Below are 71,806 nucleotides of genomic sequence, written 5' to 3' on the forward strand. Positions count from 1 at the left end.
TTGTGCTTAAAATTAAACACCCTGAAGTTAAAGAGAAGACATATAAGAAATGCTGGTGGTTTTCATTTTTCCACTTACTTTAAACCAAAAAAACAAAGTGTTACACTTGCAAGTTCTCTTGGTGAGCATGAAAGCAATATATTTGTAAGGAAAACAGAGATGCTTAGTTTTGTAATGGTATGAGCTGGAGGGAAATCACAAGTTATCTCACGATGCATGCTGGTATCGCAAGAACTGACCGCACCATCTCTGTTTTGGTTCAAAATGAATTAACTAACTGTGGACGGCACTGAGCAAGGATGCAAACAGGGAACCAGTTTGGCAGAAATTTGGCAAGAGGATTTGTAAGGTTTACACTGTTCTCCTGCTTCTGTTCCCATCGTCTGGAGCAAAAATGCCATTGTTGTCAGCGACGCTCACTTAATAAATGGCACATGGCAGAAAAATAACAAACAGGATGAGCAGCCACCCATGTTCTGGTCTGGAGATTTATCTGCCTGGGGACTTTTAGGACAGCGGAACTAGCTGTGTGAAGTGGGTAGGTTAAGTTATACTTATTACTTTGCTTCTAGGGAGAATTAAGCTAAGTCTAATTGAAGTCACTTCAATGCAGAATGTGAGGGCTCAGATTCATGAGGAGACACCAAAGGATGTGAAGATCCTTTGCGTCAGAGGCTTTGCCCACAGGCATGCCTTTACCCTACTGCAGTTAATGTAGCTCTCCTAATGCTGAATCACCTTGCATTACACCGAGGGCCAAACTAGCTTGAATTAGGGGTAATTACCATGGATCCACTGGCAGGCAGCCATTTGCCAGCCTGGAGTAACTGAGGCTGAGCCCAGAGGCTACGCCTGTGCTTTCACACCTACGCTTTCCTTAGCAGGTAACCTGTGGTTTAGCTAAGAGCTGGTCTCCCACCTCTCTTTTCCTACGTGGGGGTCCAGGAGGCAAGAGAGGCCACACACTGTACAGAGGTATCATCGCATACAAACCTATGTCTGTTTCAGGAAGAGTTTCAGGATGACAACTAATTATTAAAGATATGCAGACACCTTAGTGGGGATTTTGCAGTTGAGTGTGGAGCACTTGGCAGGGGATGCCACACTGCTGATGCTGGAGCGTGGTGCCAGGTGACAGCTAAGCCCAACCCAAAACCTAGCCTGAATCATTGTTTTCTCCATAATTGGAACTGAGCCTGAACTGCGATTTGGAAATTTTCTTGAAGCGTGAGTCGAACGAGCATTGGTCACAGCTGAACACCATCCAGCATTTAAGCAAAACCCCATGGTGCTTGGACTTCCTGCAGAGAGGGGAATTTAAGTCACCGTAATTTGCATCCCAGCTTGCCAGGAAGAAGACATAAGATGTGCAAGTTCATATATTTATTAACCACTTCTCACTGCCTTCCTCTTCAAAATCTTTCCTGCACACTCTTCTGGATGGTTGTCACATAAGATGTGCCAAAAGCAGGGACCTGATGTGACTGCCTGCAGTCCTGCCCTGGGTCTCCCCAGTTTCTGTGGCAGGAATAGCCTGGCCTTTCCTCTTGAAGGTGGAGTCCTTTCATTTTGCTCCATTTTGCTGTTGCTTGCAAAGCACCTGATGTTGTGGGGCATCACGCAGATCCTGCGATCCCAGCCCCTGCTTGCTTGCAGCCTTGGTGGGCAGCTGTGGGGAGTTGTGCCTGTGGGCCAGCTTGGAGCGGGCAGGACTAGACCTGGCTCCTCACTCCTGTCCCAGCCTCCCCAGGGAACACTGGTGGCTCCCCAGAGGGACCCAGTTCTTGTTCGGGGATTTTTTTTTCCCCAGTGAAAGTGTTTTCCAGCAGCACACAGCCACACTGGGAGCAGTCTCTGATTTACTCTGTGCTAGATGATGCACATGAGCAGAAAAATGATGGTATGAGAGGTCTTTCCTTTGCTATCGAAAGAGCTTACCAGGAAAAAAAAAAAGAAAAAACAAAAAAAGAGAAGATTGCCATCTGTGTTTGAGCCACCTAAACCATGCAAACCACAGAGAAAACAGCCTGTGACAGGTCTAATTAGGCTGGGGTCTTGGGAGCACACACCCACCTCCGCCTACAAAAAGCCCAAGCCTTAATCGTGGGTGCAAAGAGCAAACACTGCATGCGGCAGTGTGGCCGCTGGGTGTGACGTCCGGGCTGACCCCTCTGCAGCGACTGTCCGGGTGAGTCCCCTCCTCCACTATTCATGTCTGTCTGTCCCACGTGCAGCCTCCGTGGAAAGGAAACCGAATTACAAATTGCCTTTTTTTTTTTCTAAAGAAAAAAAAAAGCTCATTTGCCATTGAACTCACCCAGTTACAATGATCTTTTCGATTGCAATTTAAGGTAGGTCTGACGGCTAACAGAAAATAACATAACACACCCCCCCCCCCGGGGGATGCACAGCTCTGCACCCTTCAGCAGATGCTGCAATGATCTTTTGGAAATGGGTACCGGGGAGAAATCAGTAGCTCGCTGACTGCCTGCCACTGGTCACAGTCACCTCTGGGTTGTACGTGGCAGGTCTCAGCCTCGATAGCCGAATTTTGTGCTGTTGTGATGGGGACAAGGCTCTGCTGGTTTGAGATTTCAACTTGCTGAGGAGTTTCTGAAGCGAGGAGTCGCAGCAGGTGGAGCGCAGCAGGTCTGACATTGCTGTGTAGCTGAGAAGGATGAGTCATGCGCTTAGCACAGCGATTCCTGAAACTGCGTTTCCCCCCCCCCCAAAATAAGCAAAAAGGGATCAAATTAATTTTGATTAATAAGCAGCCCCTCCTCATCTCAAGGGACAATCTGTTGCTTGTCAACTTTTAGTGTGCTGTGAAGTTCACCATTGAAAAAAATCAGGTGCTGGCTAGAACATCTGAAAGCTCATTGCATCTAACCCCACATTATTGTTATTATTAATATAACCCGTAACAAGCGCAGCGGTAACAACAAAGCAAAACCCCAGCACGAGGAGGCCGCTGTGGTTAGCACGCTGCCTCCCTCCTCTGCGCCGTGGGTGAGGTCGTGACGTTTTGCTCCTCAGATGGTAGGAATCCAGCTCGGCTTTCAGCTATCCCTGTATTTGCCGTGATGTGCACAAGCCTGCCTGTGACGAGGGGTCTGGGGTGGGTGCACCCTCACTGCCCGCAGCTGGCGGGATCAGTCACCACTCTGGCCCCCTGTTGCGCCCGCACTGCTGCCTAGGCTGGAGCCAGACGGGGATGGGGATGGGGACAGAGATGGGGACAAGGAAAACCCCTTGTGGGGCTGTTGCCGCCAGAGGCTTCGCTGTATTGAACCACGGCTGGGAGAGGAGCATTTTCCACTTGTTTCAGCAGACCTGTCCAACATCATTTGTATGTGCATGGCTATGACTGGTCTTAGTTTCTACATCTTAGTTCTTACATGTGGTATATCTGATTTATAGGTATTATACAGGTGGTTTCTTTCCGTCTGCTTGCATATTTTTACTGGCGTAAATTCTGTGCCATGCTGTAGCATTAGTATGCTTTGGCCATTTACTTTCCTTGGTTGTCTGCTTTGAAAAGAAGTCAAATAAAAATATATTTTGAGTTTTGTGCGTCAGAAATTCAACTACTATGCACAGGATACAGGTGGCATCATTAAAAGCCAGGTACTAAATTTATATCTGTACTTGAAACTCCAGGGACCAGCATAATTCTGCGTGTAGTTCTGTATCTTGATAGAAAATTTAAAAACTAAGAGCACATATTTATGACTGTTTTTATTTCTTCAATCTATTTTTAAGCAAACACTCTGTGCCTAGACTCATGTTCTTTTATTGCAAAGATCTCATGCTGCCACCTTTGCTTCTAAATAATTCATATTCATTAAAGTTGCTTCATGAAGATAAAACCTGGAAGGATTAGCCCCTAATCTGTGCCTTCTGAACACAATCATTTCTAAATAGATGAAAACAACTGCATTAAATTTTTTTGACCAGATGCCGAAGCCCTGCAAATATTTGCTGCAAGCGTTCACTTCGGCACCGAGAGCGGGCGAAGGGATCAAAGGCAGTTCGGGCCAGAGGGTGCCCCAAACACAGAGGCGCGGCTGCAAACACACTCGCCATCCCTAAAAGTAGCCGCTTACAGTAAACTGGCTTTGCTGACGAACTTGCTAAAAGTCAGCTAACCCTAACGCAGGCTGGGGAGACGAGATGCATGCTGCATCAGTTCGTGCCCTGAATAATACCAGGGAAGGTGCTTTTAGTCAGCGCGCAACAAGCAACTGGAGGGAAGCCAGAGTGTGAACGTGGGCCGTTTCCCCGTGGAGAAGGTTCGGCTCCATCCCGCTGCTGCTGCTGTGGTGAGAGGTTTGGCTCTGCGAGGCGACCTCTTGGTTGCGTGACCTGCTTTTGAAGGCACCAATGTCTGGTGGAAAGGTCTGTGCTAGCTGAAGGTCCCCAGTAGCGCCAACAGGGCCCACCTCGTGTTGTCCCCGGGCTTCATCCCCAGGCACTAGCACAGGCAGGCTGGTGCAGAACATGTTGAATACTTAGGAGCATGTGACTCGTGTCAAGCCCACCAGGCTCAGCTACGTTTTGTGATGGTAAACTGACTTGAAAAGCAATCTGCAGCAGGAAAAAACAATATTTTCTTGTTTACCGGGGCATAATGATCTGCTTTGCAGGCCAACAGCAATGAGCATCGCGCTTAAACTCACAGATAAGAAAGAGACGTTGCAGGCAGAGATTATCAGTCTCTGCAGAGGATGCAAATATTTTAACACTGCAAACTACTACTAAAGGCAGGTACTTTTCCTTGTTAGTTGCTAGACAATTTCAGAGACACATTTCATTTATTCTCACAAATCTTTCGGAAGATATGGTGCTTTCAGATGACTTTCTTTTTTAATGTGCGCACTGGGGAGTCTACATCTTATTAAAAATGAGATCGCAGTGACTCTAGTATGCCAAAGGACTTAATCAGCACAGTGCCGAAGCCGAAGACCTAATGTAGGCTAAATGTAAATTTGTAAAATGGAAACAGCTAAATAATTCAAACTAGCAACATCAATTTCTGTATGGTTTGTTTGTCTCCTGGCCAGACTCATTTCAAAGGGTGGAGGTTTTTATTAAAAGAAGAAGTAGAAAGAAAAGAGTCACAGTTCTACTTCAAAGCTGTTTCAAATCAGTTGTTTTCCCCCCATCTTTCCTCTCCAGGTTACGGAGCCTCCTTCAAGACTGAGTAAAGATCTAGCTGAAGATGGCAGTTGCAAGCGTAGTGAGTATACAGCTACGCTGCTGTGTAATCTCCATTTTTCTTTCCCTCCTCTTTGCCTCCATCAGTTTTCTGCCTCTCTCGAGCCAACGGTGCCGTCCTACCATAGCAGTAACACAAAGCCTTCTTCCCCACCTCTTTCCTCTTCTATTTGAAGCTGCCAAGCCAACAGTGTTTTGAATGATCCAACAGAGATAATGCTCTCACCACCCGCCATTTTAATAACTGAAGTTGGCTGGAGGTGGTGAACCGCTCTTTTGTAAAGAGTTTGTTATGCAACAGGTCATTTTTATAAGTCTCTGCCGTGCCACACACTTCAAGTAGTCTGAAACATGCTGTGTTTCACTGGCAGCCTTTGCACTTTCCCATCTAAAATGGAATATATTGGGGATCTTCAACTGCATCTGGTGGAAAGGGGCAAATCTATGCTTTACTGAGCCACCTCTCAACACAAATTTACCTGATGTCCCATTGCAGGTCACCCACCCTGGCAAGACCAGCCTGGATTACTACAGGAATGACAGCGCGGTGCTGTCCCTGTATGGAAACCTGGTGAACAACACAGACTTCATGTGTGACAAGAGGCAGGTCAGGCAGTTTGCTCAAGCCTTCCTGCCCGTGTTTTTCTGGCTCATCTTCTCTGTGGGGACGGTGGGAAACGCCTTGGTCGTGCTCGTCTATTGCAAATACCGCTTCAGGAGGAGCACGATGGATCGGTACCTGCTGCACCTGGCCATTGCAGACCTGCTCCTCCTCTTCACCCTCCCCTTCTGGGCCAAAGCTGCCTCCGATGGCTGGATCTTCAAGAACTTCATGTGCAAAGTTGTCAACAGTATGTATAAGATCAACTTCTATGGCTGCAGCTTGTTTCTAACCTGCATCAGCTTTGACAGGTACATCACTGTTGTCCAGGCGACAAAAGCTAAAACTTCTAAGCGAAGGCGGCTCCTGCGCAGCAAATTTATGTGCTTGGCTGTCTGGCTGACGTCCGTGAGCCTGTGCATCCCAGAAATCATGTACAGCCAAAGCATGCAGGCGGGTGACATAACAGTTTGCAAAATTATGTACCCGCCAAACGTCAGCATGATCTTCAGAGTTACTGTCCTGGCCTTGAAAGTCACAGTTGGATTCTTCTTCCCGCTCCTTGTCATGGTTATTTGTTATGCCCTTATTATCAACACCCTTCTGCAAGCCAAAAGATCCCAAAAGCAGAAGTCACTGAAGATCATCACCATGATCATCACTGCTTTCCTCCTCTCTCAGTTCCCGTACAATATTGTTTTGCTGGTCAAAGCCATCAACACCTACACCGGGGTGGTGTACAGCTGTCAGGCTGCGGACCAGCTAGACATTGGGCTGCAGGTCACCCAGAGCATCGCCTTCCTCCACAGCTGCCTCAACCCCTTCCTCTATGTCTTTGCTGGTGAGCGGTTCAGGACAGCGCTGGGCAGGATGATGCAAAGCAGTGGCTGCTGCCGGAGCAGGGGCCAAGAGCAGTGCTCCTCTGCCTGCGACAGCCAGGAGCACAGCTCAAACTGGTCCTTCGCCATGCTGGGGAGGCGGCGGGTGAGGAGCTCCCTGACCCTCAGCACCCACTTGACCTCCTCTGTTATGCCCCCTTCTTGCCAAGTCCTCTTGTAAGTTAGTCCCCTCCCTCTCCTCGTGGTGCTCCTCTGGAAACTCTTTGGAAACCATCTGTATACCCCAAAGACTGTCCCAGAGGAGCGGGGAGGGCTGGGGGCTCCTCGTGCACCCCATCCTCACCGTGCAGGACCCAACTGGGGCTTGCTGGCTGAAAGGAAGGGAAACCTTTGGCACAGGGCAGCAAAATGGAGCCATACTTGTTGTAAGCAGAACTGATAGAGGACAAAAGCTATCTTTGTGGCAGCCGTAAATACCCAGCCCATCTGCAGCTCAGACCACAGCCTGAAATAACAAGCCTCGCAGGGAGGCGATAAACCCAGCTACGGCAGCAACAGAGGCAGATGAAGCAGGATGGACCACCATCCATAGGAAGCAGCAGGAGGGGGTTCAGCCTTCGTCTGCTGTCCAGCCGGGGTCTCCTACGGAGGTGGCTGGACACGGGAGCCCTGCCCGCATCTACACCAGATCCCCTCCCCTGTAAAGGAGAACAGCCTTTAACTCCTACACTGATTTATTGCAGTAGGCAGATGCTGCTTTCTGTGCCTGTGCAGACGCAACTCTGTTTTGCTGCACAGGTGGTTTTTCCTGCAAAGGAAAGCCAGTCGTTTGTGTTCATAAAGTGGTTGCTGCAGAATTAGATGTATCTTTCTCCTATATTTTAGCTGTGTGATGTAAGGTGGAATTGGGTACAATTTATTTGCTATGGCTCCTATTTTGATATTGGAAACAAATCACACCTTGCAATAAAAATTCAAGGGCATCAGAGATGCTGAGTTGTCTGTCCTGGGGATATTTGCCATATGGTGCAAAGCCATAGTAAACCAGAATGCAAAATCCAAACCCATGGTTCAACAGACTGCTGGTTATGCGCTGATATCTTTGCTAACGGTGAGAAAATATATTTAGCCTGTGGCCAGTAAGACAGAGAGTAATTAAGTGTCAAACCTAACGTTAATGAAATTTGGATTGAGCCTTCAGATTGGTGGAGGCAGCGGTTCCCAAAAGCAGTGTGCTGTAACGCACCCCACAACTTCTATAAGGCTTTTGGCGTGCCGGTGTTGGTGCCATAACAGTGCCCGAGGCCACAGGGCACCGCGTGGCCATTCCCCCTTGCTTGTCCCCTCCCAGGGACACGGCATCGCCTGTCCTGCCCAACCGCAGCCTGCATCTCCCAGTCTTCACTTGCAAGTTGTAGTGCTCAGGGGGCTTTCTTTTAAATAATCACATTTAACCTGGTTTGCCTCCCGGTAATTATTTCTTGCAGGAAGAAAGTGTTTTCATTGTGCATTAATCATTAAAGCGTGTCGATAAACATGAGCTTTCTGCAAGGCTTGGTGCTGCTTTTCTAGCTAATAGGGTACATCTGAGCAGATGTGGTTCTAGTTTCATATGCGTTTGTTGGGATTTTTTAAAATTTTTTTACCTTTTCCTTAGGGGAAAAAAACGGCGAAAGATGTATGTATTTTTTACTGTATGTGTAAGAAGGGTTTGGGGGGTTTTTGCGATTTGTGTCGAGCTCAATGCAAATGGAAGCTGAAATTCTGTTAAATAAAGGCACTGCCACATACAGCAAGGGGATGAACTGGTTGTTTCTTGCCCACACGTCCTTCCCAGGTTTGGATCTGTACGCATAACCTGTTTCCAATGACAGGATTTACCCCTCCCGAAAAAGGCCAAAGGAAAACTTTGCTAACAGGGTTGACTTCACATGTCTAACCCTTAGGGTGTGGAAGCCACAGCCGAGGACCCTGCAGGCACCGGAGCGGGTTTCGGCTCCCGAGGCAAGGGGTGGGGTGCAGTTTTGGGAGGGAGGGCAGGTTTCTGAGGGCGTGGGAGGAGGGAGCACGCCAGGGCAGATGCTTTTGTGTGGCAGCTGAGCCCCGTCGTCCCTTCCCAGGGCTGAGGGTGAGGGTGGTCCCACCCAGAGGGTCCTCCCGGCCCCAAAGAGCCCTCAAGTCATGCAAACAAACAAACAAGCGTGCAAACCTCAGCTGCCGACAACCTGCGGTCCTGCCCAGTAGCCTCGAGCTCCTCTTCCCTGCACAGCGTCCCGCCGGCCCCGGAGAACTTGAATTTTGGGGCCTTCTCAGAGAAGGTAAAAGGTTCTTCGCTCCACGAAACCCAGTGGGAAATTTTCATGCTTGGTCGGCGAGTGAAACTGTTGAGGGTGGTGAAACGGTGATGAACTTTCAGCAGTTTGGGGCCGCAGGGTCATCCCTGGGTCACACACGTCCCACTCTGAGTCAGGCTGCTCCCTGCCGCTTTGCTGGAGGGAGCCGGGGGACCAGCCCCCTCGGGGCGGGTTTTCCCTTGTGGGGTTGGTCCTGCCAGGGCTGCCTGCGGTCCAGCAGCCGCTGGTGGCTTCCCAGGCTGCCGGCACCCCCCTGAACTCGTGGGGAAGCTGCCTCCTTGCAGCCCCTCCGGCTGCAGCCTCGTCCCCAGTGGGGTCCCTTGTTGCTGGCCACCACACAGCAGGGACTCGGTCTGGAGATGTTTGCTGCCATTACTCTCTCTTCCATCTGCCAGGGGCCTCTGTCTGCCAGCAGCGCAGCTCCTTGTGGCCAAGCCCTCCCAGGGCTCCTCTGTCCCTCTGCCCTGAGGTTTTAGCTGGATTTATCCCACTGAAGTCCCTCCCGTGCCTCCCTAGGGTGTCCCCAGTCTTCAGCTGATGCTCTGTCCTGGGAAGGGAGGTTTCCCCAAAGGCAAGGGGTATTGCCTCCCCTGCCCCGCGACCCCTCGCACCTCCTGTGGGACGCTGCCTGCGCCTTACCCACAGCTCCAGCAGGACGGTCACCAAGCAGTTGTTGGAAGTCCCGGGAGAGGCCTGAGATCTTCCACAGCTCCCCTCCCCTCTCTTTAAGGCCATTTTTTCCCAGATGTTCCCAGTTTTGGGTTGCAGTCTCCTCTGCTGTCCCTTTTCTTTGAAGGAGCAGCTCGGCTTGTCTCTGCCCTAAGCGTTGCATCGTCACCCTGAGACCCTTCATTTCGATTCCTAGTCCCCATCTCAGACTTCTGAGAGCCAGAAGTGTGCCAGGACCCCAGATTTCACCCAGGCGGGAACCAGGCCAGACCTGCCCGCTGGCCTAACACACCCAAACTATGCAAAGCCTGGGAGCCGCGCTGTAGCGGGGACAGCCACAGCAGTAGCTTCAGGTTGTCATCGATTCGCTATGGTGAAGGGCTCAGAGGTAGCCGCGACCGCGGTGCAGGCAGTCAGGTAGCACAGCGCCAGCCTGCTTGCGGTACAAGGAGAGGAAGTTGGGAGAGCCGATGAGAAACTTTCACTCTCTGCAGGCAAAACTGCCTAACTGATGCCTGCTCCTGCCTGAAACAGAGACGTGCTTTATAGAAACGCCTCTTCCAGAGAGCAGAAAAACAATGGAAAGGTGTGAGAGTATGGCGATGGGTACTGCAAGAATCACTGAAGTCACAGCAGATGAAGTAGCCCAAAACCAGAACCATTGAACCAAGTTCGGTATGTGCAAACCCACCATTTCCAAGAATGATCTGGATCAATTATCTATCATTTAACTGATCAGACACTGTAGTCCCAGAACCAAGTGCTGCCTCTTTTTTCCAAGCCTCCTGGGCCATATGTGTTTTGAAACCTTATATTTGGACTTCAGAGCGTCCCTGTGACATTTCAAGGGCTAAGGGAGAGGATACCGCTGTCTCGTGGTAGCTTCACATGGTCCCCACAGCAGAATGTCGTACTGGGTGTGCCAAGGCCGATTCTTGGGGCACAGGCCAAGAAACAGGTGGGTTAAGACCCTATGTAAGGCAGCACTAGGGCTGGGAGAGCCTTGTCCCTAGCACCAAAGAAGGGAGGAGATATTGTCCAGTATGGCTAAACACGGATTATTGGGGATGTACACAAAGGCTTTCAACAGCTAAAGCCTCCCCTGCAGAGCTGTTGTACAGCAGGGTACGGTCACTCACACGTGTATTGCAGGTCGCTCGTACTGCGGGCTACGCTTCGCTGGAGCCTCTGTCCCAGCAAGAAGCCTCTGAGCGTGGAGCAGGGGCTGGTGCTGCTGCTGGAGCGTGGGGACGGGAAGCGTTGCAGCCTCCACCCCAGCAGGAAACTCCTGTGACGAAACAGAAATAACCGATAAAAAAAGCGATGACTGGTCGTGACGGGGCCCCTTGACCTCCTGACCCCATTCGGATGGCCCCAGCAGCTCAGACGAGCCTGTGCGTTTACCACGTGCCCCGGGGCTGGGACTACAGATGCAAGCACAGAGGCAACACGTGAAGAGTGCCTGCGACTCGCACAGGGCTTCTTTCCCTCCCACAGCCATGCAACGTAACCCCGGCGTACAGACCCGGCCAAAACCTGGGGAGGCCTAAGCTGAAGGACAGAGCTACTCGGTGTCGTGGATGACAGTGAGTGTAATTGCTGTCCTTGAGGCCGCTTTGTTTTTACCTCCGAGGGGAAGCAAAGGCGGATGAAGGTGTTTCTCAGCCACGGGGCTCTGCCCTTGCTGGGGGAGGCCTGGCTGCTCCGAGCCACCAGAACACAGTGACATTTCCTCTAGCTTGGGGACCGGCTCACTTAGTGCTTATTTAAGGATCTCTGCTGTTGCTCTGTTGTACTGTACAGACATGGCCTTTCTCCACCAGCATGACAAACTGTTTTCTCTTTTCCTTCTTTTGTAAAATTTTTTCCTGCTTAGAAGTAGATCATACAATCACCTGATTTGTCTTCCAAAGCTATCTCTACAAGGCAGAAAAGGGACACACATTCTCAATGATATAGAATTTTATTTTTTTAATTCCTGAGGTTAAAAAAGGGAAAAAAAGCATCAAAAAACATTTCCAGTACACAACCGTCTACATCTCTGTAACTGTACAGACACTGGTATACATAAATCTCTTTTTCCCCTATCTGGAGCGTGAAGTTTGATGTGAACGGGGTTTGCAATTCTTTGGCAGTTAAGACCTAAAGGTGCTTCTGAACAAGTTACAATCTCAGTGATTGAGCATAATTAAAACTATAGTGCAATTTCAATTTTAAAAAAGGATCAAAGTCAGGCTTTTGTAGCTTTGCTATTTTGTAACGTGGTACACTCTTGTGCAATACATCTCAGTGATTTTTCATAAAGCAACATTGAGTAACGTTGAGTAAAGGAACACTGTCATTTTCTTAAAGCAACTACATTGTTTCCTTCGTATAAACCCCTGCATAACAAAAAATATTACCCTCCATTATTCCAGCACCCAGAAAAAACATCCAATTGCTTATACAGACCACAATGTATACTCTCTTTGTCCCATGAGTGTGTGTCCTGGTTTCGGCTGGGACAGAGTTAATTTTCTTTTTAGTAGCTGGTACAGTGCTGTGTTTTGGATTTAGTGTGAGAATGATGTTGATAACACACTGATGTTTTAGTTGTTGCTAAGTAGCGCTTCTCTTCAGCCAAGGACTTTTCAGTTTCCCATGCTCTGCCAGCAAGCAGGTGTGCAAGAAGCTGGGAGGGAGCATAGCCAGGGCAGCTGACCCCAACTAGCCAAAGGGCTATTCCATACCATGGAACGTCATGCCCAGTATATAAACAGGGGGGAGCTGGCCGGGCGGCGCGGATCGCGGCTCGGGAACTAACTGGGCATCGGTCAGCGGGTGGTGAGCAATTGCATTGTGCATCACTGTTTTTTTTTTCCTTCCCCCCCCTCTTTTTTTTGTTGCACTCCTTTTCATTACTATTATTATTATATTTCATTATTACTACTGTTAGTATTATATTTTACTTTAGTTATTAAACTGTTCTTATCTCAACCCACGAGTTTTACTTTTTTTCCTTTGCTTTCCTCCTCCTCACCCCACTGGGAGGGGGAGGGGGAAACGGCTGCGTGGTGCTGAGTTGCTGACTGGGGTTAAACCACGACAGTGTGACATCCCCTTGAATTAATTTCATGATCGGTTTTAAATATTTGTTTTCTCTTAATTGCATTCCTGCGGATAATAAAAGGCCCAATTCAACAAATCAGCTGAGCACCTGTAAATAAACAGATTTATCAGTGTCCCTGGCACAGCTCACATGAACAAGTGCTTTATGAATGGAGGTATAAGGTCCTTGAACGAAATAATCTCTTGCACAAACCTACACTTGTGCCAAGTCCTTTACTGGGTTTCTGTGGCTCCAGTAATAAACCCTCTGGGACATTCAAACAAAAGGTTGGTACTAAGTTGGAACTAAGACAAGTTCTTTACTGTTTTCTCTGCACAGCCTCTGAGGTGTAAAAGACTCCCTCTTCTAGGTGACACGGTGGGATTCCTGTTCTTGAACAGCTGATTTGAACAGTTGCACTCCTGTCCACTTGTTGTACCTTACCAGTTTGAGTATTTCCTCTTCTGAAACTTTTTCTCCTCCTTAAATACTCTCCTTGGTTAGAAGCAAACCTTTTCTTTTCTACAGGTTCTGGTTCCCACTGTTAGTCCTCTTTGAGAGAGCAAAACAGCCATAAAACTACTCTCATGGGGCAGGAAAACTTGAACAAAAGGTACCATAAAGACTCAAATGCTAAATAAAAACAATCCAGTGTTTTTATTCCCCTCGTCCCAAACATACGCTTCAGCCAGCCTCAGGTCTGTCTACATGAAAGACTGGCAGGGAAACATCTGGCTTACTAGATGGAGCCAATTACTTTAAGAGTTACGTAAACAGGGGCTTAAAAATACTTGCCACAGGATGAAAAAATGTTAAGAACTGGGATGCAGAGAGGAAATCCAGAGGCAAGCCTGTCAAATAATTTTGAATAGAGATATTCCAAGTACTTCTGAGCAGAGTTGTCATATTTTGGCCCAAGATACTTGACAGTGTCCCTTTACCTTACATTTGGCATTTTAAGAAAGATATCCTAGTAAGATTAGTATTCTAACTAAAACAACAGCAAAATGCTTTTAAAAACCACAACTAAAAGCTTAAAGGAAAACTGCAGCAGACTTCAGTAACAGCTCTGTGAAATTGCATAGCATGTGGTACACAGTACTCCATTTTTAAGCAATAAATAATCTCTTCTTGCCTAATTAAATATAAAACATAGCTTCAACACTGAAATATGCCATAATTCATGAACTGATGCGTGCGCTGTTTACTGCCTGTTTATTGCCCACTTCAGTCTCTCGTCCATCTCATTTTCATGCACACAGCCAGGAAACGGTTTAACTGCATTGCAGCGTGTTCCCTCAGGAGGAGGAGTAAACCAGCTTGCACCTTCCACTGACCCCTCTGCCTGACAGAGGCTGGGGCGCACACCACCAATACTGGGAAGAAGCGTCTGAAGGGAAGGGAACGCTACCGGTGAGCCAGACATCCTAGGTGAAAAGGCCACCTGATTTCAGCTTGACGCCACCCAGAGAGCCATTTGCTCTGTTAGAAAGCCCTGTACACACAAGGCAAAATCTAGGTGCTCCATGAAGGGTGGTCATTCTTTCACAATCTTTTTCAAGATCACTGTATTTATACAGTGTTAACAACTGTGAATGAATGATTAGCAACCTTTAGCTTTATCTGCAGCATTCTCTTCTTTCCTATAACCAGAAATTTCCCTCTACCTCAGCTGCTACTAAGTAAACGTCCAACACTTGTCTAGTGATCTCCACCTTTCACACAACCAGCCTCTTGCTGTAGAAGGAGATCCTCTGTGGGTAACGGATTGGACCAGCAACACATAAACACCAGCTGGACTCTCCCGACTTCCTTCCCTAGTCGAGCTGATCCCTCCAATCCCCTGCCCTTGTTTTTACATTTACAAGTTTGCCCCTGCACTTTCTTTCCCCTCCCCTAAATCATTTGTTTCAGCTTGTGCTTGCCCTTTTTTCTTCCTTCCCCTCGTGTTTTATTTTCTGCCTCCCACCATGACCCCTGTATACCAGCTACAGCTGCCAACCAAGAGTCTACAGGGTTCCTGGCAGGCTGAGCTGGTCTGCTACCAACTGCTGCACTAAAACCTTCCAGGTCTGAGGTTTCCTTCGGAGAACAATAACATTAGAAATCAGACACACCTAAAATGATGAGGAGGGCTGGTTGGGAGAAAGAGCTTTTCTCCATTCTCCTGCCAAAATGTTTTGCCTTTCCATCAGAAGATAGGAATTTTTAAGAGAAAAATCTGCTTTCAAATATTTTGACAGAAAGTTGAAATTCTATATAGAAAGCAGACGGTTTGCATGGAAATTTTGTATAAATGAGAACCCAGTCTTCCTTAAAAGGCAGTGTTTACAGCCAGCTCTGTCCCCAAATCGAGATGGGAAGTTAGCAGTTGGCTAGAGCAACTGCAAGGGTTAGGAAAGGGACAGAATACACTAACACCAGGTGGAGAGCTCATCAGGGCTGGATATGCATTTGGTTTTGGATGAACTTTTTGAGACCAATTCAAACATTATTGCTACCTTCCACATGCTCTAGAGAGAGAGAGATTGCTGACCTCCTCAGAAACTGCTTTCCTGTGAATGCTGATGACTAAGGTGCTAAAGCAGGAAAAAGGAATTCTCCTCTTCCTAATATCACACAGTGAGCAGTACTTTATTCTACAAATGACACTCCTGATTCTGCCACTGGTACTCACCATAAGAGCTGGTTTCAGTGGACCAACTTACAGAGTACGGTGAGCAAAAGTGAAAGGAGTTGCTGCTTCGTGTTGTATTGTTTTGTAACTTGTATTCAGTACCAAAGCATTTGTAAAAGCCAGTTAAGACTTACCAAATCTTAGCCCAAAATGTAAGAAAACCCTATGTTTGCTGTTTATAAAACTTGGAAAAGATAAACAATTCTAGATGGATTACAATATATATATGCCTGTGAAGACTGAAGTATTGCATAGTAGTTGTTCTGACTGTAAGAGCACTAGAGCAGAACAGAAATGTTTATGTTTACTCCTCAGTGAAGCGGTCAACAAAAATACGCCTTTTTCTTTAAATTTCATTTTGAAGGATATTTTTGGAAGAAAAGTAAATCAATTTTCAGTAGAGAATTTCAGTTTGCATTTAGACACCCCCACACTTATATTTCTCCCCACTGAAAAAAATTTGGTTGGAACATTGACCTGTTAAATCAAACAACATGGCTTTTGAGCAATCTGTACACAGTACAGAACCATTAGTGTTCCTAAAAAGGCTTCTGGTTTTTAGTGTATACATGTTCTCTAAGTGCATTATAGCTATTGCATAGTTCCAAAGTCTTCAAACACAGTGGTAATCATAATGCTTACATGTACATAAATAATAGCATTTCTTAAAAATTTAATTAAAAATAACACAATATATTCAAGGCTATGGAAAATCGCTTCCATCATAGATGACAGGTCGCTCAACAGCCAAGTGATAAAACACTCTTTTTGAGATAAACCTGTCAAGAAACAAAAGAAAGCAAGATGATCATGTTAGCTAAGTGAACCAGACAGGAAGCCTTAAAAGTGTATTGAATCTTTCAGTTTATACTCAGGCAAAAAAAAAGACTGGTGTTAAAAAGAAGTATGCCCGTGCAAGGGCTGTCAAGTCTGCTGTTAATAAGATGACAAACCTGACTAAACTGTCTTGGAAAGAGTCACAAATGACTTGCTTGCTTCTGTTTACCTTCTCAGAGGTTGAGACAGAAGAGTGGAATTCTGCTACAGGGGGAACAAAAAACCCCAACAAGAACCAAAAGTCAGGCAGAAGATCTTTGGGCAAGCCAGGACCAATTTCTCATACTTACTTCTGAATGGCAGAATAATGGTACATCTGATCAGTTCCACCATCTGTAAAACCAAACTTATTTCACCTTTTACACTCACCTGGAGAATGTATTGTCAAATATCAGCGTGTAGATTCCAGAGTTTCTGACTTTCACTTGTCCTCTGATAGTTTCCTTATGAGAGTTGCAGCGGGTCATAGGAATAAGAACCTGAAATTCAATAAAAATCAAAATGAAACTTGCTATTTGCCCTATAAATTGACATTTGCCTTCAGAAAAATATTTAGACTTGAGCCATCTTGAAACTCCCAAAGTGCATATGTGCCTGCAAAACTATTTATTTTCACTGACTAGCATTAAAAATTCACCCAAACTAAAGTCTCACAGTGAGACATCTGTTTTCCTTTGACAACCTCTTTACAGCGTTAAGCTATGGCTATAAATCTCTGCCTTAGAGATAGAATCAAATCCTGATCTTTTTAATGTTAATCTAAGCAAGTTTACTAACATCAGCAGTGCTGTATTAAATCTATGCAAATATATCCAAGAGCAGGATTTAGCTAAATATGTCTCTTAATATATGCTTTTATACTCTCTGTATTAAAAAATAAGCTTTCTCAGAAAATCTTAATTGTTTATCTAAGTTTACAGCAAAACTGCGTGTAACCATCTATCTTGCTGTAAAACCCTAGCAGAGACAGCTGTCAGAACAGCAGCTGACGTAGATCAAGGACAACCCTATAAAACCCAAAGTTATATCAAGTAGATATATCAAGACGGAAGTAACATTCACTCTTCATTCGGCCTTCAGTTCAAGAAAAAAGGAGATTTTACATGGAGTTAGTTACCCTGGAGTGAATTAACACATGCTAAATAAATCTCTTATTCCCCCTGTGAAATCGCAGCCTTAGGGCTCTCCCTGCCATGGTGGGTTAAACCAGCAGCTGCCTCGTCTTCATTAAAACTTTGCAATGAGCTGAGTAACATAGATTCACTTAATCCATAATCCTCATGAAATACAGACAGCACATATAAAAACTGGTGCCTTGGGCACTGGCAATGTGATTTTGCACACCATCAAGGCACTTAAATATATGCTTCACTGTAAGACATGCAGGTAACCCAATCAACCTATCTGTCTCCTTGTGGCCCTTGCTTAAGAGCCTGGCAAGATCAGCCCAAAGCAGCTTACAAATTAAGTAATACTGGGGAGGGAAAAAAGAAGAATTTTGCAGGCTTGGACTTTTATTTTTGCTTAATAATAGTGGGTGAATTTCAGATGTGACCAATAGAAGCTACAGTGCTTTTCAGGTCAACTTTTGCAGGCAACATTAAATAATTAAAGATGTAGTTCTGCCTTCAGGAGAACTGTAGCTTAATTGGAGAAACAAGTCCTTAATGCAATAGCAACTGGCACTCTTGTGGGGACCTTCTAGCTATACTTGCTGATTCCTCTAGGCAGCTGACTGTAACGTACTACAATCTCTAAGGCAGTAAGAAAACAAAGGCCTTACTTTGCACTGATCCAGTGGTGTGTCTTCTGATTCTTGGTAGACGACGCTGAAGGATATGCTTTTAGGGTCTGATGAAAAGATCCAGCTAATTGTTAGCCCCATCTCTGTAACGGTGATGGGAATGATACTGTAGGTGCTGGATTTAATGAACAGCTCTCTGTTACTTTCCCCAAAATTTAAGATCTCTTCCACTGTAAGGGGTAATTTGATCCTGTGAGGGAGAAAAATACAATTACTTGAAGAGATCCAATGTAATTACTCAGACAGAAACAATAATCATTGCTTTTTATTTTCCATCTATTTGAGGCAGACTCCACAGCAACTTTGGGACAGGTCCACAAGATGCAGGAAAATTCAGCCTTGGATGAAAGCAAGAACTACAGAAAAGATGACTGATCTCAAGCACTTTCACTGCTCTGGCAAATGTGGATGTTATTCACTTATTTATTGCATTTTGACTAGAAAAATCTAGTGCTTGAATAAAGCTTTTTTAGAGTTACTACGATTAAAAAAGAGTCTGCTGCCCTCTACTGTTCCTTTTAAACAAAAATGTAAACAGAAATTAGTCACCTAATTTACTCACCTTTCTAGATATCATTTGTACAGGAAATAGTGATCAGGAGTACAGAGGGGACAGATGGGTAGAATGTGAACAGCAGCTCTGTCTAGATCCTGTGAAGCACCTAATGCTACAGCTTGGTCTGTTTTACCCAAGCAAGCTGCATAAAAGCTGACTCAAAGTACTTCCAATTAAAAAGGAAGTTCTTAGCACCCAGATGATCCTGAGTCATGAAGCATTACATTAGCCTGACTCATTCTGATACCTATTTCAGACTGCAGTGAGGGCCTTAAACAGGAGAATGCTGCTTGCTTTCTTCAGGGGAAACCTGTAATTTCTAAGAGCTATGGATCTCACCTACATTACCCTAACTAAAACTAATCTAACATATCACTCTTTAGGCCAAATAAATTGTTTCCAAATCAGTGAGCTCACAGTCAGTCACAGTACTGTGATTTGTTTGTCAGCAGCTATCAAAAATCAACACATTTACCAGATGAGATCACGCAGTCACCATGATGATTTGCTGTTCTAGAGTAAGGAGGAGTTCAGTTTCCAACCATGACTACACAGTGGTTAGGGATCACAGCTGATTTATTATGATAACTATTGTACTCTGGCCAGAGAGGAAGCTTTATATTAAGTTTTGCTTACCTTGTTACTTTTTTCTCTTAGCTGAAGTAAATGCTGGGGTGTCTCAGGTGATCTTTGATTTTAATAAACTAACAATCACTCTTGGTTTTTTCCTACAGCCCAGCTATGATTTTAGCTACTGCTTCATTTACCTGGTTCTCTGAACAGCAGCAACAAGGTCGAAACATGGACCAATTTATCTCCCTGCAGTCAAAAGTTTAAAACCTTCCCCATAATGAAGCCAAAATTTCAAAGCTAGGCGTAAGGGGAGAGTGAGCAAAGGGGAATTCCTCCAAGTCATAGGAGGAATGCCTCCAAGGGCATTTTCATAGGTTAGATTCCCTTCTTGGCTGTGCAAGTGACATGCTGTATCACTACTGCACATGACTATTTATTTCAGAGCAGGATACATGCAGAGAATTGTGCACACACAGTTCACAGAGGCTGAGCAGAGGCTCAGCTGAACATTTTATGCTATGGCATACATCAACCAGAGCAGGCAAGACAGTTTCTGTGAGGCCACCAATAAGTAATAGACACGTGCTCTAAAAGGCCATGAATTCCCTCCCCTTGACAAAGGTCCAACTAGCACTGCACTCCCTGACTTGCCCTTGCAGTTTCTTCCAGAGACTACTAGAACTACACAGCCTTCTCTCTATGCCCCCTTCCTGTTCACAGCACCTCCTGCAGTAAGAATAGGAAGGAGGGTTTTCTGATGTGATGTGGACCCAAATCTTTCCTTCTTATTCCCCACTCGGACTAAAGTTTTGCAGGACTGAAGACAGGACCTGGCTCATTGCTGCTGCTCTGCATAGTTGAGCTATACTTTCTGCTCCTCCTCAGATCAAATTCTACTGTGGGACACAAGTGATCAGCTCTTTCAGGAGCCTGCAAGACTTGTGCTCACATAGCTGATACCTAAGCTCAGCCCTTATTCTTTCAGCCTGGTAGTAATGAAACTGTTCTGCTTACATGATTTCTCCTGACTTCAACAAGCATATCTCAGCATCTTGAGCAACTTGCCACTCTTCCGATTCATCAAAGGTTGAAGAATTACACATGCTGTTTCTAGGACAAGGGAAAAAAGGAAAGTCACGATTCTCTGAGTAGATGTGGTCAAATACCATCTGCATGCTGACGCCTTCCTAAAATAGAAACATTTTGATAGTCATGATGCCAAATTCTAGAATTCTTATTTTGCGCATTCTAGTTAGAAAAATGTCTGGGCAAAACAGCAGCTCCATTCTGCTAACCACTGTGCACAAATGTAAAACTGTTCCTATCCTGGTTTTATGAGCTAAGAGGAATACATACATCCAGAACATCTCTTCTACAGTCTTAAGATAAATTCCCTATAGAGACACTGCCGGGTTTTAAAGATTCCCTGGCAGGTGGAAATCTTGATGGAGGGCAGACACAAGCAAAACAGTCTGGACTTGTCCCTTAAACAAAGCTTGCAAAGGGATATGACATTTGCCCTGGATTTAATCTGTGAGGTGTTTTACAAAAATATTATCCAGTTCCTTACTCTGACAATGGTACACAAAACATATTTCATCGCTGTAGAATCACTACCATGTATCTTCTTCTCATACAAGAAATACTGGATGATTCAAACACAAATACACCAAAGAAGCTGTTACAGGATGACAAAGCAGGATGCCTCCTCCCCACCACGATGTGTCCAGGAGAGCAGAGGAAGCAGATGGAAGAACCTGCCATCCACTCCTTATCTCAAAAAGGGTGCATGCTCTGGGTGAACACTGGAGTAGCACCAGCTATGAATTACAGGGCTGGGACACAGAGAGAAGAACAAGTTTGAGAGTCAGTAAGCAAACGCTGATAGTTTCCAAGTAAGTTAGAGCTTCTCTAACTGATACTTACTTTGCTTTTCTGCATCTCAGCAGGTTGATAACTGAGACAATTAGGCTGTTGTTCCCAGAAAAATGCCAAGGATTCTTACATACAGGCAACCAACTGGTTGGTTCCTTCCAAAAACCAGTGGAATCTAATAAAATGTAGTATCACTCATATGTGCTTCCGAACCATCAAGTGTAATCATGTAGCAAGGGCATAATTGCCACACGTTCTGTAGACCAAGTCTCAAAACCAATGCACAGTTTAGCATTTTCTTTTAAATCCCACAGGACCTTGCTCTACAAGCAGCACTGCTAAGTAGAAGAGCAGGACAAAACATCTCCAGGTAACAGCACCTTCAGCTGGTCATTTGCCGCATCTGAATATACTGTGTCAGCACATGCAACCATGTGTGGGTTCAGTGGGGTGACACTATTGGTTGGAAACAGGAAGAATTTACTGTTATGACTGCAAATTAAACTGCACCCACTGTCTACAAGTTTCCTGAACTCATAAAGCACTGTTATCTGCGGAATTAACGTTCTCTTATTCCTGTAGCCTCTTGGGTAACTTTTGACTTCTTCAGAGTCATACCACTACTGTTAATACCCTAAGGAGAGAGCTGTGACCTGCAGCGAAGACTCAAACCTGTGACTAAGTGCCAAAACCTGAGCTACCACCAAATGCTACCTGCCAACTGAAATGTATAAATGACATAGTACATGTTGGTCCATAAAGGTTAGTACAACATCTACGCAAATACTTAGCAAGTGATACAAATAATTTAATTGTTAACTATCTTTATACAACTAGATAAGAAAACTCATTCTGAAAAAAACCCTAGAAAATTAAACTGTAGCTTGTAAACCTATACATATATTTTGCTTGCACAGTGGGAGCAGCAACAGACTTCATGCTGTGATCCACAGAACTTTCCCTTCCCACAATCATAGGTACACAGCCTTAATTTCACAGCCTTGAATTCATACAGACCAAGAGAACTACAGGACTACAGACTTCCCAGAAGTGTCAAACTCCATGATTTATTATGCAATGCCATTAGAGTTCCTTATTTAATCCATTAATTTCACCTTTCTTTTGGGACCCTGAAATGTAGATTAAATCCCAGGAGCAATACATTTTCCATATTCTCCTCTAACACATGATTTTCCTTATTCCTGCTGCTGCAACCTAGCACATGGTTAGGTGATTAGCTTGCCACTTGGCTGCTCTAACCAATAAATTCACTGCACCTACTCACTATAGGCTAAGGGAACGCTAAGTCTCCTACTTTGTCTCTTAAACTCAAGTACATTACAATCACAAAGCAAATCCTCCTCCTCTTTATGACATCCCATTGAGTCCAACGGTCTAAACTGAGGTCTGGTAGCCTATATGGAAAACATAAGGAACACAGTCTCACGATTTAACTGGAGCTCTTGTCCCCCTGACAGGAGAATTTATTCTTGCATGACCTGTTCACACTAGGTGGCAGCATTAAGGATGTTCCTGCAGCTTGCCAGGTCCCCAGCTTATGAATATGCACCCTCTGGTGCACCTATTAAAACAGTCTGGACTGTTTCTCTTCTTTTTCTTTTAAAAGTGAAATGAAGTGGGGCTGAAAGGCAGGAAGAACTGAAGCATGGAAAAAACACTACAGCAAGAAGAGAACAGCTCTGGTTCAGCAAATCCTTGAGACACAGATTGTCGGAGGCTGGTGGAGCGTTTTGAAGAAGTATTATTTGTCCTGTTCTTATGCTCTTCCTCAGGCATCTGCTGTTGGTCACTGTTCCTCAGCTGGATGGTCTGGTCCAGTGTGCCTGTTCTTATATATGGAAAGCATTTCTTACAAATTATGCTAAAAATACTGTGACCAACATCATGAATGGCTTTGGGAGTTAGAAATAAGAAGTCCCTTTCACAATTAAAACCTGAAGAAAGCTGGTTCAACTCTGCCCTCGACAATTTTCTGTTTTCATAAATGCCTGAGCTCTAGCAGCTGTAGCTACACGTCTGAGGTGTCGGCTTGATGTGGCTGAGCAGTGAAATCCTGTAAGCCATCTGCCTGTCAGCAGTGCAATGATGTCTGGAGAGAACTTCAGTCATCCAGGGCCAGAACCTCACCAAATTGTGTGAAAGCCAGAAACCTGAAACGGAGAGTGGAGGCTGTACAGAGCCCCTAACAGCTGCTTAGCCCAGCAAGCAGCTCTGCAAGTGTCTCTAATGCCAAGAAACAATATCGAAGGCGTTATGCTGAAGTGCACCAATGATTCCCTGGGCCTGCTGTTACCTAGCAGGTCAGACCCATCCCAGGCACCCTAACTTAGTTGTCAGCCTTCTTCTCCAGCCCAACACAGAGAAAGAAAAAAAGAAAGAGGATGGTGAAGGATCAGAAGAAAGGATGCACAGATAGCCCTTGGCATGGGCAAGAAGAGAGGCATGATTTGGGATGGAGCATGGGGGATACAGAGCTCACTGAGTTTTTAACAGGGTGGAAGACAGTATCTTGCATGAAGAAGTGTGTATGGGTGGGAAGGGGATGGAAGGGTCACGGGCAAACCCTGACATATATAGGAATGGGAAAGCATCACGCAGACAGCTGATGGAAAAAAAAATGGATGGACATGAAGATCCACCACTATGTGCTGTGGGTGACCTGCCTATTGGTACATAGGAAATCCCAGCCATTTCTCAAAAAAAAAAGTCTGATTTAACTATGCTACATCCCGTATGGAAAAAACCCAACAAAACCCAAAAGGACTCCCCTGCCTTAAAATTGGTTACTGTCTATCTGTAAGACCAGAGGCAACTGGTGCATACACAGATAGCAAGCTAGGAAAACAATCATGACACAGGGATATTTCTGTGCTCCAAGGGACAACATGCAAAATCTTTTGAGATTTTTTTTAGTATTGTGATACAGAAGAGGTTTGGCAAAGGCTCTGAGATTAAGACAGCTGTCAGTTGTCAGTCAAATGCTGCATTTTGAGGTTCAGGTAACAGGTTTCAAAATGAGCAATTTGGGATTACCAGGGTGCTCTCAAGTCCCCTCCCCAGCAGGAGGCAGCAAACAGATGACTATCGGAATCAACACTAGAAATACTGGCAAGCTGCTGCACCAAAGATCCTCAATACTGCACAGTCTGTAGGTCACCAAGGTTACAGTCAGCTCTATGGGTAACCCTAGCTTTTTTCAGTTGTGAGGTATTTGCTCCCAAAAACGAGCTGTTTTGTTCTTAGATACTTTTGAATTTTCTCCTTGCACAGTTCTTTGGAGGCTATTACAGGGAAACTGAAGCAGAAATATAGGAGAGGTATAGCAGAGGCAGTTTCCGGCTTGGGTTTACACCACTATCCACCAGCAGCCCCAGGCCCTTTCAGTAGAGCTGCTGCCCAGCCCACAGCGCCCAGCCTGTACCTCTGCAGAGGCTGCTCCATCCCAGAGCCTGCAGGTTCCCTGCAGCCGACACGGTTTCTGCACACAGGGGGCTTCACAACTATACAATTAAACGTTCTTCAGGCTGACCTGTCCAGGGGTAACAGCTAGTCTCTCAGCTCTCTCCCTGAGACAAACTCACACAGCCCACTTCTATTTTTACCATAATTCCTAGGTTACAGTGATAATTCAGTCATGCCAGAATAGGTATACCACAGGCAAACCAAGGAAGGCCATCCAGTCTTACAGAGCTACATGTATGCAGACACACACAGCAGCAGCCCTCACCACTCCTATGCCGGAGAGGGCTTCTTCAAGCAGGCCATCAAAAAATATTTTATCGAAACACAATTTATGAAACAAAGGAGGAAACAGGTCAAATTACAGTTAGGCTAGCAAGCTGAAATAAAGCATCTCTGAGTTTCTTTTGATCCCGACTGCATGATAAAGGGTTGAATACTGCTGATAGTGCAGTCTTCTTTGGTATAGAGTTTATTGGAAGTTACACAGAAGTGATCCCAGGGTTCCTCATGTATGGATAAGGGCAAATGGATGTCAGGAGAGTACTGGTCTCCCTGCCCATACAGTCTGAGAAAGGAGCATCTCTGGTGATTGAGGAAGCAGCAGTTGCAACGAGGTCACTGTGAACTAGGATGACAGAGTAGCTCAGACGAGCTCTCCATAAATGCATGATTAATACATTTCAAAAGTGACTCTGAATACTTTCTAGATTTAATGAATTTAAATGGGCCTTGCTGGCACAAAGGGCCGATTGCTGGCCCTCTGCAACACAGTGGGAACTTTATCTTTTCTCAAGGCAGACATTCACACTGGTTTAGGGCACATACGCTACCGCATAGCTTAGCCACCGCTTCATCATCCGCACACCCTATTCTGCATCTGAAAATAACTGCTAAAAGCAGGCAGCTGTTGCAACCTATTGTTCCCCTGTTTGACAGGAACAGTTTGTGAACATTTAGCACCTTGCTGCAGGTTTGTTTCTCAGACAGAGGAATTGCTACCACATGCAATGAAGCACAAGGGAGAACTCAATTTTAAAGAGCATTACAGGGCCTTGCTTTTCTTGTGCAAGTAGTCTTTTTTCAGTAAATGATGCTGTAGGGTTAAGTAAAATTTGGTGTTGTTTTTTTTAATATGATTGGCAGGTACCAAATTCAAGTACTTAGAGGTACAAGCATACTGCTCTACAGGAGAGAGTCCCAGAAGCACTCCAGCTACTGTACCACAGGCTGCTGCAAAGATGTAACTGCCTGGGCTAGTTTCTCTGAATACTGCCTCCCTCTCTTGCAGAATTTGTCCATGCTGCCCTGGTTTAGGCTGGGATAGAGTTAATTTTCTTCTTAGTAGCTGGTACAGTGCTGCGTTTTGAATTTAGTGTGAGAATAATGTTGATAACATGCTCATGGTTTAGTTGTTGCTAAGTAGCGCTTATCCTAAGTTAAGGACTTTTCAGTTTCTCATGCTCTGCCAGCAAGCAGGTGTGCAAGAAGCTGGGAGGGAGCATAGCCAGGGCAGCTGATCCCAACTGGCCAAAGGGCTATTCCATACCATGGACCGTCACGTCCAGTATATAAAGAGGGGGGAGTTGGCCGGGAGGCGCGGATTGCTGCTGGGGCATCGGTCAGCGGGTGGTGAGCAATTGCATTGTGCATCACTTGTCTTTTCTTGGGTTTTTTTGTTATTTTTTTATATTCCTTTTCAATACTGTTATTATATTTTTATTATTATTATTGTTATTGTTATATTTTATTTTACTTTAGTTATTAAACCATTCTTATCTCAACCCACGAGTTTTACTTTTTGTCAATTCTCCTCCCCATCCCACTGGGAGGGGGGGAGGAGTGAGGGAGCAGCTGCGTGGCTTAGTTGCCGGCTGGGGTTAAACCACAACACGTGAGTAAGACTACTACTCTTCTACACTAATCACCGCTCCTGAAGATGAGTCTCCAAAGGCTATCAAGGGCAGCAAGGCTCACTAGGGAAGTGAGCACAGCTGATAAACACAGCTAGGAAACACATCTAGGAAACCACCTGAAATGTTATGTACACTGCATGCAGCACATTGCTTTATGGGATGTGCAGGTACTGGGCTCCTCCTATGAAGGAATACCACAGGAAAGGTTAAATGAAAGCTACAGCTCATGCTGAGTTGTGGTGATAGCCAAGCACGTAGTTTAGTTACAAGGAGTGCACAAAAGATGTCCCTAATTACAGCAGTAACAAACAACAGCAGAGTATCACTTCATCGAGCTGCGTCGCTCAGGCACCTCCATTCCCTGCACCCTCTCAAGAGCCTCCTCACAACTATTTCTCTCCCAGATCTTGCACCCATAGGCTGTAAATCAATTCCCATCCCTGCCTTTGCTGCAAGTGAAAACAGTCACCCCGCCACAGGGTAAGCCCCTCTGGCTCCCTTGTAAATGCACAGAGGCCCTCCCAGCTTGTTTCATTGACTCTGAAAGAAAATTTAGCACATGCACTAACTCTAACTAGGGCTGAGATTGCCTCAAAGGTAAAAAAACTCACTTGGGGATGGTCACCAACACAGTATCTTTCTAGCCATCTCTAGCTCATCTCAGAAGGGCACAAAAGCTGAGAGAAAATTGTCACTAGACTATTTTTGCCCCAGAAAAAAATAGAAAAACTAGAAGGAATTGGAAAATCCAGTATTGTCACAAAATATGCATGAGTGGTTAAAAAAGGTAAGGGGTAAATACAGATTAAGTTTTAATTCTGCAAATAATTTTTGAAAAATCAATTTGATTCTGGACATCTCAGATGAATGGCCACATGTAAGTGAATCTGAACTGGATCTTGAGAGCACAGCTTGCTCATACTATCGTAGCTGTAGTAGTATCACTCAAGAATCAAAACAAAGGCGTTACTTCATATTGTGTTGCTTTGGTCAACAACAACTACGAAAGCTGTGAGGCAGTGGCACAGGCTTCAGCACTGATAAATAAAGCAAACTGCTGCTTTCACATTTCCTTTGAAAGATAAGATGACTGTGTTCCCCGAAGACGTGACATCGTCTAGTAAGTGGATATTTTCTTGACTTCAGGTGAATAGGTAGACAGTTTAAAAAAAACAACAAAAAAGAAGCTTTAACATTTAGAAATATTCAAAGATTTTGTTAGTATCATAGATATCCTCCATCTTGATATGCAAAATTTAAGAGAAAGGGTGGGTTTTTATTCAGACTATTGAAGATACTGAATTTGCATTCTAGTTTTGTTATTAAATCTTTTCCGATGCCTTGTTATTGCGGTAGCTCTTCGGTTTACACTTTCTAGCTTTTGAAAAAGGTCTTTAGACAAATTGTTTGGATATCTGGATCTCAGAGGGTATATATTAATTATCTCCTTTCCATTTATGCTCCAGAATCTGCTTTTCCAACTGGTATGTGCTTGAAAACCTCTCATCTCTTCCAACAAATATATATCTGAGATAATTTCACCTTTTCTGATTACAATCTCAAACCCCTTTTGTAATGAAGTTGGTTTATTTCTAAGCAAGGCAAGTCACATGATGTTGATGAGCATTATTTACCATTTTTCTGTTTATAGTCTGTATTTATTGTGATGGCAAATTATGCTGTTTATTATTATATATTAAATTTGCTTTTTATTTATATTTATTTTAAAAAGATTGATTTATATTGGATTTTCTGTTTGGAACCCTGAGACAACAGACATGAACAAGTGGCAAGATCATTATTACTGCTTTTTACGCCCTGCTTTTTAGGTGCAGCTACTAAAGCAGGATAGCTGATCAGCACAACAGAAATTAGACCATGGAGCCCAAATGGGGAAAAAACCCTGTAACACTGAGACTACCAGCTCCTGGGATACCCAGTTCCCAGAGTGGTGGAAATGATAAGCAGCCACCTTCTGGTGACAGAAGGAGAACTATCTATCTATGCTGGGGCAAACCAGAATAGCATGTTCTGACTCTGCATTACTTGCTTGCATTTCCATTTCATCAAATTCGAGAGTTAATTGTAACAGAACAAGACCTCAAAGCAAATCCTGTATTAACACACTGGACACTGCATGGCGCTCTCTAGCTCACTTTTCTACCCGTGATGTTGTTCCTATCCAATTTAAGCTTCTATTAAACTTCTAAATCTTTTTAGAACCTAGACTCAGTCCATAAAAACTGTAACAATACTTCCTTGCAAATAAACTCATCCTGCTCGCTGCTCTCCTGAACAGGGAATCTTCTTCCTCCTCCTTCCTTCTCTACCTAACAAAATGCTTTCCCACTATCTCACTTCAGGTAGAAAGATTACTACTGTTCTTTCCTTTGAGGAAAGCTAGAATAACTCCATGAACAGTCTGACAAGGCGTAAAAACTCTGAAGTTTGAGACAACACACAATGTGAATTCTAACTTAGGTGTGTGAGTAACAAGCAGGATACTTGAAGAGCTTCTGGCTAGAAAAATATCAGGTAACATAATAACAATGCATCATGAATAAATGAAAACCTTTTTAAAGGAAACTGCTGGACTTTCTTTCTCTTAAAATTTACCATCCACTGGCGGGGGGGGGGTGGAGGAAAAAGCTTACTGGTCTGTATTTTAGTGGACTGGAGAGGCTGGTCTGCAGAAGATAAGGATCTCCCTCTATGTTTTTAACTTCCATACCAGGTTATACACCTTTGCAGCACATTTTCAGTAGCAAAGATTGAAAATATTTGGCAGAGGCGGTCAGCTGATCCAGAAACTGTTCAGCCTTATAATACAGGATCAGCCTTTAAGACAGCCTTCTTGAACAACTCTGAGCTGTAACTTCAGCTTGTCTGGAACACAACAATTGAGATTAAAAAGTTTTCAGCTTTAGCAGCTCTTTCTCAGCTCCTTATTGCTCTCCAGCATAAAAAAGAAAAAAAAAAAGAAAAAAAAAGAAAAAAAAAATTTTGGCTAGAAATTTCCACACCTGACTTTACCTCAAAAATGAGTGTACAGTTCTGCAAAGTTAACCTATTTTTATGCATGTAGGGCTTTTTTCTTTTTTTTTTTTCTTTTTTTGCAGAGTGGTTGGTAATTAGTCAGGCATTTAAGACTCATTTCTCCTGCTGTCAAACCAAGAAGGAACTTAAATGGCTATATTCAGACAAGAGAAAGAAAGAAAAGAAAGAAAACTTAAGGCCTTTAAGATCACAAGAACGTAACATGAAAACAAATTTCTAGAGCATCAGTTGAAAAGTCACTTTCAAGGATTCCCATTAATCCTTTGCTATCTGTTTGATGGTGTCAGTCACCTCATCTCTTTCCTAAAACATGATCCATAAATTCAGAGTTTAGGAGCCCAGCTAACTGAGAAATGTAAAGCGTGTGACATGTTAAAAAACATTTTTAACTTAGAAAGATCTCTTCTGCAGCATCCTGTTCTCCATTGATATGCAGATCTGCTCATGTCAGCATGTGAGGGAGACAAGAATATCAGAAGCCAGTGCCTGTTATTTGTATATAAGAAAATTCTTCACAGTTGGCGTTCAACAATTATCCTAGCCTGGCTTCCATATGAAATCCATAGTAAAACTCCCATCTGCTTTCACCAAAACCAAATTAGGGTATTACTGCCTGAATTTGAAAATTCCTGTGAAGAACATTAATGTAATAGGAAAAAAGTTAGTTAAAATTTTAAATATTTTGGTCTCTCCAGAGAGTGAATGCTGTATCTTATTATGGCAAAAAACCACTACGGATTAAAAGCGAGTATTAAAAATTCTTCTTTAAAAGAGTCAATAAGACTCTCCTAAAGGCTAATTTCCAGTAAGCTTGGACACCAGAAAGAACCATACTATTTTAGTAAGGCTACTAATGTTATGTTGTCAAATTATGTAACTGAGTATCTGGTAATTACTTTGTTTCAGCTTAGAGGAAAACACCTTTCCTTTACAAGAAAGAGGCAAGAAACATCAGCTGACTGCTGTTGCAAAGAGTACGTAAAATAAAACACAGTGCTTCTATTTGTTTCAGTATACTTTGCCTTGATGTTGTTGAGCCTAACTTACCTTTGCTGGTTATCTTCATTCTGTGCTTGGCCTCCATCTGAACTGAAAAGTAAACTACTTAATAAAGAGCCAGTACCTTTTCAAAGGGGCACACAGTTTTATAGTACTTCGCTGGTGACTAACAGACTGCACTGGCTCTGCTTCTTGGCCCCATGGAAACTACTTTTTCATGTAACGTGCAATCTGCCGTACATTATAACTCACACAGGCCAGGCCTTTCAGCCAATCTAAATGATTCAGAGGTGAATTCTGCTAATCTTATGCTGCGTAATATCTTGTAGTAGGATTAGTCTCACAGAAACATGTTCTTTGCAGCTCAACAGAGAGGACATTTAACTTTAGGCTAAATCTTTGAAAACTCCATTAACCTGTCTCACAAAAGGTTTTATTTACAAAGTAAACAGCTTGCAAATCTGGTTGTTACTGTTACAGCTGTTACTCTTAAGTGCTGGTGACAGCCCTGACAGAAAACAGACCCTTGCCTTGGAGAGCTGACACCGCGATACCGATGATGCATCAGCTCTCGAGAGGGGGTGTGATGGAGGGGAGTTGACAGAGAAGTGGTCACTCCTCTCTCTGACAGTAACACAAATGCTTGAAACAGATTAACCAAAATCAAATGGGTAAGAGACACTAATGAAAATCCCCCATGTTTCCAGTAAGTCACTTGAGAAGGGGAAAGGAAGAAGTGCCACCATCTGATGATGTGACTAACATCTAAACAACAAGCTAAGGCTGAACTGAACCACAAGCTCTAAAATGCTCGCTCACTGAGACTCAAACCCTACTTTTCAAGACAGGTCCAACCCAAGCCAAACAACTCTGATGCTTAGAGCCTGCAACCTGAGTCTAAAGGCTGAATTTGGCAAAATGAATTCTGTTTCACTCATGGGTTTCCTCAGAAACCCTTGATCCAAACACTAAACCACTGATGTATTTGAAAGCTTAATCCATATTCTGTTTTCAGAAGCCTCTTTGCAATTGTCTTGTTTATGCTTTTGAGTCCCCATCAGTATAAATCTGGTAACAGATGATGTGTTTAAATCCACTAGCTGTTGTTGTTTGGGTCTTGACTGTCAAGACAATCCTCTTCAGCAAATAAATATATTTGCTTTTGTCTGTCATGGATGCTTTACTCCAACTCTTATCTGTTAGCACTTAGGATTTTGTCTGTCTCCTGGGTGCATTAGGATTTAATTATTTGCTGAGTAAAAAAAAATCTCAATGTGTCTCCTTACAGGCTGCCTTTAAAAAGAAGGCAACATGGCAACTACAGATGCTGCTAACTTTTATTATAACTTCTCCATCATTGATCCCAACGAAAACGGAAGTGAGAATTTTCACACATTTACAAGAGTCTTCCTGCCCTGTATGTATTCGGCTGTTTTCATCCTTGGGCTAGCAGGAAATGCGCTGGTCTTTGTCATACTAGTTTTCTATGAGAAACTGAAGATGCTGACAGATATATTTTTGCTGAACTTGGCTATAGCTGACTGGGTCTTCCTTTGGACACTGCCATTCTGGGCATATTCTGCTGCTCAGGAGTGGACTTTTGGCACCGTGGCATGTCGTATTATACGGGGCTTGTATACTCTGAACTTGTACACTTCAATGTTAACTCTGACGTCTATCACCTTTGACAGGCTCATTGCTATTACTTTTGCCACCAAAGCACATATGTGTCAAACCAAACGAATGACACGGGGCAAATTAATCTGTGTCTTGATCTGGGTGATCTCACTAGCATTTGCCATACCTCAGTTTATTTTTAGTGAGGTGTTTAGTATTGATAAGGCAATATGTCAGGAAGAATACTCAAACCATCGCACAGAACTGGTTCTTGAAGTGATCCAAGTGACCCTGGGCTATTTTATTCCCGTGCTAGCCATGATCATCTGCTACTCACTAATTATTAGAACCTTACTGCACGCCAGGAGTTTTCAAAAGAACAAATCTCTAAAAAAAATATTTTCTGTAGTTGCCGTATTTATTCTTACTCAGTCACCCTATACTTTCTTGAGACTGATAAAGATCATAGACTGGAGCTTTAACTTGAACAGCAGCTTTGAATATGCAATCATCGTAACAGAAGCTCTTGCTTATTTCCATGGCTGTCTTAACCCTGTTCTGTATTTCTTCATGGGGGTGAAATTCAGGAGGAACTTACAGAAAATTATTAAAAACTCAAGATGCATCAAACGGCAAGTTACGGCTAAACAGTGGCAAACCACTGAAGAGGAAGGCTCTAAAACTTTTACTGCCTCAAATAATGCAGATGCAACAAGCATGTACCCGCTATAAAACTGCCTAGAAAATCTGGTAACTATTTACAGCTTTTTTTTTTTTTTTTTTTTTTTTTTTTTTTTTTTTTTTTTTTTTTTTTTTTTGTAAATACTGAGAGAGGTAGCCTGCATGAAAGAGGAAATACAATCCCATTACTAAAGACATTGTGATCGGCTTTAGGCCAACCTATCTTAATCACGATACTTCAGCATGTCCTGCTTTTCCTGGTCAGAGCTGATCCTAAGACAAAGCTGGTAACTGAGCTAACTGTGCAGAAGATCTTCAAAGGCTATAAGAAACAATGAGATAAAACTCCATTCTTCACGACATAAAACTAACTTGGACTTCATGATTCCAGAAGGGCTGGAGACATTCACCAAACCTCTGGCCTGCTGGTTTTCCATGAAAGGTGTTTGTTAACAAAAGCATTTATGAGTTTTGTTTCAAAGATATTACAGATTTTAGTTCAGCTCATTCATTTCATGGGAATTCCTGGATTAAAAACATACACATTTCAATCTTCATGCTGGGTTTCATGTGTGGTTGCATTTTTTTGTGGGTTTTTTGCATTTTTCCATTTGGCAGAAGGTCTCCACACACACTCCTTTAGCATTCACCTAAAATTTCTGTAACAAAGCAGCATTTTCATCTGCCTTCCATCTAATATCAGGTTTATGGTCTGAATATCCCATACACATCTTTGTATCTTACTTCTGATAACAGAGCTCATGTTGCCAGATGACTAGACCCCCTGTCAACACAAGGGGGCTCAAGACCCCCTATCGTACCACACGTGGGCTCTAACATTCAGCAGTGTTTCCTTAGATGCAAACTCTCACACCCTAATTCCCACACATTTTTTGCACCATGACATCTTTCCAGTCTGTTTTTGCTGGCATCCCCTTGGCACCATGTTTCCCTTGCCATGAAACTCTGGATTCCTTAGCTGTTCTCCTTCCTTGTTCCTGCACTCCCTCCTTTCCACCTCTGGCCTTTTCACTTTCAAGTGGGAGGCAAAAAGGTGCACAGGGAGCAGTGCATACTGGGGCAGAAAGTATGCAACAGCTCTTGCAGAGAGTAGCAGAACAGGGGTGGAGACTGAAATAAGGAAAAGAAGGGATGTTGGAGAGGAGCAGAGGGAGGGCTTTATGCAGCTGTGGGCTGCCTATGATGAAGGCAGGGTTGGGTCCAGCCCAAAGGCTGAAAGTCCTTTGCATTACAGCTTTGAAATATCAATTTTAATCTGTTTCAAACCATTCTTGCAATAACCACGCTCACTCTGGATGTTCCTTTTCTGCCCATTAACACTCAGTCCTTCCTACCAAATCACTGCAGCTCAGTGGTACTGACCCTTATTGGCACCATTGCGTCCGCGTCACCTTTTTCCCCTTAGAAAACAGCTGTGTAGGCAATCCTTTCGTTACTACACAGTCTCTCTTGTTTCTCCCATAGTGAAATGGTGCAACATCCTTAAAAACAAAACTAGGAAGGAACGTGCTGTGCTTTCACGTCTGTGTGGCAAGTAAAGCTGCTATCCCAAGACACAGCTGCAAGGCAGGCTTTGCTAGCAGAGGGTGGCGAGAGGTGCTCCCATCCCCACTCCTCTCCCCGGCTGGTTCTGCGAAGGGCAGTAAATGCTTCAGACCACATGCAGTTCCCCCTTTTGGCTACACTGGCACCCTGCCCAGCCATGTGAGTTGTAATTAGGTCAGGAAAGAGTGTTATGAGTCATTAAGAAAAAAAGAATCCAAACCAAAGCAACCACAATGCAGACAGGCTGAGATGTCCTTTCTACCAAAAGCAGTACCAAGGTGTGAATAAACTCTTTGTTTCCGTACCAGGGTAGTGGCAATTTCTTTTTTTTTTTTTTTCTCACTTCTGCTGTCTATGATCTTGATTCTGCTGCTGCAACATTTATTGCAGGCATGTAATTTCTACAATATGTTAAAATGGACACACAGTGCACTGGTTTACCCTGGGGACTTTGACCCAGTGCTATACAATATCCTGACCTTTGTTTTAGAACACAATCTGGAAATGTGAATACTTTAGAAATAAAAGAGTTTAAAAACACAACACTTCAAAAGAGAGCCCATGAGCCTTGAAATAGCAGGATGTACCACAACTGCACAACTTATCTCAGCTTCTTACATTAAGATTTCAATCAGGTTGCTCCAAACTCACATAACAGACCTGAAAGCATGAAGCGACTGCTGCTTAATCCTAACCTTTAAGAAAGAGCTGCTTCAAGGTCAGCCACAGTTATGCTAGTACAGCATCTGTCTTACCTTGCCACACACCTGTGCAGCTCATGACCAAGAAGAGTTCTAGTTGTTTCTCAACTGACTTGTACCAATAAAGGCAGTCTCTCAAAATTTGCTGTTACGAAGTAATGCCATTGTAATCATTTCATGTCACTTCAAGGAAAGAAATACAGGGGCAGGGTTAAGTGAAGAGAACAAGTGAAAAATAGAGTAAGAGTACAGTAGACACCAGAAGGGGGACAAATAGAATAGAAAATGTCCTTTAAGATAATACACTGCTTTGAGCACCAACTTGCATTTCCAGTCCAGCAAGGACTCACACCCAGAATAAGGTAAGGTCAGCGTGAAAATCCCAGCCAGACACTCAGCCACAGTAAGGCTGTAAGAAACTATGTCAACAGAGCATGTCTATCGCAGATCTTCTCTCTATTTGGACCAGCCAGCCTCCCTTCTCTTCCCTCTCTCGGCTGCTCATCTCTCTCCCTTTTAGAGCTGCACCAATTAGTTCAAATCTCTGGCAAAAAACGAATAGCGTGGACTATTTTCAGCAGAATCTCAATAAAGAAGTCTGGCCTGAAAACTTACTTATTTGTATGCATTCCTCAGACATGCATCTAGCAAGCCCGATCTTGGATCCTTTGTGTCTTCCCCAGGCACAATATCAAAGCAAATTCTACCCCATATATTCAATTTCATGCAAAGAGAACACTATTGCGATGCCAGTGGATTATTATTTGTACTTCAAGACTACCTGAAGTCTCCACATAGGAATCAGGCCATGTTTAGCTGGACACTTACAAAAAAAAGATCAAAGGTCTATATGAAGTCAAGGTGGTCCACCAGTCCAGTATGGCCAAGAAATCTGTAGCTCAGAAAGTCCCTGAACTGCAGATCCTTGGAAGGTGGGAGAAAACACACTGGGAAATTATCAGTACATCTGCTATGGGCTGCTGTCAAAGACAGGACAGAGGGTTAGCGGAACCTTTGCTCACATTCAGTATAGTGGCTCTGGCATGTTTACCCTCAAACACCCATGGTATCAAATGCTACATTATCTGCTCATGTGCTAAGCTACACTCAGGCTTTAGGTACACATATACTCCCCACCACAGAAACAAGTGAGAAAACTTCTGTGCTGTCATAACCAACACTGCGCTGCTTTTTTTCTTCAACACGTACCACAGGTGCCACACCATCATCTGACTCGTATCAGTTTCTAGATCTCTCCCGTAACACAAAACCACACAATCAACATGAGATGCTCAAGTCATCCACAGTGTAAGAAGGCCATTCTCCTCTCCAGTGTTCAGGCTAGTAAGACCTTTCAAACATTACAAGTGTCATGGGGAAGGGCAGGTGTGGTCTGCGTTCTCTGCAAAGTATGTCTCAAGCTCCAAGTATGACCATAGTAGGACTCTCCCCGCTGCTCATAAAACTGATGAACCAAGAGCAACAGAGGATAAAACACTATTTCCTGGCTTTCCTGCCTATAATCTGTGAACAAGGGTAGATGGACAGCCTTTAAAAGTTTACATGGTGCAAGTAGGATGTTGCATGGGCACCCTTCAAGAATAGTATTCCATCGTTAGTGGCAATCCTTCCTTCCAGCTTGAAAACTTTGTGGGACAAGATGAATCTAGCCCAATCGCAAACTGAAAAAAATGGTGACACACACTTACTTCTTTTCTCCTGGTTGTATTCGCCAGAGCTAAGTCACCTGTGATATCCCCTCTGCAGACAGCATGAATTCAAAGTAGTAGTACATTACACTTTTTCTTCTTCTTAAAACAAAGAAACAAACAAAAATCCCCCACTGCAAATTGTCCCTTTGCAAAACAAAGGCAATACTAACTTCACAAGAGCATTGTGAAGCTCAGTTTGTTCATGTCTGCCTAATGCATGATAAACATGAATATACTGTCAGTGTCAACAGTATACAAAATAGGCAGAATACACAGAACATATTTACCAAGAAACAAAAATGTAGAATTTTGAAAAGTTTTTTTTCCAAATAAACAAGTCTATACAGTCTGCCTCCTACCCAAATTGCAAGTCACTGTGGTTTATGCCGGAAACAGGTCTGCTGAGGGCAAAAGAGTCTAGGTCTCCTTTCTCAGCAGCAGGCTGGTTACTCTGTGGCTATTTTGAGTTTAGCATTTAGATTTACCATGCTTATTTTTCTGCTCAGAAGCAAAACAACTACAGAATTTAGGTGAAATTGCTCTTTTTTTTTTCCTTCTCAAATATATAAAAGTTTTTGAAATATATGTTACAGAACAGAATTTTTGGAAAATATTTGAACAACAGTAAAACAATATTTTGTATAAACATGGATATACAGTAAACTATAATACTACCACATAGTTTGCAAACCAAGTACTCGGATATTCAGATGGCCTTCGATTGTCTTCATTGCTAATTTATGTAGAAATAGATGTAAAAAAATGACTGAAATCTGCATTCACTCTCATTTTCTTAAGAAAAAAAGAACAAACTTGTGCCAGATTTAGCTACACAATTCCTGTTCTTTTTCTTTTCTGTAAGCTGTTATCTTTAAAGTAGTGAGGAATCCTACAGACACAGACCAGTTATTTCACATTCAGTTCAATGAAGCCTGTCATAAAAAGGTCATATCTTTCCTTATCTTTTCCCCATCTCCTTGTTCTCTTGATATTAAGTAATGGTGAGTCTGACAGAGAGTATTGCTTAGCTCCTATTATAAGTTAAGTGTGAATAACCAGTGATGCAGTGTGGCCTGCAAGCTGATTTTAATGGTGACAGCTGGCCTGATGACAGCACAGAACTGGGACTACTCCTCTGTGCTGTGGTGAAGCAGGTGGAGGGAGAGGATGGAGCTGTTTGGATTTACTAGATTTGATGCTGACTATGCAAATAGGCCAAAATTATTTTGGGTTGGTCTACTGAACATGTGGCTGGGAACAGAAGTGTCTTCTCTTTACACAGAGATTGGCTATCCCCACTGAATGGAAAAAACACCCCCAACACTCCAAACAAAACTCAAAAGAGTCCCCTCTCCATGAAGCAGTGTTTACTCACAGATCTGTCATGCTTTGATCCAGACACTCTCCCTCCATCTGACTTTCATTGTGGAGAGAGTCTGATTCCTGTACTTGGCACAGCTCCTCATCAGTGATTATATCAAATGCTGCATCATCTGGTGGTTTAGAGGCTTCACTTGCAACTGTGCCATAAAAGGACATGAAAAGAAACATAAACAATATTAGCTGGTTGTCTTCAAAACAAACAAGCAAAACCCTTAAGGGGGAAGACTGGGCCATTCCTCTACCTTTACAGAAGCACTAGGTAACTCCTAGAACCAACTGAAAACCTCAGGCTGACTGACACTCATTTAATATACATGCAAGTTTCTGTCAATACCAATCAAATTCAAAGATGGGACCAGTCCCACCCTGAAAACACTCCATGAACATGCAGGTCCTTGGAGCAGGAGGTGACCATGTGGTTTCTTGGAGAATGTCTAAGAACCCTACTTATTTCTCCACAGCATGCAAACAATACACTAACCAAAAGCCCTCTCGGATGGTGACGCAGGTGATTCCAATGAAGCTGGTGATCCTTCCTGGTTGGCACTGGATCCAGAGTCATCTGTACTGTCCACAATGACTCTAGGCTTATTGAAGCAAGCTCTGCAGCAACGCTCCTTTTTTCCACCAGGCTTTGTCACCATGTAGTTGTTGCAGCAGTAGTAGCAGAAAATGCGACCACACATTCTAGAAATGATTCGAAACCATAGATGTTAGAATGGTACCACATACAGGTGGAACATATCTACATGACAGAGTTTGGGGCTTTGTCACAACGGTCTTGTTCTCTGCAAAAGCCCAAATGCTACGTCCATGGCAGAACTCATAATACTGACTGTGCTGCTTTCTGAGGTGAAGCAATTTTTCTTGAGAAACACAGGACAGAAATTCACATTCATACTTTGCTGCCTTAATAAATAGAAAAAACAGAAAAAAACATAAAAACACTAACAAAATTTAAATATACATTTAAATATAAAGACATAAAACTATTAAATACCCACAAATAGGCAATACAAATAAATAATATATATATTAAGTACATACGAAGGAAATGTACTTAATAATATTACACAGGCCAAATCTCATACTCAGTCAGAGCAAAACTCTATTTGATTGTAAGGACTATAAGAACACATCTATATATCTCTACTTAGTAATCGTCCCTCTCCCCTTCAGACAGGGAAGAAAAAACAATACTGGACACATACATGTACATTCATTCCTCCTGCCCTCTCCGCTCTGCAGTCTCTCAGTATTAAACATGTCAACTACTTTTTAATGAACATGTTAAGATTTTCATGAAGAAAAGCACCCAGTAGGGATGACTGTTATTCATGAAGTCTTAGTGTTTTTGTTTCTCATAATCATTTAAATCACTAGTAGGTGAAAACATGAGCAGGTTTCACAGATTTTAGTAGAAATGAGTAATTTGGAAGTTGTTACCAGAAATGACTTCCCTATTCATTAATCCCCATCGAATGTTCCCTACATTCATATGCAATTGAAACAGTCCCAGTACTACATACTGAATCATACATACATCATTCATACATGATGAATCAGGTCGTGAGGATAAAGAACAGTAAAGAGCCAAAACAAACATATCACTAAGACCCTGAAATGTATCCACTTAAATACATTTGAATAAATCTAGATCGGGTAACTAATAACTCCAAGCAGGCTAACTGTATAGGAAATAATTTATTATTAACTTTTTTTAAAAGATTACTCTGCAATTGGTAATTATCACTGAACATACCTAGGGTAAGTAACCAAACTTACAATTGCACAACATGTTGGATTTGTTCCGGAATACTTCTATCACAATAGCAAAACCATCTTAGTGAATCTTGTTTACAGCATGCACAGAGCAGTGCATAATAAATATATTAAAAACACAGCCCTTCAAAGAAACACACTATGTAGGGTGTGATTATCTTTGTTTCCAGAAATGAGAAACTGACAGACTCCCCAAGTCAGAGTTGCATCCAGATCTTTGCCTTAATACATGTCAAGGGACCTTTCCATTAAGGTCTCTTATCCCCTTGTGAGCTCATGTGTTCTTTCAGCCTCTACAACGTCCTGTATCAATGATTTTGACCAATGAACTGTGAACATTAAGAAGTATTTCATGCATGTAAACAATCATACTGAATATTGCTTTTGAACAGCATAACAGAGTTCAACAAACTGACCTGCAGTGGTGTCGGCGCACCATCCATGAGAACTCTCTTTGGCAGTCCAGACAATGATTAACCTCTGTGTCCCCCTGCCACCTTTGCTCTGCACTAAGCTTCTGCTGGAACTCCAGAGCATCCGATTTTTGCCATAAAGCATCCTTATCTCTGCAGAGACACAGTTAAAAGAAAGAAAAACACACAGAAATTATCAGTGCTGGTTTACTGTTAACCAACCTCAATTCGAATGCTGGTGAAAGCTTCACAGTAAAAATTGCTTTGCTGCAACTTCTGAGGAGCTTTCAGGAATAAAGTTAGATGAAGAAACCTACCAAAGCTCTTGCGGAGGGGAGGAGAAAAATACATGCCATGCAGAGAACTACATATTTTTGCAAAACAGACAGCAAATTAAGGAGGAGATAATATTGGGTGTTATATTTCTGACTGCATTATGGAAATGCAAAATTTCAACTGCTGATGAACTTGGCCATTACCTGTATCTTCAATTCAGGAGTACAAGACTGAACCACCTAGGCAGTATCCCTTAACATCCTAAGCTAGGATTTTAATTTCTGCTTGCTGTTTATTTTGATGCCAACCTGATAAGTTCTATCAAACGCTCTTCAAGGAACTGTTTTGTTCTCGTCAGGTCATCCAGTTCAGCAAGTAACTTCTGGTCGCTGCTATCTTTGTCTGCTGCCACCTTGCTGAGCTTCTCACTGTAATCCAGGACCTTCTCTTTTGCTTCATCAGCTTCTTTTTGGATCCTGATCAAATACAAAGGCAATTAAGAATCGTTTTTAGCTCATGTGCATTCAAGTCTTCCCCATGGAAGGGGTCCTCCACCCTGATAAACAGGTAGTTTCAGTGAAATTGTTCTCAGTGTGCGTATTTTTTATAGCTAGCCAGGATCTCTCCAGTTTTGTGCATCACTGAAAGTGCACACAGATCCCTTATCTGGCGAATACAGTCAGCAATCAGCAATTTCTTGGATGCCCTGCTTATAGCAAAGCTTATGATGGCTACCACACTGGGAACAAAATTAGTGTCCTTGGAAGCTAAGATCAGCAGCAGCTGCAAACTGAGCTAAACGGGAAAAGTCCTATAGCCGCAGGTTGCCCAGCGTTTGCAGGTTGCATACAAAAGGGCCATTTAACACATACTCCTCCATAGCCTTCATGTTCACAAAAGGGAAGCAAACCAGATTCTCACTATATTCTTCTACCACAGATGCAATTCAAAAACTGAAGGTTAAGACAACTCAGTTCTCGGCACAGTCAGTGGAATGAAGTGCCCCCAGAAAGCATCCAAGAATGTAAGTCTTGGCTTGACAATATGGTAATTTCAGTACTGTGAGTCCTAGCAATGGATCAAAAATGCTACAGTAACACAACACAAAGGGCTGAGCTGGTCTGAGCTCACTCAGCCAATTCAGCTGAATTCAAATATTTTGATGAGTTAGATTTTGTACTGACAACCTTCAGCATAGATCAAGAATCATCAGTCTTCCCACAAAGACAGATGGTATCAGCACAAAAATGTAAAAATACATAGGCTTTGGTTAACCCATTAGACTCTGTGTGAGTCCATGCCTCATGAAGAGCTATTTCGGACTGCCAGATAATCCACACCACACAAGCCCACATTACAGACCTTGGAAACACAGCCCGTGTTAGATACTTAAAACTGATAAGAAACCTGACAAAGACATGCAGGATGTGGTCCCATTCAAATAATTCTTACTGATTCCCTGAAACTTCAGGGAGAGGAGAGAAAAAACAAACTGTCAAAAAGTGCAAATTTTCCATTCCTTATGAAAAAAAGAGCCAATATTGGTGTTTTAATTTTGTGACTAACCTATAAGGTAAAAGGAGGTTATAAAATGTCTTTCAGTTTCATAAAGGAAGACACACAATGAATTTACGTCATCAGCTAAATTAACAATACAATAAAACCTAAACTTTGCATTCATGTGTGCTGTGTAATTTACATATTTCTCATCTGAAGTGTCAATGTGATATTCCCCGTCAGTGCCCACGCACTATTTGCCCTATATAAACCCCATGGCATATGCTACTTCATAAACTACAGCAATTTGCAATACGCTTTGGTTATTGGCCCCTTGCATGGCTTACAATTAACGGCTTGTGTAAAGAACCCAAACTCCCACCTTTCCAAGAGTTCTCTCAGAGATGTCACCTCCTCTTCCTTCTGCAGCCAAGCAGATTCTGATTCAGACAGCTGCTCTCTTGCTTCATCCAGCTTTCTAGACAAACTCGTGTTTGCAGCCTAGTGAAATAAATTACTGTATTTCCTTACATATAAAAACAACACTTTACCAAGCATTGGACAATTATCAAGACACCTAAACAATGCTTTAAAAGAATCAGTTAAAGCCAAACCACCAATTAAGATATTATTGTATAATCAGAAACTAATTAGTTGTGTACTAGTGATTGATTACTTCTGTCACACTGAATAAGGGATAGACTCTAAAGTAAGACAGTATTAAGCCTATAATTCTTATTAGTCCATGTCAGTTGAGCTTTTGCCTCCTTATCAAGGAAAATCTCTCAAAGGTAATGGCAAAAGAATACACCCTAGAAGTTTTTTCACCACCTAAAAGTTTCAAAAGAAAAAAAAATTAAAAATGAGGAAAAAGTTGTTTACTAAAGCTATATGGAACATATAGGATGATGGAAACAAAACCTTCTTTCACAGCTAGCCTCTCCAGAGAAGTCTGCCAAACTCTGAGTCCTCAGGGAACATACCTAACTCCATCTAAAGGTGTACGTATTTCTGCTAGCAGGCAGGGCCAGGTTCAATAACCTTAACTGTCTTCTTTCTGGATTCCTTATACCTCAGTATGACCCTCCTAACTTAACTGTTTGATAAATGCATTGCAAAAAACCTATTTTTTTCTGGCTGGGTTATTTCTCAGCCAGATTAATTGTCTGATTCAGTGCCCCTTGCAGCCTGCAAACAGTTAGATCCACACATGTGGCTGTGTGCAGTGGGCATGCAGGGCCTAAGATAGACCCCTTTTAAACCCACACCCCCATTTAAGAAGTGTACACATAACCAGGTCTTATGTAAAACCTGACTAGCTTTCAAAGCAGGACGAATCCTCAGTGCCGTTGTGCTTTTCGTAACCTCTGTTTCAGTGGCTAACTTTCAGCTGCTGAGTATTTTGTCTGCAGCACCTGTATTTATTCAAGGGCATTCTCAGACTCACAGCCAGTCATCAGAAATGCTGCCTGCCTTCTCAATTATAACACTAATGCCTGCAGACACAAACACCTCTGTCTTTTAATCAGATCAAGCACCTACTTGTAACTCCGCAATCTCTTCCTCTGCAGCATGCTGTTGTCGCTTCAGCTCCTCAAGTTGCTCTCTTACTTTCCCACACTCTTCACTGACAGCCTAACAGGGAGATTGAGCCAGGAGTTAGCATTCCTCTAGCAGCCACCTCTTCATCTATGAAATTCCTAATTGTGAATCATGAGTGCTCTTACTGCCACGTATGGGATAAATGCAGCACCACTGTCAGGCTCATGAAAGACAGCTAAAGAGACACCCAACTCATGGATTCAAGGAAACTCCCCTCTGTGGTGGCAGACTAGCTGTGTTTCACTGTTACTTGCTATGGGCTATTACAGTTCTCAACAAAAAGAAGGCCCAACTTGCAAAATGCTTTCGCTCAAAAGAGATAACCCAAATCATACTGAAGTTTAAGAAGCCTGTATGAAAATGAAACATAAATGAATGTACGTTATTTTCTCAAACTCGTGGGATTTCTGGATACCACCAGTGGCATAAGGCTCAAATCAACTGGCAGTCTTAAGACATTATTTCAGAATGGCAGAACAAACACAACAAAATCTTCAGCCTTTAGGTGTGCTGTTTCACACACACAGGGCTGACTCATGTTTTTCTGGAAGCAAAACTTTGATCTTCTCAGCTGCTACCTTGAGCACTTGAAAGCAAAAATACATGAGGGAACTAACTGCAAAAGTATCTGGTCTCAGTCTAAGTTTGCTTTCATCAAAATCAGTTTTAAGGAGAAGTAGTGTTATGGGTGTGGGGAACAGGTCTTGCAATGTTCCTACCAAATAAAGAAAAAAATCACAGCTGTGACCAGAGGGAATAGTTACAGAAGATGCCACCTTCAGTGCCAACATAAGAAAACATCACCCTCTCCATTACTGGCTGGCTTTTCCGTATCACATGGCCTCTCCACTGTGCTCGGACGGCCACGCTATATACCTCCAAAAAACTCCGGAGAGCTATTTTACCTCAAATAGGCCTAGGTCATGAGTGTAGAGACATTTTCAGACTCCCAGGCTAAGGCTAGTTGCATGCTAGTCTCAGCCTCACCAACACAAACCTTAGGATTTCATGCAGTAATTGCTGCAGCAGACAGTAAAGCAGGGGAAATCCTGCACAGCTCCCTCAGCTATAATAATCACATTAATTTACCTTGAATTTTGTCTGATAATTTAGAATCTCTGTGCTCATTTGAAATTTTATTGCAGACAGCTCTTCTTGGCTGGTCTCTTGGAAACTCTGTGCCTGTTTCTTTACTGTCTCCAGCTGCAATTGCAGACTTGGGACAGCTGCGGCACATATTTGAGCCTCCTCTAATTTCTCTTGCAGGCTCTTATTCTCCTGTCTGAGATTAGAGATGTCAAGCTTCAGCTTCTCCTGTTGCTCTGCTGCCTGTTCTTCCAGTTCTTTGAGCCTTTCTGTGGCCTGGGCTAACTGCTCTTCTGCATCCACCTTTTCAGAGGTCAAGGCACAAATCTGAATACCAAGTTCAGCCATATCCATATTGGTCCTGTGGAGGAGATCTTTGTTTTCTTCATTTTCCATTCTAGCAACTTCCAAGTACTGCTTAACCTTGGATAGCTCTTCCTTCAGGTTCAGCAAATTATTTTCCAGCTCAGCTTTTTGATGGGCTGCTGTCTCCTGCTCTTTTTTCAGTACTTCTTCTCTTTCTTTACATTGCATCAGTTCTTGCACATGGTTTCTGTTGAGTGACTCACTTTGCTCTTTCAGCTGCTGGACAAGTGCCTTCTGCTCACCCAAGACAGTCTCTGTGATTGCCAGCTCACCTCTCATCTGCTCTCTCTCATCAGTGGTCTGCTGAAGCTTGACTCGCAGGCCGAGGACTTCTGCTTGCAGCCTAGACACTTCACCTCGGTTGACCTCCAACTGCTCTTCACTCATGGTCAGTCTGGAGGCCAGCTCTTTTGCCTCCTTCTCCAGAGAAGCTGTCTGCTGTAGTTGGTGTTTTTCCACTGATTCCTTTTCTGATGTGAGGGATTCAATAAGCTTTGTCTGATGAAGGCATGTCTTTTCAACATTGAGCTTTTCTACCTCAAGAATCTCTGCTTTCTTCCTATGTCTTTCAGTTTCTGCTCTTAGCTGCTCACACTGGCTCGCCATGCCTTGCAGTTTTACTTCCTTCTCTGTGAGCTGTGACTGGAGACACTCTTTGCTTTCCTTCAAGGTGTCTAAGCTTTTTTCCATTTGTAAACTATGCTGTTTGGCACTCTTCAGCTGTTCTTCAAGTGAGGCATAGGACTCCTTGGTCATCTCTTCTCTTTGCTTTAGTTCTTCATAGTCTGAGTGCAGAGCCTCTAATCTCTCCTCTAGAATATGGCTTTGCCTCCTGGCATCCTGCAAGTCTTTATCCAGCTGTTTGTTCTCGCCCCGGAGCTTCTTCTCTTTTTCATCAACTGACACCAGGGCATCACCTATCTCACTCTTAAGCTGTTTCTCAGAGGCTCTCAGCCTGGCTACCTCGGCTTCCAGGGAAGATTTAGAATCTTCCAAATTTTTCAGCTTCCCTTCCATCTTCTTCTTGGACTGCTGCGAATTTGCATTCTCCGCTTTCAGCTTCCTGCTCTCCTCACCCATTTCGCTCACTGCAGAGTTTTGCTGCTCCATCTGCTCCTCCAGCTCCTTGACTTTCTGGCTGAGATGCTCTTTCTCAGACAAGAGTTTCCAGTTTTGCTCCTCAAGGCTACGCACAGTCTGACTCACCTTTGTTAAGCGACCCTCCTGTAGTTCAAGTTGCTCTGCTTGTGACTGGGCTTCCTGCTTCAGCGCTCCTTCCCTCCTACCATACTCCTCCTCAAGTTTCTCTTTTTCTTTCCTTGCTTCCTCAAGATTTTTTTCCAGTGACCCCACCTGAGCCAGCAACCCCATTACCTGGGTCTGGAGCTCAGCCATCTCCTTTCCTTTCAGGGTCAAGGCCTTCTGAAGTGCATCCATTTCCTTTGCCATGGTTTCCAGGCTCCCAAGCAGCTTTTCACTCTCTTCTCTGGAGTCAGCAGTGAGGCGATTGTATCTGCATTCCAGTTCCTTCTGTGCCTCTTCTTTCAGCTGCAGCTCCTGCCTTGCTGCTTTCAGCTGAGATGCCTGTTCGTCACTGAGTCTTTGCATATCTGCTTTTTCCTTTTCTGCCTCCTGAAGCTTCTCTAACAGTGCCCGTATCTGTAGGGCAGAGTCACAGTGGGCTGTGGCTTGCTGTCCCTTTTCCTCCAAGGCAGCATCAACTTTTGCAAGGAGGTTGAGGTTCTTCTGTTCTGTGGAACTCAGCTTGCCTTTGAGCTCATTGATGCAAAGATCCTTCATAGCAACCAAAGCCCTAGAGGCCTCCAGCTCCTGATTCAACACCTGCAGTTTTGAGGGACAGTCTTCCTTGCTGGTCACCAGCTGCTCCAGCTTTGTGGAATATTCCTGCTGCTGCTCCACTGCATTCAGTTCCAGTGACTGCAGGCACTTCTGCAGGTCATGAACAGTGCTCTGAGTAGAGTGTGAGACCTCACACTGCTTCTGTAACTCTGTAATCATCTTTGTCAGCCGGGAGTTCTCCTCGCTGTAGTTATTGCTCTTCTCCTTTTCCACCTGTACGTGTTCTTTCTGAAGGCTGACAGCTGCCTGGAGCTCCTGGTTTTCCATTTCTAGCTGGTGAATACGATCTTGAAGTTCCCTCTGCCTCAGCTCAGCCTGGTCAAGTTCTACACGCATCTCTTCAAAGCCCTCAAGGTGTTCAACATTTAGTGAGCTATTTGCATCAGGGCTGGAAGGAAACTCTTGGGCCTAAATGAACAGAAGGGGAAAAACGGAAAGTTTAAGAAGTATTAAACATGCATTTAAATGGTGTGCTCAAAGGAGAGCAAGTTCAGGTTCTTAACGCACAGTGACATTGTATGTTACGTTCACAGCACTACAAGATATGAACTTACAGGAAATGGGGCTTGTTTCCACAAAAGATAAATGAAAACATAACTATCAGCATAACTTCTGAATATATATATTTTTTTTCCTCTACAAGATTTGTATGTTCAGTTGAATCAGGTATTGGACAATTCCCTTTACTTTTAATTAAGAACTCTTTTTGTAGTTTACCATTATAAGAGTCATAATCACCATAAAGCTACCAAGCTCTCTGGAACTATGCCATTAATTAAAGATCTACCATGCCACATAAACATTTATGTGTAAGTTGCTTACCTGCAAATAATTGCTCACTAAACTGCTCATGCTAGAACTGCGACTTGGGGGCTTCCATAAATATGCTGAAGATCCAAGTGAGGACAGTGTCCTCCTGTTGATCACACAGAGAAACAACATATAAGAGAAGTCTAAGCACATACATACATGTCTTTCTACTCTTACATGTAGGATTTATCTAGTTGTAACTCCCACATACAAAAAGACGTAACTGCACCTGGTGTCCGGGCCAACAACCACTGAAGTTGATGGAAAACAAAATAGGGATATCAAAGGCACCTATAAAAGATTATGGGTAGCTGCGACTTCCCACATCCACAAGAACCAATGCAGCTTTCCTCTAAGAAATTGTATTGCTGTGTGGTGGTGGCTCAACCAGATGGTGGCAGCATGCAGCCCTGGAAAACTCCCACTGATACAAATGGATCTGGATCAGACCTAGCAGTTTTTGTTATCCCCCGCTTTGAGGTGGGATCAGGCTGTAGTGACCACATATTGTCATCTCTACCATTGCTGCAAGTGAAGCACACTGCTTGGCTGTTCAGTCGCTACACGTCTCAGCTCTTAAAACAGAAGGAGCTAAGAACATTTCTTCTTGTGCCTGTGAAGATGAGAATAGCTTGGGATTTGGGTCTAAACTGCAGTTACTGGAAGTACTCCATTACAGAGGATCAACTCTGATCTCTGGTACACAGTATATTGAAGGAAAAAAAGGCCAATTTCATCACAGACTAATTACATGGAGAAAGTGTATACCTGCTCTAACACAAGTATTCCTACCTTCAGAAGCAGAAGCTTTTACAGACTCTGTAGCAGGCAGGTATTTTATGGCCCTGTTAATACAAAATGACAAAGTGGTACTATCTTACCTGGCAAATGTTGGCCAAGCAGCATCTAAATCATAGCCTCTTGATGCCAAGTCAAACTGAACATCAGTGAGCTCATAGAGTTGACCCACAATGTCAGAACTCATTTTGGAATTCAGAAATGGACTTCTTGCATAGTACCAGTCACTTGAAAACAACAACGAAAAAGAAGTAATACTCATTCATAAGTTAAAAAGAAGCAGCAGTTTCACTTGCAAAAAAACCCCACAACATCATTATTCACTCCATCCTAGAAAAATTATGATACTCTATTCTAAATGCAAACTGAAAACAACCAGACACACCAACCAATATGCCATCCCTTTGATGTGAATGAAATTAAACAGCTTCAATGAATTCCACAGAAATATCCTTAGAGGAGCCCCTGCACAAAATATTTTTTGCTCTAATGCTTGGGCAAAACACTGGCAAGACAACATATTTGCTATACACTGGATAATCACACAGTAAATACCTAAAGCGCACACTTAATACATCAAAAATGAGGGACAGAAACCAGCAACTAGAGTTAAATACACTGTGCAAATAATTGGCTTTTTCTAAAAGCCCTACCAGTGCCCCTCCAACCAACTACAAACTATCTTTGGTGTTCCTTGGCCAAGGGCAAGCTGTTCCTCTGCACGACAATCCAGAGATACATGCAAATGCTTTCTGGGGCTTTGCACAACACATCCAAATTAATTCTCCCTTATGATGTACAGCACAGAAGATCAAACCCAGGACCTTCAATGCTTATAAAAATGTCACTGTTGAAACCAACATATAGAAGCATCAGCATGACCCACTCCACACACATTTAGCTGTAACAACTTTCAACCTTTACCAGCCTAAGATAGGTATGAACCAGTGACCCAGGCCAAAAGGTCTATTATCCTTCCTATCCTATTACCAGCTCTCTAAGCCTACCATTTGGAAGGGTTTCAATTTCTTTCAATAGCTACTAGGTGATGTTGCTTGATCACACTGAGCAAACACCCATTATTTAGCAAGGTACTTTGCTATTCACCTGGTCACCTTGGTGTTCATAAAACATTGCTGCAAGGTGTCTGCTAGCCTTTGGTGAACCAGGGAGTAACGAAGAAATGCTCTTCCTTTTCCAAGAGATGTTCGTAGCTGGATAGGAGAAATCACAAGAAAAGAAAATTCTAAATATGATTTGTAATCACGTAGAGACATGGCCAGAACAGTCTACATAGTGACACAAAAAAAGTCACAATAAGCTACTAGTTGTAAAAGAAGTAGTAAGAACTGCCACTGAGAGACACCTTCTCCCAAGACTGTCATTGGGTGGAATCTTTTCTGAATGACAAATTTGTATCTACAGCTAGCTGTTGTCCACTTTATAATAATATAAAAGGCATCACAGGACCAACGAATCATCTAATACACTGAGTACATGAGTACAGACTATGCTAAGGACAACTCCCAATATAAGGCAAAATCTCAATGTGCCCAGCAAAGCCAGAAGTGACTGCTTAGATTACTTAAGATGTATCTGGCCACAGCTGGAAGAGCTTTAGGGAAGACCTAGTCATAGAACAAAGACGTACACATATACAAATATACATCCCCACAGACACAGTAACCCCAGACAATGCAAAAAGCCTTTCTTAATACTTAGCCATTAAGCTGATAAAAATCTAATTCTTACTTCAGACCAAGAGCAGCTGCATGACCGAAATTAATGGATCTTTTTATGAAGACAGCTGTCAGATCAACATAAGGGGGATCACAAAACTCAGCACTAGTTGGGGAATTGATGTTTTGTTTTGCCTTTTACGTCTGAACTATTTGCTGCCCTGCAAAATAGTGAAACACTAAACAGTAGCGTTTCATTTCTCCTTTCCATCAAAATCGGTAATCAATTTAGGAATGGAAAATTAAAGTGATGAAAAGAATTTCTCACCAGTCAGCCATGCTCCTAACCAAACTGCTCATCCAACTAACAAACCAAATATGTTCATGAGTTAAAAATAGAGGCCAAGGAAAATATTAGAGGTGCTGAGGCTCAAGTTAGTAGGTTACTGTAAATTTTGCTTGAAAACTTAGTGTGAAAGAAGGCTCAAAGGCCACACAAGCTTTCTCTCCTTCTGATCAGTATTGCACTGTAGTGAAGTGAGAGCAATACCTTAACTCTCAGTTTCCTCGGTTTTGCTGTTACTGGGCTCCTGTGCTCAAGTAAGACACAGGTTCCTCGTTTATCTCAGCAAGCCACTATATACAAAAATGTTCCTTATAAATGGAATGATGAAATGTGGAGCAAAGGAAGCAACACCTTTTACTGCTTTTTGTTTTGAATTCTATAGGACACAAACTGTGAAATAACATGGTCTCCAAAGGCTAAGTACACCAGAAACAGAAAATTTAATTTACCAACTGGTTTTCACCCTCATTCACCCTGTAGATGTCTGAATATCTCTTCAGGGAGATGCTATCCCTGCCTTGTGCACAGAAGCTTACAAGTGTTTTTCCTAACTAGGCACATTTAGTGAATATCTTAAGAATAGTGAAAAACAACACTGGAAGCCACTAAACTAATCCTATCCTTACTCCCATTGGTTTATCAATTTAAATCGCAATGCCTTTTTTAAGCATGGGATACTAGAACAAATGTACTTGACGAGAAGTAGAGGAAAATATTTACATATATGCAGCTACAAGTAGCCAAAGACTATTTCACTAGGAAGCAAAATCATGCCACCTCCTGCTAGACCCCTGCTAAAATTCAGGGAGGCAGGCAGTGTCTGGTATTGTCATTGTTCCCATGTTGACTGCAAACACTGTACCTAAGGTGCAATGTATGGCTGTAGCACTGTAGCGTGTGCCAGGTAAGGCTGTAAAGACTTGGAAAGATGTGTATTCAGTGTAATCACCTTTTGAAAGGGGAATGACCAGAACTCCCTGCTCACCTAATGCCATCAAGGACAAGGTTGTTTAATTAGCAGCTGGGCAGTTTCCAGGGTATTCCTATCTGCCTCCTTGCTCCACCTCTCTAGCATATCATGCACCCTAATATTAGAAGTGCTGCAGGCAAAGCAGAAGAGGAGGCATTATGCTGTTAAATGTTTGACCATTCTTAAAAAGCAACTGCCATTACTCTTTCCTCCTTGTTCACTTCCATCTTTGAAAGTCAACAAGTACTGTTCAGTGAGCAAATAAATGACATTTGGAAACCTTTACGTTCTATCCAGCCAGGTTCAAAAATTGGCTGCTGATTTCCACCTGTAATGAAGAGGAATAACCAACATGTTTTTCTGTCATCTGTCATTTCATTTCTGGACCTGAGTCTGCCAGCTTAGTTATCTGAAACGGTTGACCGATTTTATTCAGAGTTCATATTCCTAAACCACAAGCTAATAAAGTTAAAAGAAATCTTCCACAAGCTAATTTATATGGCTGCACATAAATTGAAATAGAAAATATCCTTCTTCCAAACAATAATTTCTGATATCATGTTAACCATTAAACAGCCAGAGGTACTGAAGAAGGAGGAAAAAGCAGAGCAGCCTTTACATGTGGTAATATGCAGGTGATACTATAGGCAACAGATTGTTGAAGGCTACACCACAGTCACCTTTGCAGAGAAATCAGATTGGCTACTGCTACCGAGAATTTAGGGGCCAGTATCTACAGTCAGAGGACCTTTCCTGCAGCAGCAGTCACTGTCCTTACTTCTCCAGTCTTCCTGGAAGTAGTGGGAAAGTCAAACTCAATTTCCATGGCTCTCCCCTGTTTCCCTTCCCAGTGGTAAAACAAACCGGAGCCCTTCCTTGGCTTGTTCGCCTTGGAACAGCAAAATTCAATGTTGCCTAAGCTGCTGAGAGAAGAAAGTGAGGTAGGGAACACAGAGCCTGCCTCTGCTAGACTATCATGGCTCTCTTTCAGATGGATCAAAACAACATTATCTAGAGCTGCTGTGGAGGAATTGCTAAGAGAATAAAGAGATCTGCTGTAAATAGTAACTTGACAATACAAGTTAGCACTGCTCACAGATAACAGAAGTGAGCACCAAGACAACGCTGGCTGGCACCACCACACCACTGCCTCTTTTACCCACAACGGGAAGCTCTTCTTCAAATGATTCTAAAGACTCAGACAGGATCAGCACAGAAAGCTTCTCACAGCACTTATTTCATCCACTCATTGAGCTGAAGACATAACATGGCTGTTACAAGATTAAGCTTTTATTACTATACCTAATAAAGATAAAGCTTTTTGTCCTGTTCATGACAGCTTACCGGAGGGAATAATGACAACTACCCTGAGCCACTACATCATGCTATTTGACATGGAGGAACAAGGTTGAGACAGAAGATGAAACGCTGCTTTCAGTCAGTCCTCCTCAACTCTACCGACCAGTTGGAAAAGTCTTAAGAAACGTCAAATATAGTGAATCTTTCCTCTTACACTTAGAGCCAGTTCCTGCTGTAAGCTGTGCTGAAGGTGGCAGGCTCTACCCTTAATTTAATTTTTCATTCCTTTTTAGAGAAAATGGCACTAAGTTTATGAAAAGGCAGGGCACAACCAGAGACAAACAGGACCATTCACTTGTGTAAGTGGTCTTCAAAATAAGAAAGAGTCAGGCTATAAAATCCTATGTAATTTAGTGTCCTAGTAAAAAGAGTAACCTTGCATTTTTATACTTTACATGAGATATAAAAATAAAAATTCCCAACTTTTTTTTTGCTATATGTTAAAAGCAGTGTATTTTCTTTTGGTTTCTACTGCTCTCTGAAAAGACACACCAAAACACAAACCACATATTATGATGCTTAACTGATATACTTACTTCCGTAATAGACTTGACAAAGCGGATTCCATCATTAGCTCCTTTGACTTTTGCCAGACAGTCGCAGAAATAATCCCAGTAGTCTTTTCTGTTCCCTAGCAATGTGTTTTTTTCTTTCTGGTCAAACTTAAACAAGGAAAACAAAATGCAATGAGCAAAACTTAAATATAAATATACTTATATATTGCTACTTGGAATTCTGTTCCTCTCCCAGCAACATGTACTTTCATGACTCCTCTTAGTTTCAGCCAATGTATTCACAAAGGAAGGAGACATGGCACGGCACTGATGCAATCCAGCAGTTACAAAAGCTACTTTACAGACAGTAACAGATAATAATGTTCTGGGTCTAGTTAAAATGCAGACATCCATGCAAAACTGCTGAACAAAGATTTGCAGCAGATTCAGCAGCTGTTCAAGAGCAATGAACTAACAATCAGTTGCTAAGAGATCTGCAACCAAGTGTGGCAATAGCACGCATGTACATACCAGAAAAACCTGCTCTAACTAAACCACATTCAGAAGGCAATGCAGTGAGGGTATGGACTGCAGCTTGGACCGTTCAAATCCCAAAGGATTCTTCAGCTTCTGCTGAAGCCTCTGCAACCCAATTAAAACTCCCTTGCCTAGACTAACACTAGATTAGCATGTCTTTGTTGCAATCAGTGACATGATTACAGTATGTGTAGACACAAGACTATGCAAACTGAATTTCAGTTTGCCCAGCAGTGTCCCCTTTTACTTAAATTTTGAGGATGGACAAAAAGCAGCATTCCAGATTAAAAATCAGCCTTTTGCCTTAAGCCTTCCATACAATAAAAATGAATTTCCAAAGTGTAATTGCTAAAAATTCTGTACATTACTCACACCACTATATTTGCACCGTGAACATCCTACTAGTATTGATTTTGCATTAAAATGTTGTCAAGATCTCATTACCACAGTTTTTCCAAGATAATTTAGCAGGATATATCTTTAAAAACAAGCTCAAATCTTTCAGATCAATAAAAAAAAGCCTTACATTCTTCAAACTGCCAGCACTGCCTTTTGATTACATTTATTTATTTTTACTTGAAGTAAGTACAATAAGCAGCACACATTTCAGTCCACTTACTGAAAAAAAGAGAGACTCCATTGGATATTTATGATTATTTGAGTTAAACCCCACATACTGAAGAGGCTGTAAGAGAAAACAAGGCCTAGCTTTGATGGTGGATTACAAATGACACACATCACTTTTTACCTGTAGAAGGTACTCAAGCTTGTAGGAGAATTTTTGCAAGTTGACACTGTCATCTGTGATCGGTTCCCCTCCTTCTTTAAATTCTTTACTTAATTCAGTCACAGCATCTTTAAAACAAGACACCAAAATAGTTAACTAATGCAAGAGATATATAGCACTGAATCCATAAACAACTAAATAAATGGGTTTTCTGCCTGAACATTGTGCATGTGTATTCAGTTTCTTTCAGTCAAAATATCTTAACGACAGTGCAAAAAACTTGCTGATATGCTTGCAATTTAAGACCACCTATAAAAAAAACAGAGCTCAAGTTATGTCAATCTGTTGTAGGGACTATTTCTTCTTCTTAAAAAGAGCAAAACTACCTTCTGACACTTAGCAAAACTGGTAACAGACAATTGCTAACTGGTTCTTCAGCAGAGGAAAGAGAAATAACTTTTTGCTGTCTCATGTGCACATTAAGGTATTGCTACAGGACAAACAGAATTCTGATTAGAAAGGACAAAGCATGTAATCTGCTAAAGGGGATCAGTAACACGAGAACAGTCGTTCAGTCAGCACATTTATCTTCTCCATGCTTTATTCAGGAAGGTTCAGCTTGTGCTGGTTACAAACACAAATGGGAAAAATGATTTACATAAAAATAAGCATACAGCAACTCCTCTTCCCTAAAACCTACACCCATAGTAAGTGAGGAAATCTCAAGTCAAAGCAAACTCTGTTGTCTCCCTGGACACTCTGGCCCCAAAAGGGTGTACTTCTCAGCATCAGAAATTACTGACTTTGAGCTTGCTTTCCACTTGGTTTTCTACTTATTTCAGGTGCCTGAGCGAGCCTTAGCTCCCAGTCCCCCTTGATCCCCTTCGCGAATTAAAATCTCTTCTTGTTAGCAGGCACGTAGATCTCCTTTTTCATGTTACAGGAAGATCTAGATTCCCAGCTTTGGTGCATATCATATCTTATATTTAATAAAAATATCTGGATCTTGGTATAGGCAGCTGATTAGGACAGAGACAGAGCAGGTAAATGGTTATGAATCTGCTGCCAATTTTGGCTGCAACAGAGCCGTGGAAAATGAGGTTGGCTACTGCTAGTGAAGGACAAGTCAGGTGCACAGAAAGCATGTTCCACTGCAGCAAGAACAGCACATCCAATTCCCTAGCACTCTTCCTCTGGGTCTCCATTCCCAGTTTGCTTTGGCTTCCTGGTTTTTTCCCTTCCCACATTAGCAGCAACTCCACACCAGCTTCCCATCAAGGTAGGGTCTAAAAATCAGGCCTCCTTATCTCACATGAAGTCTTGTAACAGCATAGCTCTATTCATGCCAAAGTCCTAGCTCACAATGCACCCCCCACAGACACTTTTTTTTTTAATTGTAAAACTTATTTCTCATTTTGTATGTTTAAATTTGCAGGATTTAAGAATTTAGGGTCCTGCAGACGGTACAGTACATCTCTCACAAAAAAACAGTCACATCTCTATTGAGCACATCACACACCTTGAACTATGCTGCTACAATTGCTACACAAAAGTGTTACACAACTGAAAACACAACTTCTACTCTCTGTTATCTAAAACATGGAGGATGCAGTGCAGCCTACAGAATGAATCTGTCAGCATGGCACTGTACCTTGCAAGTCTCTGATAATCCGCTGCAGCTGGCTTTCGCCACTAGTTGCTGCCATCTTGAAAACCAAAGGAGCTCCCCTTCTGGGCTGTTAACCTTTTCATCCATCTAGATGAAAACAGCAGAGTTCATATCCTTGATGACCATTGGGCTGATGAAGATTATTCTTCTCTGTCACACCTGCAATTCCATAAAAGTAAAAAATAAAATGCAAGTCTTTATCATCTCAAATGAGCAGAAGAGAGGTGCTTTGGCATTTTAGATCCTGTTTAGTAACGAATTCCATAAAGCCAAGTGTTTTCCAGGAACCTGCTTTGTATTTCCTTCTAGATTTCACTTTCCATTTCAGTTATTTCTGCAGTTATCTTTCAAAACTACTGAGCAAACCTCAGAGAGCAATTTTATCTCGCTGGAGTTACAACACAGTCTTACAGCCCAGCTCAGGCTGACATTTCGTGCAACTCATCTTGTGACTCTGAGGGAGGTTCTGATGACACGGGACTTTCCCTCCCAAAACCCTCTGCCAGATCTTCCCTACAGGCTGCAGAGCAAAAAGATACAATGACTTTTCCATTTCAGGGAGACTTTGAAGACACAGACTAGGCATGGGCCAAGGAGTCAAAAAATGATGTTTGATTCTCTGGCATTGGAGCATATTTTTAACTCATAAGAGCTACTAAAAGTTTTAGTACTGGAGACTGGTTTTAGCACAAGAAACATCTCTCATCCCCTCCTCAGAACCCACTGTTCCCAAAACATGTAAGAGGACACCACTTTATTTTAAGCTCTGTTACAGCATCCCTGGCTGGATAAATATACCTTGCATCACCTCCCTTGCTTAGAACAATGACAAGTGAGTTATACCTAGCACTCATAGAAAATCTTTCCTTAATTAAAATTAATGAATTAAAATTAATTAAAAGCCTCAAACACTTTACTAAAACAACCATGCCTGGGGACGCAAACTTTCAAACACTAACCTGGGAACAATCGTTCAAAAAAAGCCACATAGAAACTGCATAGGGAACTTACTAACCATCCTGTTCAAAGGTTGTTCAGAATTCTGCCTGCAAAGGTACAGCCAAATTTTCAAGCAAGCACAACACCCAAAGTACTGAATCTTTAGAAAATTTGCCATTACTCTTTTGTGCTTTTGTTATCATTCAAGCTGAACTACAATGAAATTAAGTTGTAATTAAAATCTTACAAACTTTTGAAATACAAATGTGATTAGGTGAAATTATTATATCTCCTTTCTCTTTTCTTTCTTTCACTCCCAAAATAACTAAATTGGCATGGCTGAAGTAGGTGTCTGAACGAATCGAATGGACCACCCTTCTACCCTATGTATTGAGGTATTGTTTGGAAATGGTCCTGATGTGATCCCGTATTCTTTTCTTTTTGAAACAAAGCAAACCTTAACAAAGCCATAGAGACAGAAACATGGTAAGTATAAAGAAAAGGCTGAAACTAGGCTTACTAGTATGTTTCTCTTAATACCTGCGTTTTGTTACCTGCTAGTTTCCATTTCTGCATTTTGATGGCAGTTGTTACGTTATGACTTATAACTACAGTTATGACACAATGGTTGTGTGGACCATGTGCTGCCTGGGGAAGGGCCTTGGCCTGCAAAATCCTCACCACAACCATGCTGCTTCAGGGAGAGAAGGCCAGCACAGCATAGACCAGCTGACCTTTTGTGGTGCCAAAGATGATTTTTTACCCTAAATCAACAATACCACATACCCAAGATTCCTATCTTGATTCTACTGAGTGATCATATGAAGTACCACACTTCCTGGCAACCTGCTGAGTTTGGGTACCAATGAAAAAAAGCAAGAACAACAAACCCAGTGAGTCAATGTTTCCTTTTCTAAGCACACACAGTAATATCAGCCATATCTGTTCAGTTTGGCAACTGTTACAGAAAGGAGCTTAAGTGACAAGACTGTGCGACGTGGGCAATGGAAAGCCAAAATGTGGCCAAACCAAATGCTCTTCCTCACACAAAGAGAGAAAAGAGCAAGGACCAACAAGGGGATCCTGCCTGTCCTTCCCCAAGGCTGGAATAAGCTCCAATTCAAGGCTCCAGAGGCACAAAGACTATGCAAGAGGCATGCCAGGAAAACAGTGAACAGGCCAACTGCAGGCATGTACACAGAGCCTGGAAGAGAAGGCAGTTGGGAGTTGAGCCCTTATTTCGCAACAGCCAGCAGGGAGCAGGACATGGGGCATCCTATGGCAGACAGGCGCAGCACGGGACCTTGTGAAGTGCTAATTCCCGGCAGACTGCCCAAGCAGATATTTACTGGGGGAGGATTAAGGCAGTTTAGAGTTTCCCCAGCCCCACTAGCACTGCGTAAAGTTAGTGCGTTTGCCCAGAAGTCACAGATAAATGACTACTGTTGCACAACAATTCAGCAATAGAGTGCAAGGGAAGGCAGCATGTTCCCAATGGGTTGATCCTGTTGTGCCAAAGCAGCCCAAGACACGCATCTTTATTCCTGTCAGGATCTCCTAGGCAGAACACGGGAACCCTGCATAGAGACCACAACTCAGCTGGAGGCATGTAGCTGCACAGCCCAGCCCACTCCTCTTCTCTGTCTGCTCCCAGTCATCCCTTTCCTCAGTACAGGCAGCAAGGTCTCACAGCTTCCCCCTTCCTTGCATCAGCTCCCGCCCATGAGACATGCATTTACTCCCTTCTCTTCCCAGAGGTGAAGGGGATCTTTCGACCTCGGCTATCGCACAAGGAGAATGTGCTGAAACTTTTTCTACCTGCTTTCTCCTCTGTAAAATGGGGAGAAAGATACTTCTCTCCTCAGTGGTCCTTCCAGAGGTGTTCTTAGAAAACACAATCCATCCCACAGAAAGGTGCAGAGCTCTCACTTCCTAAGGCAAAGACAGCTGACAACATACCTTAACTGGTTTCCCAAGGTTTCAAAATAGGAAGAGCTTCTGTAAACACCTGATCTAGTCCTTCCTGATCACAGAACGTTTTGCCCAGGATTGTTTAGAGCACAACCCTGTTCCTCTAGTATTTACTATCCTATTATGTATGTCTGTAAACATCTGCTATGTGAGAACAGCATTACACATGTGTCAGGCACAAGTGACCTGCTTTGGGTCAAAAGCTTTTTAGATGATGCATCATTACCTCTTATATAATAGCATTTGACTAAGGCTGATGGCATTAACTTGCACAAAACTGCCGGGCTGCAATGACATCAGTGCAGTTACACTAAGGACCCGGTACAGAGTACGGCAGAGGAGGCAAGACAGGGCATGTTATCAGTCCCTTCTCGCATTCTTGGGCCATGCCTGCTGATGTCTGAAGGTGGCTGCTCCCTCTCCTGCTGGCATAAGTACCAGTGTGGGGGTGACAATCTTCTTTACAGGGGAGGATATCCTGGAGATTAAAGAAAGAAGCAGAAAGGAAACAGCCCACTTACAGGAAAAGAAAAAAATTTACCTGAAGGGGAGTGTGACACATACAAAACAGTAAACAAAATTTAATGACTGTAATTAAATTGGTTAGTGGGGTAGCTACAATGACCTACTTTTAATCTGCTTTCATAAAATTTCTCTTTGTGTTACTGTAGGCATGCCTGCACCTCCAGCAGCTACATTTTTTTTAATCCATTGGTCAATTTTGGCCAATCTTGACAGAAGGTAGAGGTCTTCAAAATATTACACTCCTCCATGTGCAATCAGATCAGAAAGCTAGGAGGAACTCCACAAGCAGAGTTTCTCTTCATTGATAAAAAGGCTGCAGTGAGACCTCCGTTATGGCCTGATATCAGAGAATTCACTCCCCACCCAAGTGCATTTTCAGCATACACTAAGAGCAGAGCTCACATTGAAGACTTGGGGTAATTCAGTTAAAAAGTAAATCGGATCTGCAAGACAAATTCATTGGAAACCAAGGTCCACTACTTTCTACTGCTTACGGAAATATTTCACGTTAACGAAACTACTCTGGTCTAGCCATTCCAGACAAGGGCACTTCATCACATGGCCCCCACTGGTATCACAAGACCTTTAATTACTTGGTGCCTGCAATTCTATACTTGTTCTAACACTCTATATGAAACAAAACAGGCAAGTGAGGATACTGAACTAAATTCTATGTTCATGAGTCACAACAATTTTAACTGTGTTATTCCCTTGTGTAATGTGAACGTGATTTGTCCCATAAAAGCAGATACTGACTGATAACTGCAAGGCATACTGTTGGAAAGTGCGTGGAAAAAATGACCTACCTGGTCATAGAGCTGACGACGAGACACACTGACAAAAGAACACTGAATGCAAACCTTACAGCAAAGATGAAGGAAGAACTGGGAAAAGGAAGTCTCTACCACTCAGGACCATAACACCACTGATTTAGTTAAATAATTTCATTCCAGTAATTGTCTGGAAAAAGTACTTCATACTTTGTTGTTGCAGGAAACATAGAGTCCCAGTGGAATTTACTGCAGCTATGCCGCTAGCTTTTCTCATTTTGTATCATGCAGGTACATAAAGGTGCATATCTATAAAGCTAAAGAACTGTTTGCTGGAAATGAGTCTGAGGTGAACTGCAAAAAAGACAGCGTGACTCTTCCGTCATGCACACACACGTGCTTTTACTGGGCAACTCAACCCTTTGTGCTTTAACACTGCATATAAAGATATGTGACTGATAAAAACGCACACTGGACTACATTAAATAGGGTGATTAAAAACAAAAGGCAGGCACAGCCTGAACGTCAGCTAAGGTTTCCATTCAGAGTTCTGAAGCTTGGTTCCATTCCGAGAAGTGAAATTTTCTTGCTAAATTAATCTTCCCCCTTTGTTTCCTACACCAACAAACCTTCACATTTCAATTACAAAAATACAGTTTTGGAGGAATATTTTTTATTTCATAGAATCATACAATGGTTTGGGTTGGAAGGGACCTTAAAGATCATCTAGTTCCAACCTCCCTGCCGCAGGCAGGGACACCTTCCACTAGACCAGGTTGCTCAAAGCCCCATCCAACCTGGCCTTGAACACTTCCAGGCACGTGGGTTCCACAACCTCTCTGGGCAACCTGTTCCAGTGCCTCACCACCCTCACAGTGAAGAACTTCTTCCTTACATCTAATCTAAATCTACCCTCTTTCAGTTTAAAGCCATTACCCCTTGTCCTATGCCCTTGTAAAAAGTCCCTCTCCCTTTCTTTTAGTACTTCAAACAGGAGATCATGCTGCAAATCTATGCAGGATTTCCCACGTGTTCATACACATGAACCTTGTTTTGAAGTGTTCAGGTATATAAACATTTAGTAATAAAACACATCTTGCAGAAAATCAAATTCACAGAGTATCATAGCACAGCAGAAGAGAGTAACTAGATGAAGTGCATAAAAACATTCACATATTTTGCAAGTGCCTGGCAGAAAAGTTGCATGTTTGTAGTTAGGGACTGCTTACAGTAAAGCCCTTTTGTGGGGAGGCCCTTACGCTCTAGGAATATTTGCATTTTACAGCATAAGAACACAAACTAATGACATTCACAAAATACTGCTTGTACCCCTAACCTGACAGGAGAGGCTGACACAAAAGAATCAGTAAAGTTTTGTACAATCTTTGTGCAAACTTCCCTATTCTACGGACAACTGGCCTGCATACCCCCCTATTCCTTGTATTTGCAAACTGTTCTTAGAAAAAGATCAAAACTAAGCAACAGATAGAAGTATACAAATGGCATGATAAGAACTCCATGAGATAAAGTTAATTTTTAACCCTGAGTGGGGAAAGCTGGCACCCCTAACAACTTTTTTTAATGCTGCACCTACTGAATTGGACCTCAACTCTAATACCTGACTCAAACCCCTTTAAAATGTTACACTGAACTTTGCCAAACAGGACAGATGCGTTAGACCAGGGACACAGTTTCCTGATTTGGAGAATACAGTGCTTTGTCTCTGATATTCCTCACATCAATAACTGTTGAACAACATGAACTCAAATGACCACTTTCCGCAAACAACAACACAGGGATGAGCTTGTACGTATCTCACAAAGACAACCCTGTTCAGCCCTGTCTCATGACGACAGAAGTTGCCTGTTTGAGGAAGCAGTCAGTTCACAAGGAGAAGAGTGCTCTTCTGATATCAGGAATTGCACTAGTATCGCTTTTAACAAACTCGTCTGCCCTTTTTCCTTAGGACACAGCAAACCTTGCCCCACGTCAGGATTGCTACACTGTGTTTACTAACATCTACAAATTAACCTAATCATAACTCTCCCAGAGACTTGCTTCTCCTCAGCTGCTCCCATCCTGTTTCACTCCCCCTGGGGAAAGGTACCCCTGCTGCCTCAATGCCTGTATGGTGAGTTGAAAAGATAGGTTTCATTCAAAAATGAAAAGGGTTTTCCCCCTTTGCACGCTCATTCTTCCAAGCCATTCTCCCCATGTCCCTATGTACCCTCCCTGCCACAAAACCTGCTCTTCCTCTCCATAACTCACCCAACTATTTAAATCTCTTACACGTTCTTCAAGCCAGGCACCTGACACTCAGATGCTACTCTGAGGAGCACCATAGATACCTACAGAAACAGAAACACTAAAGGACTTCTAGCTGCAAAGGAGCGTTGGTGATTCATGACTGTCGACTCGCTCATTGTACAAGCTTGGAGTCTTCAAAAAATCTCATGTTTTTCAGGCCTCCAAAGTTGGTCTCTGAGCCTTGTTAACTTCCTCAGCAATCTTGGCCTGACTAAAGCATCTCAGCCACCTCTGAGACTTTGGGATAGTTAAAAGCAATAACCATCACATCCTAACTCTGAATGGAGGCTTTCCTTAGCAGGATTCTTTACCTCTTTATCTACCGTTCCACACTGTCCCTCCAAGCCGAGGTTTCAGAAGTACTTGAAAAGGCTGCCTCCAACTAATGGTTTTTGGAAGTCTGGCGGGTGGGTGTTGAGACTTGCCCATCTGTAGCACTCCATCTGTCCTCCATCCAGCCGACAGCAGCGGCAGCTCCCTAGGGCAACCCCCGGCCTATATGTAGTTCCCAGTGAACTAGCAACAAGCAACACTGAAAATTACAGGTTTTGGCCACGCACACGTAAATCAAATAGGAGGTGAGGCAAGCGCATCAAGCAAAAGCCACGCTGAGACAATCCAAACTGACAGGCCACTGAGTGACTCATGCTACCCCAGAGCCAATAGCAAAAATTCCTGTTTTCTTTCCTCTGTAGTAGGAAGCACAGAGTATTTCCTCTCTCCTTCTTTTCTCATGGGTTTTCCAGTGAAGGTCACCATTTTGGGGGGAAGGGAAAATTTCAGAGTTACAAACCCAAAAGATTTAAAAGCCTTCGGAAGGGAGGCCTGTATGAGACTGACACCGCTGAGCCGGCTGGGAACAGACAGGCTCACAGATGACACAGGCTTGGCGTGAGCCCAGTTATTCAGGGATATCCTGATCCAACCTGTTCACTTTCAAAACTTACGTTGCTTTGCAGCAGCAGCAGCAAGATCTTTCCTGTGCCGATCCTCCTTCCCAGCAGTAAATTAAATGCCATGGTGGACACACTCAGGGGTTAACTGTTTACAAATATCTTTGCTGAGATCACTGTACCATCAGCAATCACAGAAATCTGTGATGGACAAAAATATTAAATCAAAGGGAAGGGTGTACGAGTCAAGGCCCTGTGCAGCAACAGTTTCCCAGCACTATTCCACGCACTGAGATTGAGATGCTGTACATAAAAGGTTCTGCTCCTTTTACCAGTGTTACTAAATGTCAAGCCATCTTCTGAATACAATTTGGGCAAAATATTTAAAACTACTATTATTATGGCATTTTTGGACACAAACAACTACCACTCCGTGGACAAACTGGAATTACTACAGGAAAATATGAAAAAGAAACAAACTAGATACAAGCTGCTAAAAAAAGTTTCTTTGCATTGGCAAAACCAAACAGAAATAAAACCACAGTAATATAAATAAATAAAAATAATAATGTGTAACAATAAAAATACTTAGGGCTCTTAGAGTTTCCTTCAGTTTAATAAGCTCAACAACATCTAAAAAATACTAGAAGGGTTCAGTGTTCATTTGACAAATGGGCAACTGTAAATTTTTAAATGTGATCAACTAAGAAAAACAAATAACTATCCAAGTTAAAAACAATTTTCAGCACTATTTTTCCTTGAGTCCATTAGATAATTTCTGCAATCTTACACACACTTTTCTTTACATTTTGAAAAGTTTTCTCTCCCTAGTCATTCCGTTAGGTCTTGATCCCCCACCAACCAAGTCTTAGCAGACCCTGGCCTCCAGGATGTTAGCAAGAATTCCTATTCCTTTTATGTAACCCTCTAGCAGTGGAGAGAGGGACTGCAAATACAATACACCCTTTCACTGTTATCAGATGGTGTACATAAGAGGTTCCTTTATACACGAAAATCAGGCTCCATAATTAACTAACTGGTTCTTCAGAAGAAGTAGTGAAACCATGTTCACAACAAACGCTGTCAAATATATATACTACAACAAGAAAGGCAAAATCGACTATCACTTGTTTTCCATCATAGTATCTTAGATACAACTTTTTAACTGCAGTGCAGCCTTCTAAATGTGAATGTTTGGAAACACTGTTTGGAACATCTGGAATATGTTTTAAATTCAAGCACTCCCATGAGGATCATTGGAAGACTTCAGGAAATTGCCTTGTATGCAATAATATCTGGAAAACATAAAATGCACTACTGCAAGACAGTTTATCTCCTCTGCTGCATGTCCTGCAACATCATATCAGAACTGAAAACAAGAAAAACACCAACAGAAAACATGTCGCCATGTCGCTGACAAGACAGAGTCCATGTTTTACCCTGAAAGTTTAATCCCAGCCTGCCTCCATGGGCGCATGAAGTCAGAGCTGGATAAAATCAAACACCCGCTTTCACTCTTCAGCATTAAAGAGGCAAAGGCCCGGTACTCCTCCCTCTTTGTTTACACTTGAAAAGTAACTCGGTTTTGAGTGAGAGGCTGAACCAGGAGCGTGACACCTACAGCTGACCAACTCCATATGCCAAGCAAACCTTTGCACAGGCAAAAATCAGCAGGAGGCTGGGTGCAATGACCCGGGCAGAAAACACCAGGGCCCTGAGCTCCTAAACAGGCAGCTGCAGCAGCAACGAATTCACCAGCCTCCAAAACACGGCACAGCCCCTCCGTAACCCGACTCACCACCGCACAACCTCTGTCCGAGGAGAATCCAGAGCCCAAAGGCAGCGGACGACCATTTCACTAAAGCCTCGCTTTTTTTTTCCCCCCTTGCTCGCTCTGGATTACTGGGATCAACGTAAGCCGGAGGAGGGCCAGCAGAAAACCCGGCATCTGCTCTGGAGACAGACCCAACCACTCCGCATGCCAGCAAAACTCTCCCTGTCCGTCCACCGGAGATTTGCCGACACAAGGGCAAGCGGGATTAGGGCCGCAGCAAATATTTGCCTGTCAGCGCTTTATAAGGGGTGAGGGCACGGACACACGGGCGGGCATTTTGTTTCTAACAGGGCCCCGGGTGACTGTGCTCCTCCTGCAGCTGTGGTGACCGGTAGGGAGGACTCGGAGGGTCCGTTCAGGGGTGGATGACAGGGGAGTAAACAGAGGGCAGTGTTTATGTCGGCCTAAAACCATCACTCGCCAGGTGGAAACGATGACACCTAAGGTGACCGGGCCTGGATGGTGGCTGCCGTCCGCCTAGGCGCTGGCCCGGAGGGACGGGGAGCTGCGGGGAGCCCCTGGGGCCAGCGCCTAGGCGGACATTGGCCACCATCCACGCCACTTAGGGCCTGTGTGTGCGGAGCCGGTCACCCCACCGCGGGCTGAGGTGGCCCTGCCGGGCCTCCGCTCACCCCGCCACAGGGCCGAGCCAGGCTCCCCCGCAAGGCCGCCCCGGCGCTGAGGGGCCGCGGCGCAGCTCTCTCCCTCCTCCGTCCCCGCCGGGGCTCCTCCCCTCGGAGTCGAGCTCCGAGCGGCAACAAGTGGAAGCCGCTGAAGTTACTTCCCCCTCTCCCTCTCTCCGGCAGCCGCCGCCTCTTCCCCACCGGCCCCGCCGCCCTCCGCGCTCCCTCAGGGGGGTGTGAGGGGGGGTTGTCGCACGTTACCTGCGCGGCAGCCGCCATGTCACGGGGAGACGGCCCGGGGTGAGGCTCCGGCAGCGCTCGCCGCTCGCCGCCGACTACAACTCCCGTGAGGCCGCTGGGGGTGCCTCCCAACCCCCGGGGCGGTGGCCGGGTGCAACGCTATGGGCTCCCGGCCGGGCCTGGCCGCGGCGGTCTCTTCAGCGGGGTGCGGCGGGCCTGGCTGAGGGGGGAGGCGGGGGGAGAGCCCCGTGGTGAAAACAGAGGGTTTTAAAATGTCTTTGAGGGAAAAATCGCCGCTTTCCCCTACAGCTGCAGGGTTGGGGCAGTTTCCTCTCAGGGTTGTGTGTTTCTCGTACCCTCAAGCAAGATCGCCTGTCAAGCAGTGTAACTTTTTAATATAGTACCGACTGTTGCTTTTAGGACAGTTCAGTATGGTGGTTTATTTTTTTTTTCCCCCTTTGTTTGTTTTTTTTTTGTTTGCGCATCAGTTCATCAAGCTCTTTTGCATGGGCAGCTGAAGTGACTATGAAAGTCAGGCTCGATAAATCGGCACACGGCAGATTTCCCCTTTCTGTCTGTGTCAGTTGATGAAAGGAAAATCCTCATCCCATGGCTGAAGGATGTAGGTAGGGATTAATAAAGGCCACGTACTGTAAGAGACTGGGAGAAAGCGGGTGTGAAACTGGAACAAGAGGTCGCTTCCTAAGGCAGGGTGCGGGGGGGTACGTGGGGCACGGGGTTCCTAACACTCCCATACCATCTCCCAGCACTAGGCTCCTTCTACAAGCAAGCTATTTCCACTCTTCCTTTTCAAATTTTAACCCTTCCATAATGCATATGATTCTCTGAAAGGACATTTCTTTCACAGCATCTGAAATAGGCTACACTGGGTTTGCACTTGAAGTGTACTTGAAAACTCAGTTCCTTTGTTTTTTTTCCACATTGCTTTGGTAAATAAATGATTTTAAATAAAACTTGTGACCAAACAGTTTGTCATCAATTCTTGCCACAATGCTTGTGACTATATTAGCGTCATAAACTTCAGCTTAGGCAGCCATAAGATCAAAGCATCATATTTTCAAGACTGTTGAGGAAATATATGTAGTACGTAGTCACTGACATGTCTCCATCATCCTCATTTTTTCATCCTCAACTTCAGGATGACTAAGTGACCTTAAGTTTTGGTGATTAATCTTCACCTAATATACAGTTTTGAATAGCTCAAAAGCATTTTAATGTCCTCAGAAGTGCAGGTTATAGGGCTAGGCATGTTGTGGGCACATGACTCGTGAAACGCAATGGGGTGTCTTACATAGTTCGGAAGCAACCTTCAGGCTGACTTCTCTTGGCACGCTTTGCTGCATCATGCAGTACAGGGCCAGAAGCATCTGCTGAAAACAAATGTTTGTTTTCCATTGATCTGTAGACAACTGGGTGTCTTCCAAAAGTAACCTCAGGGTCATCAGTTGCAAATAATGATAAACCAAATCCCAGATAATTTCACTGCAATGGAGTTTTTTTACATATTTTCAAAAAATCTTTGTGCGGTTTTGCTTCTCACTCAAAAATAATGAAGTAGAATGGATTGTTCCTCCTTTTAATTATGTAGTGACAAGCTACTTTCAGAAATGTTTAATTATTGACATTAATTATTGAATTATTGCCTATTTATACAGACATCAATTTCTTCAGAGAAAAGCATGCTGTTTCCAACTAGGTCTGTAGTGACCAATGCTTCATTAGAATTTTCTATATTCTTCATTTCTTAGCAACAAAAGATGTTCAAGATTTTTGCTTTTTGGAAGCTGTCCTAGGAAAAAATGCATTATTTGCTCCATTTGTGTTGCTTTTCTTTATTTTTATTCTGATAAAATTTATTGATTAACTTCTTAAACTATGATAAGCTGGATGGGAATTATTGTCAATTTTCCTAGCCCAGGAAAGGCAATGACAGTCATCCCAGCAAAAGGAAAGCCTTTGCTAGGAAAAATCTTTTCGCTAGTTGGTGGAATGTTACGCTTGTAATTGTAAATGTATTCCATAGAGGTACCCAACTCAATCAACTAAAACTACTGAATTGCTGCTTAACATGTATTAAGGATCAGTAAAGGATCATGCTGTATCCTTTAGGTTTTGTTCCATATGGCTAAAATGTAGGCCAAGATAACTATTTAAGGGCTGAAATCAATTTCTGACATCAGAACTTAAATCTAATGCTAGCTGCAGTTCTTTGAGTGTGACTCTGAAAAAACAGTTTGAATGTGGGTTGGTTTGGTTTTTGGGTTTCTTTTTTCATTTTGATGGCACTAGAAGCCATTTCTATACAAAGTTTGCAAACAAATATAGAATCCTTTAGTTTTAATTGTGATGCATAAATGTGCTCTGTTTTTATGTGGGAAGTGCTTCCTCCGTTCAGGCAAGCCAATTTACATTCACACTGTCTAGCTCGTCATTGTGACAGATGCACTCCTCCCATTTGAACTAACTGAACTTTGGTCCAGGCACATGCTCAGCAAGTAGGCCTAATCAAAGTTAATCCTATTGTGTGAGGCTATCAGTGAGAACTCAGCACCAAACCCCCCAAAAAATGGTTTGGCTGGAGACTGGGCTGATAAGCAGCCGAAACTGCATTAACACAGCAGAAAATCTGACTACAAATCAACCGCTTTACACTATAAATATCTGCAGCTGTCAGGGCCTGTTGAATTCTCCCTCCATAGCAGCTGGCTGCATGGTGGTGATCTCCCCTTGAGTAGGGACACCTCTCAAGGTTACCCCTCAAGGCTGAGAGATCCCTTGCCTGACACCAGACATCGATGGGTTGGTAAGTGACATTTTTTGCATGCACGTAACATTTAAGTTACGCATAGTAAGCTTAAGCGATAATCTTTGTATCCCATACTAGCTTTAAGTGCTGTAAATAGTAGAGTATTGACCGCCAATCCATCTGTACTTATTAAATGTTTTACATACCTAAATTTACTGATTAGAACTCAATAAACTAGCTACTAGCTCAGATCTGTCTGAGTGATCTCTGACTCTTCTCCTGCGACAGTCACAAAGTAAAATTATACACTGTCATCAGTCATCTCATGCTGACACCACTTTGGTGTTTCATTGACTAAAGCAGGTCTTTACTAAACCCTCTTAAATAATTGGGATCTATCAAAAAACCAGAAAAAATGTCTCCTGTGGCTGTTAGAGTCTGTGAATATTTCATAGTGTTCTCTGAGTACGTGTTCATAGGATGCATTCTTTCCATCTGTCGGACATTATTGTTACATGTGCTACATATTTTCTTTTAATTTTTTAAAGAGTTAATTGATGTTAGGTAATAACTGGGGAGGGTTTTGCTTCCACTAGGCACTTGAGGTATTTTATGAGAGTAGCAAACTCCCAGTTTCCCTGGTCACCCTCCGTGGATTAACATACCATTGTAGCTAGACTGAACAACAGGCTGCTGTTCATCATCAGAGACTTTCTGTGACTGTGGGGAGAAAGCTTTGGAAGCACTTTTTGCATTTGTTTGCATTCTGTTTTGAATAGGTGGACAAATAATTGTCAGTAGGTATAAAGCTGGAAGCAGGCAACATAAAAAGAACCAGCAAAGCTCTGGAAAACCTCTAGAAGCAAATTTGGCATTTCAGACAAGGTGGCTGAGGGGCTTGGAAGAATATTCTGCTAATACCAGGTCAGCTTCTGAGACTGACTGCCACCTGAGCACATCGGGGTTAGGAGTTATTGCTGCTCAGAACTGGCTGCATTTCACTCCTACGTGGACAAAGCAGGTACCAAGATTTTGAGCTGGTTCAACTGAAGCAGCAATATGGGACAGCCAGGACACAGACTCTGGACTGTGCAGTTTAAATGAACCAGAGTCTTTTGTATACATATAGATGTGTGGCACATGGATAAAGAGCATACTAAGGCTTAGGAGATTAAGAGCTGGTTAAGATGGCTGGAAGGATATCGCCATCAAGAAACAGAAACTTGACCTCAGAAAGCAGCATAGTCTGGGGGAATGAAACAAACTCAAAAATATTCTGGATTTGGTATCTCGGCAGTTCCTGAATATGGTGAGAGTACTCCACTCCCTGCACTTTCCTTTGTCATTCTCAGTTCTTTGCTTCACTCCAGCCGGGATCTTCTGTCTTATACTGCTCTTCTGATTTAAGATACATGTATATTGAACATTTTACGGAGCCTAACACTTCTATCTGAAAATGCGCACGATCTGTCAGAAGGGGCTGCCTTCCTTTCAAACCTCTCCCTTGCCTATGGTACCTATTGAAGCTTTGCAATAAAACATGCTGGTTCCCTATGTGGCAGAAATTTCTGGTTTACATCTCCATGAATGAATCTTTCCAGGAACTGTATTCCTTGCCATTTCTATACCTACATACAAAAGCAAAATGAGACCTTTTTAAGTATCGCCATTTTTTTAACAGGCATAATCTCAACTAGGAATCACTTCCATTACATGTTCATTGCACAGGTCAGTGAAGGCTTTGGACGTCAAACCCTAGCTTTTTAGTTTTGAATTTCATGTTCAGTTCTCTCAGAGGATTGTGTTCTTCAGGCTGAATTCTGCACTAAAACAATCTTTTGGCACCATTTACTTGGTTTAATGTTGCTCCGGCAACAAATCATAAAAATCATAGAGTAGTTTAGATTTGAAGGGACCTCTGGAGGTTTCTACCCCAAACCCCTGCTCAAAGCAGGTCTAATCAGATGAGGTTGCTCAAGGTCCAGTCGACTCTTGAACCACCTCTCTGAGTCCCTATTCCAGTATTTGACTACCCTTGTAAAAAACCAAATGCTTATGCCGAATTGAAATATCCCATATTCCCATGTGCACCTCCAAGAAGAGTCTGTCTCCATCTTCTCTGTATCCTCCAGTCAGGTAGTTGCAGAAGCAGTCTGCTCTCCCCTGAACCTTCTCTTCCTAAGGCCATAGGAACCCAGCTCTCAGCCTCTCCCCATCCATCATGTTCTTCAGCCCCTGAGTGGCTTGAAGGCCTCTGCTGGACTCCCTCCAGTATGTCCATGACTTCCACATACCGGGGAGCTCAAAACTAGACACCTACTCCAGATGCAGCCTCACAAGTGCCAAACAGTGGGGAAGGATCACTTGTCTGGGCCTGCAGGCTACACTCTTGCTAATACAGCCCAGGATGTGGTTGGCCTCCTTTGCTGTGAATATGCTTGCTGGGTTATGTTCAAAGACCCCC

General features: G+C 43.1%; 3 protein-coding genes across 6 annotated transcripts; 2 read left to right on the plus strand and 1 right to left on the minus strand.

Annotated features, from left to right (window-relative positions):
- Positions 1-5,221: 5,221 nt before the first annotated feature.
- On the plus strand, positions 5,222-6,877 carry CCR9 (C-C motif chemokine receptor 9). Its single transcript, XM_050891607.1, has 2 exons — positions 5,222-5,239; positions 5,714-6,877. Exons 1-2 carry the CDS (start codon positions 5,222-5,224, stop codon positions 6,875-6,877), a joined length of 1,182 nt encoding a protein of 393 aa, XP_050747564.1.
- A 5,671-nt stretch (positions 6,878-12,548) lies between these two features.
- Positions 12,549-56,620, minus strand: FYCO1 (FYVE and coiled-coil domain autophagy adaptor 1). 4 transcript variants are annotated; one of them, XM_050891604.1, is made up of 18 exons: positions 56,456-56,620; positions 54,826-54,932; positions 53,583-53,708; positions 49,800-49,906; positions 48,776-48,919; positions 47,907-48,000; positions 46,761-47,492; positions 44,862-46,694; positions 43,713-43,805; positions 42,553-42,671; positions 40,982-41,149; positions 40,401-40,550; positions 38,680-38,889; positions 38,195-38,332; positions 20,230-20,325; positions 18,066-18,276; positions 16,652-16,761; positions 12,549-16,224 (listed from the first exon to the last, which is right to left on the minus strand). In XM_050891604.1, exons 1-18 carry the CDS (start codon positions 56,508-56,510, stop codon positions 16,149-16,151), a joined length of 4,569 nt encoding a protein of 1,522 aa, XP_050747561.1. In that variant the 5' UTR covers positions 56,511-56,620; the 3' UTR covers positions 12,549-16,148. The 4 variants fall into 4 exon arrangements, with proteins under 4 accessions (XP_050747561.1, XP_050747563.1, XP_050747560.1 ...); XM_050891606.1 differs by lacking the exon at positions 48,776-48,919; XM_050891603.1 differs by having other exon boundaries at positions 38,195-38,339; positions 38,684-38,889; positions 46,599-47,492.
- CXCR6 (C-X-C motif chemokine receptor 6) lies at positions 31,854-32,934 on the plus strand. Its single transcript, XM_050892841.1, has one exon. It carries the CDS (start codon positions 31,854-31,856, stop codon positions 32,889-32,891), a length of 1,038 nt encoding a protein of 345 aa, XP_050748798.1. The 3' UTR covers positions 32,892-32,934.
- Positions 56,621-71,806: the final 15,186 nt, after the last annotated feature.

Source organism: Gymnogyps californianus, chromosome 2, assembly GCF_018139145.2.
Source record: "Gymnogyps californianus isolate 813 chromosome 2, ASM1813914v2, whole genome shotgun sequence".
In the NCBI taxonomy this organism is placed as follows: Eukaryota; Metazoa; Chordata; class Aves; order Accipitriformes; family Cathartidae; genus Gymnogyps; species Gymnogyps californianus.

Coding starts and splice junctions, on each gene's coding strand:
- FYCO1 (XM_050891602.1), bottom strand. CDS start 56,510: ATGGCAGCAACTAGTGGCGAAAGCCAGCTGCAGCGGATTATCAGAGAC. Junction 20,326..38,194: donor GATCAAAGCATGACAGATCT/GTGAGTAAACAC, acceptor CCCTTGTCCTAG/AAACAGCATGTGTAATTCTT. Junction 18,277..20,229: donor TTGAAGTCAGGAGAAATCAT/GTAAGCAGAACA, acceptor TCTCCCTCACAG/GATCAAATTACCCCTTACAG.
- CXCR6 (XM_050892841.1), top strand. CDS start 31,854: ATGGCAACTACAGATGCTGCTAACTTTTATTATAACTTCTCCATCATT.